Source organism: Megalops cyprinoides, chromosome 3 (genome assembly GCF_013368585.1).
Source record: "Megalops cyprinoides isolate fMegCyp1 chromosome 3, fMegCyp1.pri, whole genome shotgun sequence".
In the NCBI taxonomy this organism is placed as follows: domain Eukaryota; kingdom Metazoa; phylum Chordata; class Actinopteri; order Elopiformes; family Megalopidae; genus Megalops; species Megalops cyprinoides.
In genome coordinates, this window is record NC_050585.1 from 43,120,934 (window position 1) to 43,192,192 (window position 71,259).

The following is a 71,259-nucleotide window of genomic DNA, read 5'->3' on the forward strand; positions in this document are numbered from 1 at the left end:
TTGGAGGAGGACTGTTTTCTCAGTTTTGAGTACAGATTATGAATGAGCTCATATCCTTCCTGGTTGGTGAAGTAGCTGGTATACTGACTTGAGTAACTGAGATTGACATCTGACTGCTGTACATAGGGCTTGAAATTTGAAGCCGTTTGAAAATTTGAAATTTGAGTTGTCAAAACGGGTCCAGGGAGATGCTGCTGTCAGTACTACATTTGGCCAAGCTGTGATATCTCTCCAGCACTTGACTGATTACACTGACTCACTTCAAAGATGACACTTTTGAAAATTTTAGGGGACCACTGCAATGCCCACAGAATTATTCTACATAGAATATACTTTGGCATCCAAAAACGAAAAAACTATCGCAGGAAGATGTGCTTTGCACACCAGTTTGGACCACTGAAAGTGAGGGACCAAAACCTACACAAGTCGTGGAGTTAAACTCTCTCTAGCATTTCAGGGGCTGGGGTGTTCACAGTACATGCCATTTTTTCCTTGACAGCATTTAAATATGCAAAAGGTTCTCAAGGCTTTCAAATACAGCATGAGAACAAATGAAAACCTTTCAGCATAATGCTGTCAAGAGTTTATAGAAATACAAACAGAAATATCTTGTACTAAATTTTCAGGAAGAAAATTAACTTTGCTCCTTTCTAAACTAATTAATTAATGGGCTCCACAGTATTAAAATAACTTCATTTCACATTTTCTAGAGGATTTAAGAAAAGTGTCAGTGAAATGGAATCCTGAAACAGGCATTCTAGAGTAATTTTAAATAGAATTCCATGCCTTGCTTTCAATAGGCAAACATACTGGACATGGTCATGTCTACAGTCAGCATTCATGTGCACAGTTGGATAAGTTTACACAAAGAGATATTTTGACCCTGAAATGAAGTTATGTGGTAAAGCTTCATACACACATAAGTACTAACATAAGCACTTAATGATGCAAGCCATTCCTTCAAACTCATGCGGAGAGGGACATTTCCTTTAGCTGCCACAAAGGTTCACCTTTCTGTTAAAAGACTAAAAGTATCTGCATTGTTAATTCGGCAAAAGTCTCTATGAAAACTCCCATATCATGTGAAAACAGCATGTTGTGATAGTGTAAGTGAAAATAAAGCAAAAATGTTTAGTGTACATTCAAATGCTACACTCTGCATATGATGTGTGTGATCCATTTGACCCCTGTAGAGATCCAGTTTCTTCTACAAGAATGCAAGAAATCTCAAAGCCATCTTTCCTAGATAACCCTTTTGCAGTCAGCTACACATGAAAGAAATCTTCTGTCAACATAAAAAGAAAATATTGTTATTGTCAACACATAAGGGCAAACCTAACTGTACATACATATGCATACAGAAGTAACAACATCCAAAACTCCACTCTTGCCTCTCTGAATATGTACATTTTCACCATGGTAAAATAGCTAACACAAAGATTTCTTTTGCCTTTATAGAATGAGGACCAGAATCCATTAAACCACAATGCACCCTCTGTTTCTGAGTCACTGTTAAATATCTTACATTTCTTCTTGCTTGTAACCATGCATTTTTGTTAAATGCAATGACTGCTGAACTTCTGCTTTACTGAAAACACTGTGCAAGCACCATTTGCTTAAATTCTTTGCTAATTTATGGAAAAAAATCATACTCCAGTTAGACTGAATCTGGGCCTGAGTATAGGTATATTTCTCACCCCTTTTTGTGCACACATATATACATACACGAATATACATACATACAAACAAACAAAAAGAAATGACTTGTATTCAAAAGACTCATTAACAAACCTTAAAAGGCACCTTAGAGCTTGCTCCAAAAAACTAAATAACTATCTATTGATCTTGCTAAAATATACACACATACACTTGTTGTCATTTAACATATATAAAGATCTCATTTGTGTTTAACAATAATTTTAATGTCTGTTAAAAAAAATAAGGTGTATGCAAATTAAACCCAGGACAACTGCTTGGTTGGACATACCAAGTCCATCCCAAGTGATGGACTTTCCAAGGGGTTTTTGTACATGCTTGGCGGGTCCAACCAAACACGCTCCCTGGGTTGAAGTTTTTTCAGAGAACAATTCTCAGAGCCCTTTAAGAAATACTTACAAAAATATCTGAATAGGGTTTGACCACAGACATAAAGTGACGCTGCATTAAAACAATAAAAAACAATAGTAGTAAGTCCAAATGATATAAAGGAAATCTCTTTTGAATTCTACTCGTACTACATTTTCAAGTGGCATCTTATTCTTTTAACAAGAAGCCCTTTGGAAGCATTTATTCAGGGTTCCAGAATCTGTGAAATCTTGTGTAGAACCCTGATGGCGCCATGCTCACATTATGACCTCACTTCCTGCTGGATTTTAAGTATTTATGCAACAGCATTTGTGTCACTTCCTTTTCCAGTTCAGACAAATGTACTGGATAAATGTGACATAAATCGATCAGGTATCTTCTATTACAAATTAGAAAACAACGGGGCAAGGAAAACACTGCTTCATATAAAAATAAAAGTATAAATAATACCTTTGAAATGTGTTACAATAATCACAAATATTGTGCGTTTCAATTATCTGGTATACACCACTGAAATAGTTTTTTCCCTTAAATTGATTTAATGTCAACAAATGTGAACTAATAATTATAGGACTCTTAAGAAGAGCAATATGTTCATACAGGTCTGCATGGAAGCCTTATTTTTGTCAGTTTACTAATTCACCCAGTAAGCAAGATCCATCTAGAATACTTATTTTATCTTCTTTACTCTCAAAAAGAAAAAAAACCCATGAAACTTGGATTGAAAAAACTGATTTTCACCTGATGAATAATTGTGCATAAAACATGTTTTTTTTTTCTTTTTCCAGAAAAAGACTAATGTTTACAGGTGTTTTATCTCCTCCAGGAACGACTCTCGGACTCATCATCTTCATCATCATCTTCCTCATCTTCTTCATGAAGAAAGCGGGAGCTAATTGCCTCCTGTGGGTATACAACACCAGACACACTCCAGTCAGTGTGACAGAGGACCTGTTTTGCCACACACCTTATATCAGAATCTGAAAGAACCTAACAAAATACATAGATGAGATCCATTTACAGCTTGACTTCCAAACCTAAAACAACCCTTGCCATTATAAGTAGAGTCAACCTTCAATACACTGCATAATACACCCAGTATTTTCTTTAGTACAGGGTGCAAGGTCATATTCTCACGACAGACGAAATCAACAGACATGATCTTTAATAACACCTACTGGTTTAAGAAGATGCTGCAAAACAGGTAACAAAATGGCTAGAGAAATGAATTGAGCTGACCTCGTCTTTTGATTCCTCCTCCTCTGGTTCCACAGACACTGATGGCGTTTTGGGCTTGTACCAAGAAATCTGTAATGTGCGACCTTTGAACTTTGCACCTTGGTTCGCAGCCTGAAATGTGCAATATTGAAAATAAGAAAATGAAATATGCAAGTTGTTTTTATTCCTAATATCAGTTTTTACAGGCAACGTTACGGGCATCCTATTTACAGCGACCTCTGCTGGCAAAACATGCGTTCACCTATATGAAAATATTTCTGTCCATTTTAGCCACAAATCTACAAAACCGATTGACAGTATTAAAATAGTCTCTGCACCTGCACTGACCAATGCACAGCAGACCTGAAACATGGAAATGTGTAGAAAACAACAGCTTTTCATGTCATAAGGATATTTTCCTTTTGGGTAAGAAAATGTTCAGGTGTTTTTTTTGGGAAAAGTTTAAACTGATTTATTAAAGCAGTCATTTCTTTGCGTGATTTTCAAAATGTACTAAAAAAACCTCAACAACCTCTCCTGACCTCAATGGCCTATAAAATACAGTATACCCCTCCTAATGTCACCGGACTTACATTCTCCGCTTCGCCACGGGTCTTGAATGTCAAGACAACACTGGTGGCGTCGTGGTCGCGCAGGTCCTCGATCTCACCAAATTGCTGACACAGACATAAAAACACAGGTGAGAGACAGCCAGGAAGCTAAAACAATTGATGAAGGAATGGAGCAACGAGCTCCCTGGCTTCACCCCATTCCAAATCCTTAACCCCTTCAGAAGTCGGACTGAAACGTTTCTGTTCTCTTACCACGAAATGAGGCCTCAGCTCGTCCTTCTCCGCACTGGTCACCCCCAGGATGGCGAGCGCACGGGGCCGGTGATCCACCACCAGGTGGCCGCCCCTGCCTCGGCCCCTCAGGCCTCTGCCCCGCCCCCGGCTCTGGCCCCGCCCCCTGACAGGTGTCACTTTGCCCCGGCCTGTGGGGATCAGCCCTAAGCGGGTGGCCTGGTGGGAGACCAGAACATGACGGTGAGACCCCAGACAGAATACATTCTTACTACAGCACCATACAGTCTTATGCTCCAAAAAGTATTTCAACCAAATCTAGGCTTTCCATGCAGTGGTCTTCCCTCTGGTCTTCACAGAGGCCTGTGTATCAATTGTACCCAAGTGTAAAATTATAAACCGCTCTCCATATTCGCCGCATATCACAACTGGTCTTCAAGCAGCAAATATGGGCTGAGGCCTATCAGTGTGGGACAGACCTACTCATTGCCTACAAGGTCATGAGTGAGAGGGTACAGGTGAGTAGGCAGTGCCATGGCCAACCAGATCAAGAGTGAGATTAACTGTTCCCTGCTTCCTCGCACCAAATCTCTGATGCAGTCCTTTCAGTTCAAACTCTACTGTCTCTACTGAAATGCACCAGTGTAGTGCAGGATTTCTGTTTCGTTTGAGCTCATAGGCCCGTGTCCTCCGGGCTTGTAAAGTGCCGGCTCTTCGACACGTATAAGAGGAGTAAAGCCATCCATATTTCATGCCGGCTAATTTAAGCACGCCGGCCTGAAACGATCTCGAAAGTTGGGTGTTGTGCGACAACCCATTTAAACCCAGATTCTCTGGAACGCAAGACTGCAGATGAGACATGACTGATCTGCTCTAAATTACTTTCTACTCACTGAGTGGATGCCTTCATCCATGAGTGGGTACAGCTTATACTTCTACCAAATAAGCATTTATACAGTCGGGCATTTACTGAAGGTATTCAAGCTCTACTCAAAGGTATAGTACCAGTGCTCAGCATGGAATTCAACAAACAAACACCACACATACAGTATCAGTCAAAAGTCTGGACACACATTTATCACATTTTAGAAAACTATACTAGTTATCAAAACTATGAAATAACACAAATGGAATTATACAGTGATCGTGAACAAATCAAAGCGTTACGAACAAATCAAAACTCTTAGATTCTTCAGAATAGCCAAAATATATATATTTTTTTAATTAAAAATTGTTTGGAAAGAAATTCATACGTAGACAAATACAAATAGTGAATTTGATGCCTAAAAAACAAATTAAGCATTTAAGCCTTTAGATCAAAATGCCTTTGATTGCATTCGTCCCATTATCTTAATCGGGTGTGTCCAAACTTTAGACTGGTACTGTATATACAACTGAGTAATAAATAATAATAATAATAATAATAATAATAATAATAATAATAATGATAACAGCAATAATAACAATAATAATAATGTATACCTGAATAATAATCTAATAATTTCCTGTAAACCTAAAAAGTGCTGCAACTTTGTTCTTGTGAGGCAAGCCTTGACCAACTCAGTTCCTAAGCGCCTAAAATAAAGTTTACGCTTCATGGAATCCGATATGGTCAGAGCTATCATGTGATGCCAATGACACACAGGATTAAACCAAATCACAGCATTCTGCTGTGGAGAGAAAAGTGTTTTTATGGGTTGATACTACTGACTGACAGCACATGGTAGCTGCAGTATCGGTGATCAGTCAGCGTGTGGGCTGCGTAACACGTGCTGAAGGCAAAGGAAGATTTAACACCTTCAGAAGGAGCCTCTCACTCACCTCCACCTGCAGCTGGTTCAGTCTCTTCTTCAAGTCTGTGGTGTCCTCTCCAGAACTGAGCTTTTTATGAAAATCAAGCTCTGCGTCTAGCAGCTCCTTTTGTGCCTGAAAACGTAAGCAGCACGCCTGCAGTCATTCTTTCATGTTATGAATTTGGGTCAATAAGGAAAACTTAGTATTCGCATCCTCCTGTATTTCTTTCCTCCATAAAATCTCATACCACATTACATGTTCATATTATGCATTTCACATACATTTCATATTCACGTTACTTTAGGAATACTTTCCATACACATAAATGGAATGGATCAAAGTCATTATCACACAGCATAGCAACTCATTCCCCTAGTTACCAGCTGGGATGCTGTCAGATTTCATTCCACTTCCTGTTACCATTGAACAGCACAGAAACAGAGCACAGAGCCAGCAGAAACTCACGTCTTCCTTGTTCTTGGGCTGCGAGGAGCTGGCCTGCCTCATTTCGTCCTTCAGCTGGGAGATCTTCTCGGTTAGCTGCTTCAGGGTCTTCATGATGCTGGCCCTCTCGTCCGGCTTCATGCTCTTGTTCCTCTCCAGTCTGTTTATGAGCACCTGAGATGAAATGACGGGTGACTGTCAATCATAGCATAACCAAAGTGGACTGGAATGATTACAAGCAGAGGTTAAATTCAGCTCCTTCAGTACAGGAGATGACTTTGTCTCCCGAATACAACAGATCAGTGGTCAATCAAAGGGACTTCTTTTAGACAACAACTACTTCCAGAACCTTACCAGCTTTGCTGTAATAGACTGAGTGCATATTGTCCCGCACTTATTTAATATTCGTACAGCGTTTGCATTTTATTTGAATGAATGAATGAATAAACAAACATACAGACATCCAGATACTGTGGTGTCTGCAAGTGCAGTGACATCTGCTTACCTTCTGACAGTCTATTTGATTTTCCAGCATCTCTTGCTTCTTTTTCCTCATGTCCTGCTGTAATTTTAGTGCTTCCTAATGCAAAAAGTAAAATTTTTTATTATTATTTTATCATTTTACTACTAACCTGTTTTAATAACATCTCATACATGCAAGTGTCTCTGACATACACATGTGCGTACAAACGCCGCCACTAGGGCGGACAGAAGAATGCCAAACGTGTCCAGAAACTTGCCTGTTTCTTCTTCATGGCTTCACACGCTTCGAGCACTCTGGCTGATTTTCCAACTGGCTTTGAAGCCGGCTTCATGACCAAAGAACTGGAGGCTCCTTTCTGAAGGCTTGCAGAGGTAGTCGTGGTCTGAATTAGCACATAAAAATCAAATGCTGTGACTGTGGAAATCATCATTTCTTTAATTTCAATTCTGTTTCATCGATTGTCAGCTCCCCAATTTAATAATATAAAGAGCTTACTTTGTTGTGCATTCTGGTAGGGGTGGGGGAATGGTGGGGGGGGTGGTGGTACTCATTTTTGCCTCAGATTAATCTTTATTTACAATTTACAAAAGGATTTCGAGGCTTCAGACTTAATCCGAGTAGACGTTTGCCTCTTGTAAGAAAGAAGAGCACTGAATTATTAAAAGGTATGTGCTTCTGTGATGTGCTCTTACAGATAATCCGAGTCACATCAATGAAATGCACGTGCATCACTTTGTTCACAGACTTCATGTTCTGAAGCTGGACCCCATCAAGAACTTGCAGAATATTCATACAGATCAGTTTGGGATGAACAGGGCCGTCTGAGCGCGAGGGAAGCAGAAGTCAATCCTGTGTACTGCAGCCTATGTTCAACAGTTCAAAGACCAGGGTACAGACGGAGTCTAGTGTCCAGCTATTCAAAGATGCATTACATCTCGTTAAAAAAGCTTGTTCCACGAACAGTCTGTCCCGTTATTCTGTCTGTTTTAAAATAAAAAAAATCTGCTCCCCCTGCTGTGAAGAATGATTGATGTGCAGTTTAATCACCAATGAGGGGTCTGATCCGACATGCCGGGTGACGGGATTGCTTCCGGCTCCGATGCCTGGGGCGTGCGTGGCCACCGTCTTACTGAGGGCGTAGGCTCCGGGGCCGTGCTGTGCGTTAATCACCTTCGGGTCACAGAAACGAGGGACAGAGGTGAGCCTTTAGCATTACTAACCGCACTTCCAAACAACGGCGAACTCCCGCCCTGAGTGTTCTGGAGTTTCGCCCCCAGCTAGGCGGTTCACCGTTTCACTCTACAAAAAGAAAAAGTTCACTGAACTTATAAACTGGACTTTTTCAAAGACCAGTTTTGATATGATCTTCAATGGCCGGAGGTCTCTGGAAAATTACATTCAAAAATGAGCGCACCTATACGAAATGAAAACTGACATGAATTCTCTGAGAGACACCACAACACAGACATGCCAGAACAAGCCTGGTTTTCAAAATTCAAGACCCGTTAATATTCTCTTTGTTAAGGGCTCATAATTCACATGCATCATGAATTTTTCTATTGTAAAAAATCTCTAGATGTGGGGAAAAATGAACCCAAGAAATCATTTAGTTTGGAAGAGGCCATCATTTTACAGCACACACACACACACACACACACACACACACACACACACACACACACATCTACATACAAAAGAAAAGGTAACATTTACCTCCATATGTAGGAATACGTTTACACTCACATATGAACATCCAGACAAAAATGCACACAAAACAGCCATTCCTTCTGGAAAAAAAAGCATTTACCTGCATATGCAGAATTACATATACACTCCAAAAACACAAACACACGCAAACACCCCAAGGGGACAGATCCAAAGGAAGTAACACACGCAAAAACAGCCACTCCTGAGTGAACGCAGCCATGCTTGCCCTGGTCCTCACCTTATGGGTGCCGGTGTGCTGCAGGCCAGAGGGGGCACTCTGGCTCTGGCCGTGGGGCTGGTGGGACTGCTGCTCGCTGTTGTCCCGGTGCCAGTGGACCCGGATGAAGCGGTTGTTCAGCACCGCCTCTGTGCTGCTGATGGCCCGTCGAGCCTCCTCGTTTGCCGTGTACTGGATCAGCGCCGCCTCCGGGTCACCACCAAACGCGACCTGGACCACACAGAAAGACGGGAAAGCTTTCGTTCAATGAAAATCACTTCACTCAGAACTTTCTTGTTACTGAAAATGTAACGTTATGCATTAAAAAAAAAAAAAAAAACATGCCCCAGCCCACAAATTCACAATAGCTAATTATGGGAAAATCAAGCTTCACAAACCACATAGTGGGTGGATCTACCTTGTTCTGTGTATCAATTACTGGTATTAACTAATCAAATTACTCTGCTTGACACTCTAAAGAACCCTGTGATTGGTTCCAATCAGTATGTCACTGACTGGACATGATAGCTCCACTCACTTTAGGGCTGAGGAATCCTCACTCTTCCTACACCAATGATTGCATGGTTTATACATACACACTTGCTAGATTATTCAGTGTAAAATCCTGTAAAAACAGATCCATACATGAAACATTCTGTATTACGTTAGAATCTATGGGCTTCTCGTGCTGATAATACACAACCACTTCTGGTTTCCGTTTTGGTTAATATATTTTCCAATAGGGATGGAGATCAAATTTTGTGCTGTGTTCTGGATGAATAATACATACATATAAAAAAAACAAGGTGAATAAATTCATGCCATACCTGGATATTGACAATAGTGCCAAACTTGCTGAAGTGCTCATTCAGCTGTGTGATGTTGTTCAGGTCTCTGGGGATTTTGCGAACTTCAAGTTTAGTGTTGGTGTAGTGATTCTTCTTTTGGAAGCCGGGTTTCTGCTGGTTATTGTAGTTTTGACTGAAAATGTAACATCAAAATGTTGATAAATGCACATTAGACAAAACATCACTCATTCTGAATATGATCATGAACAAAAGGCAAACATGTATGTCAACTGTTAGAATAGAATAGAATAGAATAGACTTTATTTTCATTGCACGGTGGGGGTGCAACGAAATTGTGGAAGAGAGCAGTGTTGTGGAATTGTGGAAGAGAGATTGTGTAGAGAGCAGTGTTTAAATTTTTTTAAAAAAAAGGGGCATTTTTTGGAACTTATATTTTCTCACAACCCTGCACGTTCCATGTTCAGACATGCCTGTTCAGTGATTTAATGCGTCACTAGTTGCACAGGTTGTGCTTCAAGTTCCTTGCTAAACATAAACGTCACAGATCAAAGTACGCTGAAACACTCCGGGTCTTTTACGGACGGAGGCAGAGAGCACACAGCCAGGGCAGAAAATCCCAGTCCTTATCTGCTGTTCTGCAGCTCTGCTTCGAAAGGCCACCCCTCATTTAGGTCTAGAACCGAATGCGATTCAGATCTGTGCACAACCCAGGCTTTGACCTGGGATACTGAAGACTGAGGGTGCAGGAAAATCAGGTTATGGCCCTAAATGGTGGGCAGGTGGGCGGACCCTGCCTTCCCAGACTGCACAGTGTGAGCAGGGATGGGGGGGGGGGCTCTTACTTTTCCATCCAGGGCTTCTTGGCCGCAGGGCCCTCGATGGCCCCCAGGGGGCGCTTCCTGCTCTCCTGCTCACTGCTGAATCTCGGGCCCTTGCAGGGCACAGTCGGCACGGTCGGCTCCGTCTGGATGATGATGTTAGCCGCTAAAGGAACGATAGTCATTTATTCCCAAAATGTATTACAATTACATTGCATGATTATTATTTAGTGGACACACTTACCCATAGCAACTTGCATAAGTTACAATTTTATCCAGATATATAAAAATGGATATTTTCTGAGGCAATTGTGGGTTAAGTACCTTGCCAAAGGGTAACACAGTGGTGCCTCAGCAGGTAATCATACCAGCAACCTTTTACTTACTATCCCTGCTCTTTACCACTAATACTGCTGCTGCCCAAGGAGTATTACTACTACTATTTAGGAATGCACATATGTAGTGGATGCTCTTATCAGGAGCAACATGCAAGGTTAAAATAGCATGATACATTAAACACACATTCCTGAGGCAAAATTATACCAATAATCGGCACAGACAACCATGCAAAAGTGCAAAAATGAAAGCACAACACATGGCAGCTAAATTAAAATCTACTAAACACCACCTTGACTACCAGTCTTTATATACCCGACCATGATCTCCAGCAAGAGTGACAGTCAGCGACACAAAAAGAAAGCCAGACTTGTATGAACACGACTTGTTCTCATACCTCTGGAACTCAGGGCTTCCGTGTCTCTAGAGGTCAGCCCGATGAGGTTGGGTCTCTGGGTCTGGACCCGGGGGATGTACTGGTGCTGGTCTGACGCTGTGATTCCCGGGGCCTCTGGGTTGTATACTTCAGGGTCATGGTTACCTGCAAACAGGGACACATGCCGAATTTGTCACAGAGCTGTACAATTCATGCACATGACAGCTAAGAACAATGTGAATATTATTATTATTATCAAATAACAGTGAGATAAAACCAATATCAAAAATACCTAAGTACAGGTTACAATAATGCCATTGACTGAGTGCAAATACTGCAAGTAAACAGACTTCTAAAAGATATTTCAGATTACAATCATTCATCTATCCACCAGGTCCTAAAAGAAACTGGAAATCTATTTAACCTGAAAACAGCAGCTCTCGACATTAGTTTGCTAAGAGCTCTTCCTTCTGGTGAGTTGCTGTTACTGCAGCTTCAAGAAAACTGGAAGGTCATTCGGCCCATACCCGCAACAGTGACATCAACAAATATTCAATATTTCAAGATGTCATTTCCACTTGAAATATATGAGCCTTCCTCAAAAAAAGTTGGTTCTGAATACAAATAATGGATAACATCACATGGTCTACCATCAAATAAGTCCCAAAAGAACAGATTTACAGGATCATCACACTTTGATGATAAAGCATAACAAACAGCAAAAGAAATGTCAAACAAGTATACGTGCTATATCTGTAGTACATCCTTTTTTATTACTAAGGGAAAGCCAAAGCTATACTGATCAGGTGGAGTATAGCCTTCAACCAGGGCCAGACTACCACACCAGTGAACCAAAGACTCCAACACAAGGGCGCCACCTGCTGGTTCATGTGTCAGTACTATAGTGTTTTAACAGCAGATAGGGGATACTGTCCATATGCAATGCAGTTTTGCTACTCCTGAAAAATTATTCAATTACTTCTTCTGTGATTAAATCCTTGTCTAGTGGCCAAATCTTGCATCACGTTTGGCATTTTAGCACAAAAAACAACATTCACTTGAAACACGTTTCAGCATATTCCGCAAGCTGCTGTATTCAGTTCCTGCTTGGCGGTGGGCATGTTAAGGATGTAAGCTGAGTGATTTGTGTGTGAAAATGAATCTAGAATGAGGTTTCCGTGTGGTTGAGGGGAGGGGCGTGACTCACCTGACGTGGGGAGGGTGCTGAGAGGGGGCGCGGGCCGGTGGGGGGGCGCGGGAGCCATAACGCTGGGAGATGGGTCAGCCAAGGGCGGCACAGCCACCCTCGGGGGTGGCACGCCAGGAGGGGGCGGGAACGGAATCATAGCTGGCAATGTGACATCGTCCACCACCAAGGGGTCACGGCCGTGATCGAAGGGGCAAAGGTCACCACGCACACAGAACCCTTTCTCTAGAGACAGGGTACAGGGGAAGACATGTTAATCCTCAGACCATAAAATCATAATAATCCTCCATAAACGGGTATTTCTATCCGCCAGTGGAATCCGGCTGAGCTGCTCAGTGTCCTACTTGGCTGTCTTTGCACATAAGTGAAAAATAAATAAGTAAACATACACGCATGAACAAACCCCAATTCTCTCACAATGACACACACTTAGTTATATTGCACCATCTACCAGCTCAGCTTATTCTTACCCAAAGCCTTTTGCAACAATGACACTTCTTCCATTCCTTCAAACTCTGTGGCCTACTTATACAGCTGGATTACCACAGAGGTAAATATGGTAAAGTACCTTGTGCAAAACTACAACAGAAATGACCCACTCGAGATACGAAACTCATAGCCGCCTGTCCCGCTGCCCCTGACAGCAAATGCACACCAGTATCTATGAAGGCTTTGTGTAACGTGACTCCTTCAACAAAGCAGTGTGACGCAGTATTAAAATGAACAGGGGACAATTCTCAGAACTGCATCCGTGGAAAACACAACACTCTATGCGTTTGCACTGCTATGTGGAGCCTACCTAACCAGACCTGGCTTTAGTGTAACTGCTCACTTCTACAGGGAGGAGAGACTGAAATACCCCACTGCTGAGCAGGCTGCCGGGTAAATATACAGACTGCCCTTCCAGACAGCCAGCTCGCAGGCAGAAACGCACCCAGACGGAAATTTCATCGAAAGACCTGGTTACCCCAAGACCGAAAAGAGACGTGCAATTTATAGGAGTTCATTACTTACAGTTCATTTATGTGCACAAACAATCCAAGCACCAGGGACCGTGAGAACAAAACAACTCTGTATCCTGCTTGCCCCAGTTTAATTCCCCCACCCCCCCCTCCAAAACACAAACCGCCGACAACACTTCAATTCTCTCCCCACCACTCCCCCGCCATTTCATTTTCAATCCGCTGGAACTCTGTGTGTCCAACATTAACATATTTTTCCACTTATCCTGAGCTTCACTTTTGTGTTCTCCTTACCGCAGTGTGACATTTTCACTGGGGCGTTAACCGCGTCGCATTGTCTGATCAGCGGAACACAGAAACCTGCCAGGGTTCGCGCGTTGCAGACGATGCGGGCTTAGCAGTTTCGGGAAAGGCATGAATACTTAATACTCTCACAGGTCCACTAAGCTAAGCGGCATCTGCGAAAGCAGAGGGCTCTTAATTGTTAACGAGACTAAAATCTGCTCTTAAATGAAAGTTAATAGGATGAAAAAAGACACACACACTGCTGCAGCAAACTGCAATAGTAAGTCCATCTTCACACTAAAGATCAGAAGAGGAAGCAGCTTCAGAGACAAACGGGCGGAGCTAAGAGTGGCCTAGCCTCACCGTCATAGTCGCGACAGCGCTGCCTGCGAATGCCAGTGCCCTCGGTGTGGTTGGCGAAGTAATCAGGCCGAATTTGGGCAGAACCGGCAGGCAGGTGGGCGGGACCGGCCGTGGTAACGGAGCTGGGGATGGGCGGGGCCCCGGAGGGCCGAGGATGCTGGGCAGGTGGCAGGGGGAGGAGGGGCAGAGGGGGGTGCGGCTGCTGCTGGTGTGGTGGGCTACACTTTGCCACAGATGCCGGAGCGTAACCATCCGCCTCCTTCCTCTCCTGCTCAAATCTGGACCGATGATCTGTGAGGCAGAGAGACAGACAGACAGACAGAAAGCCACGCGCCCACACACACACACACACACACACACACACACACACACACACACACAGGTGTAAATGGTTGTTTAGGCCTGAGAGGTCATCATTGTGTTTGTGACCAACACAATGATAAAAGCTATCTAACTGGAGAGAAACCAGTGACGTGCCCAAAAAAGCAGAATTTACTGAAGCAACTACCAACAGCTGCAAGGCTAGCTAGCGTTCCGTTCAGTTGGCTTGTCATGTAGCTGGCTTCTCTCCTGCTAGGCTAGGTATTAGCTGGTTAATTGGTGGTGTAGCACAGTGTTAAGAAGCAGGGATTGTAACTGAAAGGTTGCTGGTTCGACACCCCGCTAGGGCACTGCTGCTGTACCCTTGGGAAAGCTACTTAAACCTGAAGTTCCTCGGTAAATATCCAGCGGTTTAAATGGATGATGTGAAAAGGTTGTGAGTTAAGCAAGTTGCTCTGGATAAGAGCATCCACTAAATGACTGCAATGTAATGTAATGTAATGCAGTGTCACCTCTTCCCCTGCTGCGGTCCCTGTCCCTGCTCTTGCCCCTGCTCCCGCTGCGGCTCCGGCTGCGACTCCTGCTGTGGCTGCGCCGGTGCCCGTGTCCCGCTGTCCGGCCGCCCCCCCCCCTGCGGCGCTCGTGGTGGCGCTCCCGGTACGAGGTGCCGCTCTTCCCATGGCGGTCAGCGTCCCGCCGCTTGTGGTCTTCTCTCCTGCGGTCGCGGTCGTCACGACTCCTGGAAGGGCCATGTGACCGACATGTTAGCGTCCAATCAGCGTTGCTTCCTTTACCCTGTCCTGTAGCTACGGTAATTCAGCCCACAGAAATACAGATCTCGCCCTAACATAGGCATAAATGTATAAATATAACTTTGTGATTTACAAAATTGGCCAGTGCTAAAATGGAGCCTTCCCGTCACTCCTAATAAACACATGTTGGACAGGGCAAGAGCAAAGAAACTGGTCTTGAACACAAAGAAATTGGATTAGGAAAAAAAAATGCTTCTGAATTATATCCAAACTGACCACCAACTGCTTAATCTACTTATGATTAGAAATGGTCATATCTCAATCAAAATACTAAAAAGTCAAACACTGAATAGCTACAACAAAAAAAAATGCAGTCTTGTATTTTAATACAATAGAACCACTGCATAATTGGTGAGGCTGAGGCATACAAGGTATCAAAGAGGGGGACTCACCTAGATTCATTAAAGTCAGATCGGTTTTTCAGAGGACTCCTTTTCCTTCGGCCGTCCCTGTCTGCATTGATGCTTCCACCCTGACACATGAGACAGAATTAGCCACGCCCCCTCCCATTGACCAACAGCAGAGGCAAATTAAATGTGGAAGGCCTTGTTGTGCATCCAATTACATGACAGACAGCACAGATGCTGCATGAAAGCACACTCATTTTCCACATGCATGCATGTTACACAGACAAAACTAGTACCTCCTCTTTCTCTGCAAGTTTTTTCACTGAAAGTTTGGTTTCTTCTTTTGGAACCTCCTTAGTTGGGGGCTCCAGATTTGCCAGGTAGGTTTTGGTGCTTAAACAGTCAAAGAGTTTATCTACAAAACCAGCAGTTTCTAAAAGAAAAAAAAGAAAATAAAACATTGATGTGGCAGTATCTGAAAAGTCTAATAATCTGAAGAGCACAAACTGTTCAGGATCTGTGATTACTATCATTAAGAAATGGCTTCATACATTGAAAACAATTATTTATGCATGGTGATTCAACAAGCCATTTAAAAAATATCTACCTTTTTGTAGGAAGACATCCAACTGATCAGCACAAAGCACCTTCAGGTCTTTTTCAGGTTTCTCTTTCTTCACTAAAGCAACTACATAGTTGGCCAACGCTGCAGGATCTGCCTCACATCTGCAAAACAAGTAGTTGTTACACGTGCTGGGACGGTTATGTTATTCTACACACGTTTTAATATTTATCATGTTGAACCCCCCCAAGAAGCATATAAAACAGATTATGATTTCTTGAGATAAATACATTTATACTGCTCAATAACTGTAAGCCTTGGAATATAAGAGCTAATTAATGCAAGCAGCTAAAATTAATCTTCAACAAGCACATAAACGCGAGGACAAACGTCCGCAATTAAAATTAGTTAGCAATAAGTGGTTGACGCCACCAGCTGATTTCAAATACTGTTAGCTACTACACTCGTAGTATAGCGTCTCTCTGACGACATCTTGATTGCAATAGATCCCGTGCCACTACTCCATAATTGTGTTAAACCCTAACTAGTTTTGTTAACATGAAACGAAGCTTGCCTATATAGTCGAAAACATGCACTAGGTCCTCACAGTCACAGATTCAAGTGCTTGATTAGTGATGCAATTGGCGAGTAAAATCGATTCATTGAGTCCAGAACACACGCTTAGTAACAAACTAATTTAGCAAGCTAGCAACCTGGCTTAGTTTGTATAGAACGAAGGACAAAGCATACAGCAATGCTGTCAGCCAGCTGGGCTGCCTGAAACAACCAAGCAAAAGTTAGCAGTGAAGTTATGTGGCTTCATTTTCGCAGTGAACTAGCTAGGCAGCTAGGCATGTTTGTCTGTGGTTGACATTTACTGGAACCCAAAATGTATGCATAAATAAATACGTACACACATAACTACAGGTAATCTCCATCACAACCAAGCTAGCTCGCAATGCGTGTTTCTTGGTGCTAACGTTTCACATCTGTTCGTTTGTTAGCTGCTTAGCTAGCTAGAAAATTCTTCGTCAGTCCGCTCTTGGGATCCGGCTTACAGTCCATGTAACTATTAGCTACCTCATAGACACTGACTGTAGTTACTTCACTGAGTGTATCTGGAACAAGATCAATAACAGCAGTAGATTTATATTGGTTTACTGGCAAACTCGCCCGTTAAGTAACTCTACAACGTCCCGGACTCCGCAACCTGGCAAGCCAACTATCTTAGTGAACGTAGTAAGTTAACGTTAGTTAACGCGTTAGTGGTGCAGCAAACACACTAGTTAGCTTTCTATCTTATTAGCGATCCAAACTGACATTCATTTTGTAGCTAGGTACGTAAGCAACAAAACAAATACACGCAAGGTAATACCCAAAATACAGTGCTAACTTGCATGCTTAGAAGTCTAACTAACTTAGGCAGTCTAACAAAACTAATTTCGACTGATCACTCACATTGGTTCCAAGAGCTTAGCGAGCCATGACTTCAGAGCTTCCACATTCTCAATTATCATCTTCAGAAGTATTTTTACAGTACTGGCTAAAATTAAAGTAATAATAACACTTTCATCGCCAGTCTGTAAATGCAAAGCGGCGGTTTCAGGCCTAACAGCTTCCAAAGCAGCGTGCAACTCTTGACAAACTGCTTTACGTTCAAACGAACGCATGTGGCCATGCGGCGCAACACAAAATATCCACAGCCAATCAGCTCTTTTCATTAGCGGGTTGTGGCAAACCGACCAATCAGCAAACGGAGATGATATTGTTGGGAGAAAAGAGTGGTGCGAGAGTGCTGCAATAGATTACATTACTCATAAAAACCTTCCAAGTGAGTCATTTCACTTAACAATGTCCGAATACACATTTATTGACATAAATTATCACATTTGATGACCGCGAATAATAACAATTCATAGATACCATCGTAATTTTAATAGGATTAACCTGTTCACTGTAACAATAGTGAACAGTAGACATACCATTCTCAAGTTAGGAGTTGGTGGGGACTATCCCACACCTATGCAGCAGCAGCAGCAGCAGGTAGGCCCCTTTTGATCCCAATGTCTAACTTTGCACACATTTATTTCTCAACCATGTGACCTCATGTCATCACACAGAATATCCCGACTTTGACCATTTGCACCTTATTTTACGTTCTTCAGTTTCCCCATCGTTATTTTTATGCCACATGACAATATCTCAAAAACTGTGGTATGGCCTGCCGCCGGTCTCTCTTCATATTTAGCCAGTAGCCGTAATTGCTCACTGCAGCTAATTTGTGGTCTCGGAGATTCAAGCTTCAAACGGGCACTTTATGTCCTAAGCAGAAAATAGATTATTTCTATGTTTGTTGTGGCTGAAGGCTTGTTAACGAAGCACATAACAAAATATTCATAATTTTGTATATTTACTGTGTCATCAGGAAGTGACTAAATGAACATCAGTTAAAGGTGAATTTGTGTTTCTTCCCCTTTCATGTGAAATTAAAGAAATGGCATCTTAAGTGTTCCTTCATTTTTTTCATTGCAGAGATCCACCCATTTCTTGTTTATGGAATCTGTTTCATTCTATGAAACAAGGGAACATTCATGTTCCTTCAATTTACTAATATATTCAACAGATGATATCTGAAGGATGCCTTTAGTTTTCAGTAGTAGATGTCAACCTGTTTGTTGCAAAACTATAAGCAGTAGGTGATTTGTTAATTTTTAACGGGGGGGGGGGGGGGGGGGGGGGGGGTGTTAGATGCACACGCAGCACTCTCTCTGCTACTAACTAGGGGATGGAGAGGGGGGGATGGCAGGTTAACAAGGGGGATGCAGTTTGGTCATTTTGCTAACAAGGGGGATAGCATCCCCCCTCATGCCCCTTCAAATTGCTTACTGGCTATAAGGACTCCATTTCAAGCAGTGTGGTTAAAAAACTAAAGATTATTTTTTTTCAGATGCCTGTGTGTTGGCTTTTGATCAGACCACCGAGTGGACTTCAGCCATGAGCACAGCTGGGGTGTGGTGGCCAAGGGGCAAGGTGTTGGTCTTGGAAGTTTAAGATTGTGGATTCAAATCCCATTTGTGCTTGAACATTCTTTTCCTGTCTATGGGATAGCATCCCCCCTGTTTGCCACCACTCCTCTCTTCTTACTAAAACAGAGGCTTCCAAGGCTCATTGCTATGAAAATGTTGCTGTCCGGATTACCGTCATTGCTGTCTTTCCTCTATTCCTATTGAACTGGATGCTTACAAAGTGCACTGTCATTAATTTAAGATCCCTTCCTAATTGCCAAACCTTCTGCCCTTCGCTGTAGACAAGTCCTTTCTCACCATTAGGAATCTTGTCATTTCCCTTTGTATTCTATTATGCTATAACAAGGTGCCATGATATAGAACATTCTTTTAGCAAGCAATTTTCAGAGCCATGATATAGAACATTCTTTTAGCAAGCAATTTTCAAGGCTACTTGTAGGCACAGTGGCCAAGTGGTAAGGCGTTGGTCTCGTAAACCAAAGATCATGGGTTCAATCCCCATCTGTGCCTTCCTTTGGAACCCCTTCAGAAGTGAGGTCCAATATGTGCCTTACCCTTTCCCTGTTACATTTGAGAAATGGAATTGAATGTGTTCATTCCTCTTTGCATTGTAGAGATCCACCTGTTTCTTGTTCATGGACTCATGAACAAGAAATTCTTTGCAAAGCATCATGGGTGAGTGCTAAATCACTGATCTTTGAGACAAAATGTTATTTGTTCAAATTCCCTCTGTGTTCCCATCTTGCCTTAGAAGCTGTTATGAAACATTTTGGTGGTGTCTGCAACATTCCTTTATTTTTGCCTTCAAACAATTGCTGTCAATTGCTGTTTGCTGTCAAACAATTTGTTGCAAAGCTACAAGGACTCCATTTCAAGCAGTATGGTAAAACAATTGTGAGATGAAGATTGTGTTCAAATGCTGTGTCCCTTCCTTGTTGCTTGGAACATTGAGTAGACTTCACAGGTCTATGTAGCTGGGGTGTGGTGGCCAAGGGGCAAGGCATTGGTCTTATAAACCAAAGATCATGGGTTCAAATCCCATCTGTGCCTACCTACCTGTAGGATGGTGTGTTTCCTGTTATTGCTGTACTTCTGTTGAATCAGAGGCTAGGAAAAGTGCATCATCATTCAGTCAAGATGCTTTCCTAATTACCAAAACATCTGCCTGTAGTCATATAAGACATGCCTTTTCTTTCCATGCCTTTTTATTTCCGTTTGTAGGAAGCATGGAAACAAGGAAGCATGACACAGAAAATGCTTTTGGAAAAGGTGTTTCTGAGTCTGTCACAGGCATGGTGGTAAGGAACTGGTCTAGTAAACAAAAGATCATAGGTTCAAATACCATCCATGCTTGAATCTTGATTTTCTGTTTGTCAGAGGGGGTCCTGCCGTCATTGCTGTCATTGCTCTAGTCCTGTTGAATTAGATGCTTAATGTATGTGTGATCACAAAGCTAGGCTGCCTACCTAGTTGCCAAACTATCTGCCCTTAGCCATGTAGGTAGACAAGTTCTTTCTTACCATTAGGGACTATGCTATAGCATGGAGCCATGAAACAGAAAATGCTTTCAGCAAGGCACCATTGATACCTCATGTAGGCATGGTGGCCAAGTGGTAAGGCATCGGTCTTGTAAACCAAATCCCCATCTGTGCCTTCCTTTAGAGCCTCTTCAGAGTAAGGTGCAGTATGTATTCTTCCCTTTCCATATTGCACTCAAAAATTGACATCGAAGTGTTTATCCCTCTTTGCATTGTAGAGATCTACCCATTTCCTGTTCATAGAGTCTGTTTCATTCATTAGCAAAGCATCATGGTCAAGTGCTGAATCATTGCTCTTTGAGACTCAAATGAGACACAAGATCATTTGTTCAAATTCCGTCCCTGTTGTCATCTTGCTTATGAAACAGGGGAACAGGAATCATATTCCTTCCATTTCCTAATATTCTCAACAGGTAGTATCCGAAGCATGCTTTTATTTTTGAGTTGTAGATGTCAACCTGTTTGTTGCAAAGTTACCAGGACTCCATTTCAAGCAGTGTGGTAAAACAGCTGTGAACTGAAGATTATTTGTTCAGACGCCTGCTGTGCCTTGACTTTTGCTCGGACCACTGAGTGGACTTCAAGGGGTGACCCAGCCAGGGCGCGGTGGCCAAGGGGCAAGGCGTTGGTCTTGTAAACCAAAGATCATGGGTTCAAATCCCATCCGTGCCTGCACTTTGCTATTCTGTCTATAGGATAGGATGCTGTTATTTCTTTTCTTTTACCGAAACACAGGCTTCCGAAGTTCATTCTTATGACAATGTTGCCCCCTCTAATTACCGATCATTAGCTCTACAGACAAAAATGCCTTTTGTTGCCGTTGGGACTATTTTTGTGTCCGTTTGTATTCTTTTATGCTATATCGATGAGCCATGACACAGAAAATGTTGTCAGCAAGGAATTTTGAACCTTCTTGTGGGCATGGTGGCCAAGTGATAAGGTATTGGTTTTGTAAACCTGAGGTCATGGATTTAACCCCCATCCTTGCCTTTCTTTGGAACCCCTTAAGAAGCAAGGTCCAACTTTTGTTCATTCCCTTTCCTTCTTAGATTCAAGAAGGGAAATAGAAATAGTGTTCATTCCTTTTTACACTGTAGACATTGTAGGCATCATCCTCAAGTGCTAAATCATTGATAATTGAGAGACAAGATAATTTCTTCAAATTCCCTCCATGTCTTTATCTTTCCTTGGAAACCCTAATGAAAAAAGAGAACATTCATGTTGTTTCCATTTCCATATATATTCATGTGGTATCTGAGGCATTTGTTCTATGGTGCATTTTAGATTTAAATCTGTTTGTTGTAGCTAATAGGACTCCATCTGAGGACCTCTGAGTCCTGCATGTTTGTAATCAATAGGTTTAATTGCCCTTCTGGTTCGCAAAAATGCTTTGGAGTGGACAAATCCTTTGAATTAATTAGAACATTGATTTTATTTTCATTTGTCCACCTTCATGCTACAGCAAAGAAGCACAGCACAGTAATGTGCTTTGGGTAAGTTAAGTTATGCAAGTTACACAATTATATTACTTAACTTATGCAAAACAGTATGGCCCAGTTTTTTTTATTTTTTATTTTACCATTTGAAGATAATTCCATCATTTTGTGTTGTCAGGACGGAAGACATCTTCTCTATTAATACTACACAGTGTTAAAAAGTGCACTCCTGAAGTGATTTAAGATGCTAAGTAACATGGTATTATATAAACATTCAAACTTTTTTTATATCACAATATAAATCACAATACTATGCGTAAAATTGACATCAAATACTAGCGGTAGAAGGTGTTAGGGGGTGGGGATTGAAGTATAACCAAGATGCAGTCTGAAGAGGTGGGTCTTTAGTCTGCCTCGGAAGATGGCCAGTGGTTCCACTGATTCTGCTGTCCTCACCTCCGTGGAGAGTTCATTCCACCTCTGAGGGAACAGTACAGACAGGGATCGTGTCTGAGAATAGCGACTCCGTCAGGACAGTCAGTTGCCCTGTAGATGCAAAACGGGATATTATTTTCATCTCAAATGATTCAATTATGACGGAAACCCTCGTTATAACTTTTTATAACTAGCGGAAACAAGCGTTTTGCTAATAACATTACAATAATTTGCCTCTCGGTCTGTTTATTGTTATCTATATTGTCTGTTATGGAACTGTTATCTCTAATTTTTTTTATGATACTAGTTTTTGTCAAGTTTAAATCGGGTCAATGGGTTAACGCGGACTAAAAGGCTGAACTACAATACCCACAAACCTCTCCCGGGGAAATCAGATGGGTAAATGTTGTGTATTTTCAGTTATGGGGTCTGTAGTTTAACTAAAGCACGTGTGTCACTGCCTTTAGCGATTTCGAAACTACTTACCCAGTGTGCAAAGCGATTCTAACTTGACCTCTGTTCCGTCGCTGTTTCATCAGCTCTGTACTCGGGAGCCGGCGTGGGTTTTCGTCTGTTCTGCTGAGTTTCTTGGACGCTTGAAAGGTCCTTCTGAGGCGACCAAAATGACGGTAAGCTCTTATTTATTTTTTATTATGCTTCTTGGTCATATTTGCCTCTGTATTCTGACTTCGGCCTATTCTATGATGTCGATATTCAGTTAGCTAAGTAGCTAACCAACTTGCATGCTAGCTGACTAGCTGACTGTACTGTTAAGCAGCCGTCACTGTCACGGATACTACCCTTTTTGTGTGTGTTTCAGGAACGAAAAGGCACCGCCAAGCTAGATTTCCTCCGAAAAATTGAAGAAGAAATCCAACAAAAATGGCAGAAGGAAAGAGTTTTTGAAAAGGATGCACCTAGTACTATTGGGGAAAGCAAAAAGTGAGCATTCATAAAGGCTTGCTAACTAACGTTAGCTTGCTAGCTGATCTCACCAGTCTTATCGGCACATTTCTCTGCTAGTGGAGCACAAGTCATTCCAGGGTATACTGTCCGCCTGACTTGCTGCAGTTCTGTCAGATTTAGACATTTTCTGAATAATGGCCTTTTAAATTGGAATGTCTGGTTTTAGATATCTGTGGTTGTTTTGAAAGTGCAAACAATGAAAGGGTATTACTTTTTGTGGGTACCGGAATATGTCAGCAACGTTAGGTCTGCTGGCTAGCAACTTGGCCAGCTTGCTAGGAGCCACCTATTTTCTCTGCTTACAAGATAGTCAACTAGATTTGCTTTTAATTACCACTTGCAGAACTACATTTTTCAGTGCAGCCAGAGCCACATACCAAATAAACCACAGATTTATTTGCATTACTGATGGATCCGATTAAGTCTTGTTTTGGGAATTATATTAGCCAAACCTCGTTGCATTGCTGAATGAATGGTTCTCTTTCCAGGTGTACATCAAGCTCACTTTTTATTACTGTTGTCTTGCTTGCAGTAAGAACAAGTACTTTGTCACCTTCCCCTACCCTTACATGAATGGAAGACTTCATCTTGGGCACACTTTTTGCCTGTCAAAATGTGAGGTGAGAGCACCTCTCTACATGCCGCTGCATCCCAGGACTGACCCTTATATTTCTCCCTGTTGTGACCAGTAATGTCACTGTGTCTTCATACGTCTGACTCTGATTCTTCTTTGCGTGCAGTTTGCAGTTGGATACCAGCGTTTGAAAGGGAAGCAATGTCTCTTTCCTTTTGGGCTGCACTGCACAGGAATGCCTATCAAAGTAAGTCATCAATTTCATTTCTTGGCAGCAAAAGGTGACATGATTTGCCTTGCACTGTAGCATTTCGCTTGCACGCGTGGGTACTTTAAGCCCTGTTTCTGTCCAGGCCTGCGCAGACAAGCTGAAAAGAGAGATGGAGCTGTACGGCAACCCGCCCCAGTTTCCAGACGAGGAAGAGGAGGAGGAGGAAGAGCTCAAGCCGAAACAGGGGGAGGAGGTCATCATTAAGGACAAGTCCAAGGGCAAGAAGGTGAGGGTTTGATCGCCTGCCCTCTCACACCGCCAGCTCACATCGCAGTGGCCCAGTTCAGTTAAATGGATGCGTTGTGATTTCTAATGGGTTGAGCTTCACTCCACATGTGGTAAGCCAAAATGGGGTGGATAATGTCTGAAACCAAAAATGTTTGACTCAAACTTTCAACATGGCTGGCGAGTAACCAGTGTAGTTCAATACATGTTACATTACATTTGAAATGGGTTAATGTAAAATCACTGTTTTTCCCATGACTAATATGTGAGCACCTTTTTAAGTGTTGATTTTTCTCCATATGGTTCTCAGAGCAAAGCCGTAGCCAAAGCCGGAGGGGCGAAGTTCCAGTGGGACATCATGAAGTCACTGGGCCTGCGAGATGAAGAGATCACCAAGTTTGCCGACGCTGCCCATTGGCTGGATTACTTCCCTCCCCTGGCCGTTCAGGACCTACAGAGCATGGGAGTCAAGGTGACTGCGAGGACGCTTCCTCACTGCAAGATCTGATCAGAAACGCACTGTCAGTTGGTCTGGCACACCTACATTAAGATCTGTGATCAGTCCTTTTTCATTACAGTGTTTCATTTCTAAGTTAGGCACAGTTGATCGTTGAAGAGTTTTGGTAGGTTGTCTAGATGTTCAGCACTGCAAATGCGAGTGTCCTGGAAGTTTGTGTAACTCTTATGTTGCTTCTCTTTTCACTGTCGTGGACTCATGGCTATCATTTTTGTGGTCTACTGTGCTTTTAGCGGTTGGTCAGGCATTTCTGTGCTGCTGTGTGAGATTAGCACAGTTCATCCTTAAGACGAATTTTAGCAATACTTATGCAAGTGTCAAATTGGTTGTATGCTTGTTGTATGCTTATCTTGCTGCTCTTGTATATACTGGTGCTTTATCAATAATGCGTAATGTGCTACTCTGTACCAGTGGCCTTTGTTCATACAGCTGATATGCCCAGGAAGCATTCCTTGAACTGCGTGGTCTTTCTTTTGCTGCAGGTGGACTGGCGACGTTCTTTCATCACGACCGATGTCAACCCCTTCTATGACTCCTTTGTGAGGTGGCAGTTTGTCACTTTGAAGGAGAGGAAGAAGATCAAATTTGGTAAAAGGTTGGTTATGCCCTGGCTGTACTTATTACTGATGGCATTTGTGTTACTGTGAATGCTGGACAGTATAGCAACGTGATCTTCAATGCTGCAGGTATACCATTTACTCACCAAAGGATGGGCAGCCATGTATGGATCATGACAGACAGACAGGGGAGGTGAGAATATTTCACTCTTTGCATTGCTCAGGGTTTGGGTTAGGGGTGAATCTAGTTATTCATTTATCATTTATCTCTCCAGCACAATTAATATAATAATTTATCATAGGGTAATACTCTATTCATTTAAATGTATATGTTGATATTGCTGGAATTTTCAATATCAACTTTCTGAGAGAAGTCCTTTTTGGGCCGTCCCGTCTGGGACTGTATGTGGGTCACTATCACTAAATTAGCAGCTTTTTATGATCTGATTTGTGGCACTGGTCACGGCACAAGTTGGTTATTTTAGGGACATCATCTTTTGGGAAGGGGGTGTCAATATTTGTTCAAAAAGGCCTTGGTAGACAGGGGGAGGGCCAAGCTGGAACCAACACATACCAAACAATAACCAAACAACCTAACAGTGCTGTTTGGTTGGTTCTTATGTGCGTTATTACATAATCTTGTTTGGAATTTTGGCTGTCAAGCAGGAAGTACAAGCACCTCCGTGTGGTAAAGCGCGTTACTGTTTTCTTCCTGGGTTACATTCTTTGGGTTTTTTTGGCGAGCGCTGCACAATTTATTTCTGTTGTTTTGCTGTTGGTTAACAATCACTGGGATTTACATAGACGAGGTGGGTGAATCATTGTTAAGTCAGTTGTGTTTGAAGTGTGAACTTGAGTAACCAAATACTCTAAGATTTGAAATGGATAACATTTTAAATGGAATGCTCAAAGTGTTATTCACACCAATACGTTTATGTACATCTTTTTTTTTTCCTCCTTTAGGGAGTTGGCCCACAGGAATATACTCTAATTAAAATGAAGATTGTTGAACCCTACCCCTCAAAACTAAGGTATGTGTATGTCGGTCTTCAAGCGCATGACAGTGGCAGCCTTTCAGTAGGATGAATTTAGCATTTGGAAGTGGGTGGGATTCTTTTCTGTTGCTCATTGTTTCCATCTGCCTTACCGCAGTGGCCTTAAGGGTAAGAACATCTTCTTGGTAGCAGCGACCCTCAGGCCGGAGACAATGTTCGGCCAGACCAACTGCTGGGTCAGGCCGGACATGAAGTACGTCGTCTTCGAGACGTCTGGCGGTGAGGCCTTTATCTGCACGCGGCGGTCAGCGAGGAATATGTCGTACCAGGGCTTCACCAAGGAGAATGGCGTGGTCCCAGTGATCATGGAGATCCTCGGACAGGTGCAGCATTCCAGACGTGACTGTGTTTTATATCGCCGATGAAACTTTTATAGGTGTCTTTGTAATGGGTGTATAGTAGCATAGTGGCAAAGAGCAGGACTCATAACTGAAAGGTTGCTGGTTTGATTCCCTGCTGGGGTATTGCTGTTGTATGCTTTGGGCAAGGTACTTAACCCAGAATTGCCCCAGTTAATATTGAGCTGTATAAATGGGTAGCATGTAAAAGTTGTAACCTGAGTAAGACAGGGTACCAGCATCTGCGAAATGCCTGTAATGTAGTGTAATAATGGATGCATACATTTTTTAAAATTAAATATCTATATGTTGGGTTTTTTTCTGTTGTCTTCTTCCAGGACATTCTTGGATGTGCTCTAAGCGCCCCCCTTACCTCCTATAAGACCATCTATGCTCTGCCCATGCTCACCATCAAGGAAGACAAAGGTATTTAATATTGCTTTCATCTTTCTATTTCAGTGAAGTCAGTGCAACAGGATGTGTATGAGGAACATGATTGGCTCAAGAGGAATGTGGCATATGAGGCCTTTTTCTGAAGATTTGAAGTTAAGAGTGCGTAGGCAATTTGGGGAGTACAATAATTACATTTTACATTTTGCTTAGCAGATAAGCATCAGTGAAAATGGGATTTGGGGATTTTTGTGATTAATGTGATCTTCTAATGTGATTCACTTCGGCACTCAGCTCTTTTCGGCACTTGTATTTCTCTCCTGGTGGAGCATGATTAATTCCAGTGCATCCTTTCTAGCCCGACTTGCTCCAGGTCCTTTCAGACTGAGACATTTTCTGAATAATGGCCTTTCAAAACTGGAATGTCAGGTTGTAGATATCGCTGATTGTTTGGGAAGTGAGGGCAATGAAAGGGATTGACTTTGTCTGGGCCGCAGAATGTATCAGGAAATGCATTTTTAATGTGGCGGAGCTGTCACTGTTGATGTTTGCGACTGCAGGTACTGGCATTGTCACCAGTGTTCCGTCTGATGCCCCTGATGACATCGCTGCCTTGAGGGACATTAAAAAGAAACAGGTAAGTTTTACCTGTCTTTGAGTCACCAAGCACCCATTCTATATGTGCGTATATATGCGTTAATGTCTGTAATGCTCGGGTGCGTGTCCTTTTCAGTATATGACAATAAATTTTAACTCTTAAATTGCGCTGGTTAGTATATATGATTTCATTTTGATTAAAAAAAGTTGACTAGCTAATAAGGATCCTTTGAATTCCTTTCCTTTCCTTTTTGAATTCCAAGGCATTGAGGGAGAAATACGGGATCGAAGACAAGATGGTCCTGCCGTTTGAACCGGTAGGTGGAGTCTATTATATCTGCCACTGTTCTCATTCTGGGACACACAGTCCCGGATCAAGGTAGAATTCACTCAGCTGGTACACGCAGGAGCATGGCCCATGGCATGTCCTCCTTTCCCCTGCGTTGCCTAGGTGCCCATCATCGAGATCCCGGGCTATGGGAACCTGTCTGCACCCCTGGTGTGCGACGAGCTGAAGATCCAGAGCCAGAACGACCGTGACAAGCTGGCCGAGGCCAAAGAGAAGGTCTACCTCAAGGGCTTCTATGAAGGAGTGAGTCCTCATTACCCCTGCGCTTACTGCGGTGTCCTCAGTTCTGGAACCCTCTGTGTCTGTTCCAGCTTATCTTGAGGTCCTTTTAGTTAAACGTGTTTTGTGATAATTTTAAATGGGATATTTGTAAGGGTGGTGCTAGTTGAGGTTGCCATGTGTTCTGGTAACCAGGTGGTTTCAAATTAAAATCCTGGGAAGGGCCCAGGTGTTGTACCCTTGAGCAATGTTCCCATCCTGAATAGCCTCAGTAAACATCCAGCTGTATAAACGGCCAGCTTGTAAAACATGAGATATGGAAGTCACCCCTAAGGCCAGCTTTTAAGCAAGTAAAATGGTGTAATAGCATCACAGGGCCTCCATTGTCTCACCTCTTTGCCACCATGTAGCTTTGTTTTATTTTCACAAATCCATAATATTTAAAATTTATGTTATATGCAGTAGCTAAGGAAAACTGCTAAGCAAATAAGTTATGTCATTTGCTGAGGTCATTCTGTGTGACAATCTGACAAAAATGTCAATGACATTGTGGATTTTCCTGAAATTCAGTACATAGTGGGTGAGTGTGGGTTGGGTGTAGATGTCAGTCAAGTATTTTAAAATTTCTCTCTTCAAGCAACAAGTGACAGATATAGAGGTATATATAGGTTAGGCCTAATTTGCTCCTCTGTCTGAATACTGTGAGGAGATTGATATCACTACGTCTTCACAGATAATGCTGGTGGATGGCTATAAGGGGCAGAAGGTCCAGGATGTGAAGAAGCCCATTCAGAAGATGATGGTGGAGAAGGTGAGGAGAGCAGAACTGAGTTTGAGTGTTCTTTTCTGCTTCTTGGCTATTCCAGATCTGTGCTTTGATCTGCGTGTGATTGTTTTGCTGCTGTTATATTGTGAGGAGAGTCAATGACAAAAATGCTGTGCTGCAAAAAGGATGTGGCAGTTTGTTGTGTGGTTTTTGAATTACTGTGTCCCACGCCATTGTTTCTCAAAGGCAGAATGGCTTAGTGTAATAGTATTAGTATTGCGCCCGTATGTGTATGTGTGTGTGTGTGTGTGTGTGTGTGTGTGTGTGTGTATAAAAAATATGAAATTTGGTATGGATGTGTCTTCAGCAGTGTTGAGTGTTTAATATGGTTCTGCTTTGGTTTCAGGGTGAGGCCCTCATCTACATGGAGCCGGAGAAGCAGGTGATGTCACGCTCTGGAGATGAGTGTGTGGTGGCACTCTGTGACCAGTGGTGAGTAAAACTGTCTGATCTCCTACTGCAGTGTAGCCATACTAATACTGATAGACGGTTCACTGCACTGTAGACATACTAATACTGGAGGTTTTACTGCAGTGTAGACCTACTAATACTGATTGCTTCGTTATAATATAGACAAACTAGTAGTAAATTAGGATTGGTAGATATATCAATACTGATGGAGGTTTCACTATCACATAAACATTAATTTTGTTAGAGGCTTCACATAGGTTTTGACACAAGTATTGACGACTGTCCTAAAAATTAGGTGGAGGTCTCTATAGGGTGTGGCAGTGTCACACCCAGTGCTTGTACCAGATCTCCCATTGTCCTTTAAAGTCCTTGAAAATGTGTGCATCCTGAAAAATCCCCAAATCCAAAAATGAACCGTTCTTACCTTTTTTCTGCCCTTTTTTTTTGTTGCTAACTCATTAGCACACTGCGGTGTGCGTTTTAAGTGTCATCAAGGCGGTGTGCTGATGTTGCTAATAAACCAGCTACTGGCTATACATTAAGTCCGCCACTAAAAGTCATTAGAGCCTGGCGTTCACTGCCAAGTATGTGACTGCAGAGAGACTGAATACCCCCCCGAGCCTCTCCATCCTCAAAAGTTTATCCTTTGAAAGTCACTGAAAAAGTCATGGAAAATATGAATCTGATCCGAGTGGTAATCCTGTCATTCCCTGACAGCCTCTGTCTCAGAGACAGGCTTGGATTGCATTTGCACATTACGGCACTCCGTGAGGAGAAATGGGCAAAGGAGTATTTTGAGATTCTTTTTTTCCCTCCAAGGATTCTTAATCCCTTTTGTATTTCAGCCCAGGCATGACTTGAGAGTGACTTTCATGGAATGGTTACTAACTGCTGTTTAGAACAGAAAACAACCTGTTATTGATATGTCTGTCCAGTACATGCTGGACCAGTCTGAGACAGTCAGATCACCGTGTTGTGTAAGGCAGTACTAACCAGTAATCTGTGTGAGCATTGTAAAGGGCAGTTATCTGTGTTGTGCTCATCTTTTCTGCTCTTGCTGCCTGACAGGTACTTGGATTACGGAGACCCTGAGTGGAAGCAGCAGGCCACGGATGTCCTGAATAAGATGGAGACGTAAGTCTGCTGTGAAATCAAACTTTTGTTTTGCACGTGCATTTCCTCAGAGCCAGGAAATAATCACATTTTGACTAGATTTGACCCAAATTGTGTCGGTGAATCCTCGGTTAAATAAATGAATGATAAGCAGGCTGGAAGCTGTGTACAGGAAGTTCCCAGATTAATGAGGGTCTACGATGAGGGAGAGGGACTATGATGTTGGATAAGACTTGGTGATTGCAACTTGGCGCACACACCTGTTTTTGGTTACCTTGCAGGTACGGAGATGAGACGAGGAAGAACTTTGAAGCGACCCTGGCCTGGCTGCAAGAACACGCATGCTCTCGGACCTATGGGCTGGGTAAGATGGGCCCATCACAAGAAAAGCAGTCTGTGCAGAGAGCTCTGTTTGTCATTGCTTCACTTCCCTCTCCTTCACTTGGAAGGTGAAGGATGATTTAGGCAAGGGGGGGTGGGAAGGGGGGAGGTGTAATGGATTCGGGGGCAGCTCACCCACCAAGGTCAGTGGAGCGGCGCAGGGAAATGAGTGAAGCTCGATACTCATATTTTTAATGCTCACCATTATGGAGCTCCCGCTTCCTTAGTTAATTATTCAGCTGTTTATAGCAGTGATTCCATTTGAGGATTGGTTCTGCGAAAACCTCGCGGTTGGTACCATGGTGATTTTAATGGAGTTGGATCCATGTGACTCAAATAACCGAGTGTTGACCTTGTCAGTGTACTCTGCTGCAGACTTTTTCTTGATGAAATCATTCTTTAAATACACAAAGGCAGCTGTTGTGAAGTTGAGATGTCTATCTATGTCTGCTTCAGTTTATATTGTAAAACAAGGTTCAACAGTATATATGGCAACATGGTATGTATCACAATATGGTATGGGATACACTTAGGGACAGTCAACTTTGTGCAAAAATAAGTACATGAAACCATACTGAAGCAATCTGCCCTGCTTCATTTTAGTGGTATGATTCACAGTTGTGATAGGCTGACCTAGCTAATCTGCCATTCTTTAGCCAATGCAAGTGCAAATGTTGCGCTTACTCAGGATATTGGGACATATGACTGTGAGTATTTTTATATACAGACAGAATGGTACAGTGATCACTCTGTAGATCTCCTCAGGGTGTAGCAGACTATACTTGTATATTAGAGAAGACAATGGCAATACGTAACTCTGTTACCAAATGGCCACAGCCCCACTGTAACCTTAGCCTTTGCATGATGAGAATTTTTCCAACCATGGACCGAGGAGTCTCTCTAATGTTTTCTCCTGTGTTTGTTGCCATAGGGACGCGGTTGCCATGGGACCAGCAGTGGCTGATCGAGTCGTTGTCAGACTCCACCATTTACATGGCCTACTACACAGTGGCCCACTTCCTTCAGGGTGGAGTTTTGAATGGACAGGGACCCTCACCGCTGGGCATCAAGTACGCCATCCGCCTGTCGTGTGTGATCACCAGTAGATGCTACTGAAATGGACATTCAGAAGCTTGGGCATCTATGTAAATTTAGGTAGTAGCGTGGTGTAGTGGTTTGGGAGCTCTGCCGTTAGGTGTGATCCCTGTATGAGGCACAGCTGTTGTACCCTTGAGCAGAGTACGTGACCTGTGTTGCTTCAGTAAATATCCAGCTCTGCACATTTACATTTATTCATTTGGGAGACACATTTATCCAAAAGTTCCTTACAAATGAGGCATAGTACAACACAAGCAAAAGGCCAAATAAGGCATCAACAGTATTAGAAGTTTTGCATGACCAAGTTTTAGTGTTGGCCAGAAAAGGTACAAGATGTAATGCAAGTCCCCCGCATAATGAATACCTGCTGATCAATTATAACTCCAGCTCCAGTTAATTGAAATGATTTAATAGATTAGAAATTGAAGTGTCTGCTGATGATCTCATAGATGTACATAGCTGGTCCTTGCAATTAAGTCCATGTTTGAGAGTTCAAAAATAAGACCGTATAGTTAGTACCTGAGCCTTTGTGGTCTTGGGGTGCAGTGCTCTGACTGCCACACCTTGCTGCTAAAATGAATTGGGCGTGGCCTTGTTTGTGATCCCCCTCAGACCGGAGCAGATGACCAGGGAAGTATGGGATTACATCTTCCTGAAGAACTCGCCCCTCCCCAAGACCAGCATCCCCGCGGAGCACCTGCAGAAACTGCGGCGTGAGTTTGAGTACTGGTATCCCGTGGACGTGCGCGTTTCCGGGAAGGACCTGGTGCCCAACCACCTGTCCTACTACCTGTACAACCATGTGGCCATGTGGCCGGAGGACAGGTGAGACTGCTGTTACTTTCACATAGCTCTGCAGGTGAACGTTCAGCAGCACTGAGGGGTGTAGACGAATCTTCACTCTGTCCAAACAAAAACATACACATGTACCGATAAGTATGTTATTAATGTTATTAATAAGTATGTCATTAAATTTCAGCGAGTATTTTTCACTAGTTAGACCAGTTTGATGGTCTCTGATATTATGGGAAGTACTTTGCTAGACTAACCAAAAAAAAACATGCTTGCTAAAATGTGTTAAAAATGAAGCAAAGTGTGAAGTACAGCTAAACTTTAGTAAAATCTTAACAATATATAAAAATGTGCATAAGTCCCTGAAAACAAATGGTGAACTTAATTTGTTCAGATAATCAGTTTATGGGTTGTGTTTGTTTAATGGAAAAACAGACGTTTAGTGTGACAAAATCCATTAAACTGTGGCATTTGGGCTGGAGGTGATCTGAGCCCTGATGTGACTGCAGCCCGAAATCCGAAGACACCAATGGAGCATATTTCCAAAACATCCATGATTGATTTTCTCTCCTGACGTGATATACCAGTTTCAGGGCTATCCTTGTATTGAGTCTGCAGACAGAGAAGAATTAACCTGGACTGAAAATCATTATTTAATGTCTTCATGTTCCTTATAAATGTAGCAGTGTTTGCGTGACTCGCCTGAACATTAAGCCAACAAAAATCACCCGTTGAAGCGACTGCATCTTGATATTGGAATCTATTTCCTGTCAGGTATCACCACAAAGCCTTGTGGTTGTTAGCTACTTGGCAAAAACCTGTGATATTTAAGGCAGCAGCTGTGGACAGCTTAATCTTTATGTGCATCTTATAAATGTGAAGCAAACACTTTTTCCTGACATTTTGGTGTCTTTTTTGCAGTGGGAAATGGCCACAGGCAGTCAGAGCCAATGGGCATCTGCTGTTGAATTCAGAGAAGGTGAGGCAGTATTGCTTTTATCCACATTTTGACTTAGCGACTTGATGATGGGCCACTGCATGGAGTGAATGGCTTCAATCATGACTAAACATGACTGATCTGAGGTTGTGTTTCTTTTGTTGGGAGTGTGGCTGCATTGTGGCGTAGTGGTAATGAGCAGGGCTTGTAACCAAAAGGTTGCTGGTTCGAATACCCTCTGGGGCACTGCTGTTGTACCCTGCGTGAGGTATCTCAGAACATGTCAAGCAGTGTAAGTGCTTAAAATTGTAAGCTGTACAAGTCTCCTTGGATAAGAGTGTGTGCTAAATCACAATGATGTAATTTAATATACAGGATTGCGGGGTGGCAGGGTAGCATAGTGGTAAGGAGAAGGGCTCGTAACTGAAAGGTTGCCGGTTTGATTCCTCTCTGGGGCACTGCTGCTTACCCTAAGGCAAGGTACTTAACCCAGAATTGCCTCAGTAAATATCCAGCTGTATAAATGGATAACATAAATGCATAAATGGATAACATAAGTACATACCGATTTAAGTTACACTGGATAAGAGCTAAATGGCAGTAATATAATTTAATGTACAAGATTTTATAGGTTATAATATATATATGCACACTTTAATGTTCAATGCCAAACTCACTGCTTGTTTTGCATTTTTGTTCGCCAGATGTCCAAGTCCACCGGTAACTTCCTCACCTTGAGTCAGGCGGTCAGCAAATTTTCCGCTGACGGTAAGATTTCGAAAACGCAGGTTTCATCTCTCTGTGATTATTCTGCAGATGTTTTTTTTTTTCCATATATGCAAAATTAGCAACAGCCACTCTGAGTGTAATAGTATGTATTTACATCTGTTTATAGCTGTCTAACTGTACTTGAGATTTAAACCCTTGCTAAGGTTGTAGTTTGTCCGCAAAGTCCTTTTGGAAGGGGGTGGCTCCTTTCTTAAAGAGAAGTCTCATTTGAAGATCACCCATCACCATCACAGCATAGGTCTTCATTGCAATCATTTCTGACTAAACCATAAACACTTAAAGTCATTGTTTCTCTGAATTAAAAAGAGGTTTTGGCAGAGCGTTTTGGGAACATTTCTCAGTGCTGGATCATTTTTACAGTGGACAGATGGGCTTCGTTTTGAGCAGGTGAGAGGTGATCCCGTGTCACGCAGCGCAGTTAAACGCGCATGTTTTTTTCCCTGCGTCAGGAATGCGCCTCGCGCTGGCGGACGCCGGGGACACGGTGGAGGACGCCAACTTCGTGGAGGCCATGGCTGACGCGGGCATTTTGCGCCTCTACACCTGGGTGGAGTGGGTGAAGGAGATGATCGCCAATCAGAACAACCTAAGGACAGGGCCCGCCGACACTTTCAATGACAGAGTCTTTGCGAGGTAAGGAGCTCTGCTTTGAAAGGTAGCAGGCAGAGCTGTCAAAAGTTGCTGTTGTGATAAAAGGAAAAGAACATCAGTTGTGTCAACAACCGTATTTCGTTATCTCTCCCCGTCTCTCTCTCTTACTCGCTCACCCTCTCACTTGCACTCTCTAGTGAAATGAATGCTGGGATCCTGAAGACCGAGCAGCATTATGAGAAAATGATGTACAAGGAGGCCCTGAAGACTGGCTTTTTCGAATTCCAGGTGAGGGGTGGGGAAGCATTTCCACATTTTCACCTGCCAGCCAGGTAAATTTCACTAGCTGACTCTGTCCTCCTGGCTGTGCTTGTTGGCAGGCGGCGAAGGATAAGTACCGGGAGCTGGCGATAGAAGGCATGCACAGGGACCTGGTCTTCCGCTTCATCGAGAACCAGACCCTGCTCCTCGCGCCCATCTGCCCTCACCTGTGCGAGCACACCTGGATGCTGATGGGAAAGGTGAGACCAGGGGGCGTGGCCGCTGTAACCGTAGCAACGGCAATGACAAAGTGACTGCTGGGTGATCTGGAAAGGCCCCAGCTGTAAACCGTAAGTGGGCAACCGGCTGTTGCCTAAACAAGGTCTCCCTCCTCAACCCCCCTCCCCCCTATCCCCGCACCCCGCGTGGAGTAAAAGGCTTCAGGTAGACTAAACATGCAGTGTGATGTGGTGGTAATGAGCAGGGCTTGTAACTGAAAGGTTGCTGGTTCAAATCCCTTCACCCCCTCGCTTCCTGTGGCTTGCAGAGCGGCTCTCTGATGAAGGCTTCCTGGCCCACGGCCGGGCCGGTGGATGAGATCCTCATCCGCTCCTCCCAGTACCTCATGGAGACGGCCCACGACCTGCGGCTTCGCATCAAGGCCTACATGCAGCCGCCCAAGAGCAAGGTACTGCCGCCGCATGGCATGTTGGGATATCAACAGGAGTGGTCTCACTCTACTCACACATTCTGACAGACAGTGAGAACACCACCGTTCGGTAGTTTAAAAAAACAGGCATTTTCACTCAACTGTTGTTACTGATGTTTACGAAGGGGCTTAATTGGGCTAAACTGAATCTAAACATGTTTGTGCTCTAGCTAATAACACATTAGAAAGCGGCTACGAGCATTGCTTTCGCTTCAGTAAGCCTAATTAAACAACGTGTGCCTTTGGCTGAAGTGGAGCGGTTTACATTGACACTGATTACGGTATGTAGCACAGATTACACAGGCACGCATCACATCTCATTTTTCTCTGGTTTGGGGCGTACTCTTGTGCTTCTTACCCATGAACAAAAGCTGGTGAAACGGCCGGCCATGATGTAAAGGTTCTTGACAGCTGTCATGTACAATAAGTTTATGGATACTCAGGCATCCCTTCTCTTTTCTCAGTGCTTTTAGGAGGAAAATGCACCACAAGTATATCATACTTTATTATATAAAATTATAGCTCTCAACTATGAATTATTAAATATATAAAAACGGACTGTTTTTTTCCAGTCATTTATTTAAAGCACTTCGGTGACGGACATCGGGGCCTCTGAGGACTGCTTTTCTATGTGGACTGACCACAGGGGCCCAGCCTCTTAGGTCAGAAGTGCATCCCCAGATGGTTTGTTTTTAAGCAGCAACTGATGAGCTTATTGTGCCTGCTGTTTTATGCCTGATGTTTCCTGCAGAAAGGAGACACCAAAGCTCCCGAGAAGCCCACTCACTGCACCGTCTATGTGGCTAAGAGCTACCCTCCCTGGCAGCACAGTGCCCTGGCCCTGCTGGGGAAGCACTACAAGGTATGCCCCCCCCCCCCCCCCCCCCCCCCAAACTTCTGCGCCCACATTACACCGCACACCCTCCCAGGGAGAGCAGACCTCCCACCCTCCTCCTTTTGCTCACTGCTGAAGGGATTAGGCCTGTGTCACAGACAGGTGATGATGTGTGGGCCTTGTTAGAGTTCTCACGCACACAAGACAACCCCCAATCCCTGCTCGTCCAATCCCAGTTCAGGACCCTGCCAGTCAGCTCTCAGCACTGTGTACGTGACAGTGGTTCTGCTGGGTGTGTGTGTCATGGAGATAGGCATTTTTGGTGATGCTGATCTAAAATATCTCCTTGCCTGTCACTCACCTGTGTCCTGGCCTCTCCCCTTGCTTTTTCTGCACTCAGAGCAACAACGGGAGTCTGCCGGAGAACAAGGTCATTGCTGCAGAGCTGAACGCCATGCCGGAGCTGAAGAAGTACATGAAGAGGGTGATGCCTTTCGTAGCCATGATCAAGGTGAGGGAGAACAAGGCGTCCCATAGTCATCTGCCCCATAGCGCTTCAGCGATTCGGGATAAGGGGAAAGTATCGCACCCTTCTGAGTGTTCACCCTCCCCCTATCCAAAATAGGCTAGCTCCATCCCCAGAGCACTTTAGCTGTTGAGGACAGGATAGTATGCATATAATGCTTACTTTTGTTCATGGGGTGGCAGTGTAGCATAGTGGTAAGGAGCAGGGCTGGTAACCGAAATGTTGCTGGTTCGATTCCCCTATGGGGCACTGCTGTTGTACCCTTGGGAAAGGTACTTAACCCACAGTTGCCTGAGTAAACGTCCAACTGTATGAATGAATAAGATGGATAAAAACTGTAACCTCCTGTGTAAGTCCCTCAGGATAAGGGCATCTGCTAAATGACAATAATGTAATGTATGTAATGCAATGATAGGAGGAGGATATCCCTATCTTTGGCCCGAAAGCGCTCCGGCAGATCAGGATAAGTGGAGCATTTTTCCATCCCTAAGCAGTCCAGTGATTTGGAACAGGGAGATGATGTCTCTGCCCCCAAGCATTCCGGTGATTCAGGGAAGGAGGAAAGCATCAATGCCCCACTGGAGCCCAAGGGACTGAAGATAAGGGAAGACTGTCCTCTGGGTCACCGGCAGTAGAGCTACAGTGCCAAACTGCTCTCCTGAGTCGTCTGACCTTACAGCAGAATAAGGGGTGGACAGGGAATGAAATAACTTAAGCATTTCTAAGCACTTTCTGAGAAGAATGCCTCATGGAGCACATTTTTTCAAAGTTACACAAGGCCTTTATTGAAATATATATATGGATATATATGGATTGATGCCAGAGAAAACCTACAAGCTATTGAAAAGTTCAGCTATCAGAATTTATGTCCAGCTGATGTCCTGGTTGATTAACACAGTGGTGTATTTCACCTGAAAACCATCAATGAGAGGTTAGTGCAGATTTCCAATGAAAAATCGCAAGAGTAATTCATAATACAACATTGAACAGGTGATATGTAGCTGAAAGCAAGGCCACTCAGATATATAGTTTAAAGGCTAGTCTCCATCCTCATTAAACTAGCCAAAAGGTAAATGAATAGAGTTTTAAGGGTATGCCCACACATCATCTTAAATGCATTACATCATAGAAATTTAAACAACAAGAATTGCATTTGTTTTTTTTTTCCTCCTCACTTGTTTTTGTTACCACGCCAGCATTTTATAGTCTCTTTTTATCGATTGGCAGATTTACCTTTTCAGCTAAGACAAAAGTCTTTTCACAGGAGATGATGTCCTAAACCTGAATGCTCTTTTGACCTCACCTCCTCTCAAAACAATACTCTGGAGACTGGTGCATAGAGTTGTATTCCTATGATTATATCATAGAGGTTTAAACAATGAGAACGAATGCATGTTTTTTTTTTCACTTGTTTTGTTCTTGTTACCACACCTACGTTTTAAAATTTCTTATCTTTTTTATGGATTCATAGATATCCCTTTTCAGCTAAGAGGAACGTCTTTTCAGAGGAGAAGAAAATGTCTTTTCTCAACCCTGAGTGCTCTTTTGACCTCACCTCCTCTCCAGACAGTAAAGAAACTGAAAAATGGATAAAAAAAGCTGGAGTTCTGTGGTATCCAAACAGGCCAAAGATTCTCTGTAGATTCAGGATGAGAAGGCCGGGGGATGGGCAGGGGGGAGTTGGTGGGGGGGGGGGGGGGGTAATCTCTGTGTTGACATTCAACTCCTCGTCAAACCCAAACTTAAAATTCAGACCGGAGCTCCGTCTGATGCCGTGTCTCAAAGCATTGGTTTGATCACAAAGAAGGGGCCGCTCGTCAAATCCTTATTTTCTTTCTTTAGATGATTTTCTCCCTATGTTATCTGCTCCTTGCAGGTCGTTGTGTGGAAACGGAATGTAACCCCCCCACAGTTGCGCGAATATGCGATTGACGCTGCATGGCAGCCATATTAAATCATCTTCATGTATTTCACTGCTGTCGGATAACAAGTGTGGAAATTCTAGCACTGCTTCAAAAGAAGAGGGGAGAGGAGGGGGGGGGGGTTAAAAATAAGTAAATAAATAAAAAATAAAAAGGATCAAGTAAGATGTAACGAACCACAGACATGGTTATCATGCCACGTCAATCGTTGTGTGGAGGCTGACAGTTTCCTCTTTAATGCAGCGGGGAAAAGGCTCGGGGCACACAGAGACGTGCTCTTGACGCCTCTGATCTGAAATGTGTGCTTTCAGGAAAACCTGGAGAAGAACGGACCAAGGGTCCTGGACCTGGAGCTGGAGTTTGACGAGCGAGCTGTTCTGCTGGAGAACATCGTTTATTTGACCAACGCCCTGGAGGTGCAGTCCGACTCGAATCTGCTTTTAAAACATTTTTGAAGGCTTTTGTTCACGTTACAGTCAACTCAATTTCATGCATTTCCCTACCACTGATTTTTACTCGATAATAAATTATTACTTTCATTTTAACGGTTATGATTGAATTGTCATCCCAGTGGGTCCAGTGATACTACAGTGTCCAGCTCAACATTCAATCCCACTACCATCTTGCCTGCAGTCAAATCCCTGCTCTGTGTGCATGCTAACCATAGCAGTGGCCCTGTTCGTTTCCTCTCTCCCCTTCTCAGCTGGAAACACTCAGAGCATTTGACTTGTCCTCATGAAACATTTAACGCTCTGTGCCTGACTGCTCCTTCTCCCCCCCCCCACCAGCTGGATCAGATAGACGTGATGTTCGCGTCGGAGGCAGACGACAAAATAAAGGAGGACTGTTGCCCGGGGAAACCGTTCAGCGTCTTCAGATCGGAGGTAGATTAACAAGGGGGGGGGGCTTTTATCGGAGCCATCACCCGACACAAAGACCTGTCTCCTGTTTGACTTCCCCAGATTAATCTTTCCTCACCAGAGAGGGGAAACGGCTTGCTAATGTTAACCGCTGCCCCCGCTCCGTCTCCTTAGCCCCGCTGACGCGACTGCCATCGAGGCAGCCGGCCCCGTGCTTTTTCCCGCCGGCGGTTAGTTTCACGCCATTGGGTTTTTCCGTTAATAATTTCTCAGGGACGTCCTCAGAAATGTCAGGTTGCATTATCACGGGGCAAAAGGCAGGGGATTCAGACCCGGCGTGCCCACACGCTTGTGTTAAGCTGGGGGTAGACGGTGTGCGTCGGATGTAGGTGACATCGAGGCCAAGGGCTACGCGTAAAATCGTTCGGAGGTGCCTTTGGTTGCGTCTGTGTGGGTACGCACTCTTTCTTAATGTGGCTTTCCCATTGGCATTCAGGGGTTGGCAGTATGTGTTTTTTTGGTATTCGTTTTCGACAGCACTCCCCATTTCCAACCCCCCCCCCTTTTGGGCTGCTCAGCCAATGAGCACGCTGCTCTTGTGACACCGTTACCTTCCTTAATTTTACGCGTTCCCTGTGTCCCATCATCACTGTGCATGGGGAAAAAAGTGATAGATGGTACAGCGAGAGGGTAGGAGGATAAAAGGCAATACAGAAAGTGATGAGGTTGAATGAGGGGGTAAACTGCAGTGCATCACATGAAAATGAGCTGTAAATTTGCGCTTTTCATTTTCATCAGTTTTATAGATGGCTCTTGTGAGGTCTTGAATGATTACTGTTTCCATAGCTGTGACTGACTCATCCTGGCTCTGTTACTCTCTAGCCCGGAGTCCCAGTGTCGTTCGTCAACCCCCAGCCTGCCAACGGGCTCTTCACCACCAAGATTGATATCCGCCAGGGGGACAGCAAAGACAGCATCGTCCGAAGACTGTCCAAAGTGAACCGGGTGATCAAAGGTAGGCTCTTGCGTGATCATCTGCCCCTTGTCCAGCATTAATTAATAGATCAATTAATTACTGTCATTTATCAGAACCGATTATCCGAGCAACTTACGTAGGTTACATTTTTATCCATTTATACAGCTGGATGTTTACTGACTCAGTTGTGGGTTAAGTACCTTGCCCAAAGGTAAAACAGCAGGGAGTAGAACCAGCAACCTTTCGGTTACGAGCCCTGCTCCTTATATACTGCAGGCATCCAAGGGTACTTAGGCTGCTCACATTGAGTGAGTGAGGTTTTCCTCCATTGTTGTTTGTGTGAAGCACACTGTCCAATGACAGAGTCACCTTAATGGTGCTGACTCACTGGTCATTAAGGATTCCTGTGGTGCCCCTCACGAACAGCAGGGGGTTCCCCTGATGTTCCAGCTCTGGCTCTCTGAATGTGGCCATGTTATCATCCCCCCAGTTTTTGATTTGCTGAGTAAACCCTTCCCTCTCCACATTGCCTGATTTGCGGTAACTATTCTGGCTTAAAATGGCTGCCTTGCAACACCTAGGTGGGTGCCACACATTGGTGAGGGAAACATTGAGTGGTTTGTAAAGTGCTTTGAGACACTCCGGAGGGAAGCAAGGTGCCATATAACTGCATTGTACTGCTGTCCTCAAATTCATGCCTGCGAACCTTTCATTCTGCACCTCAACATTTGTGGTCTCGACTGTTGTCGACTGTGCTGAATGTCATTAGCGCTTGTCCTTTGATCTCCCAGACCTGTCCAAAGTGAAGCTGATGAGGTACGACGACCCCCTGCTGGGGCCCCGACGTGTCCCAGTCCTGGGAAAAGAGGAGCAGGGAAAGTTGCCCATTTCCGAGAAGTCCACCTTCCACATCAACCTGGCCGACAAGAAGGTCCACATCACAGACAATGGCCTGAACGTGGACATCGGAGACACCTTGATCTACCTGGTCCAGTAGAGTCCATCGGCCCCTGCAGCGCGCGCATGTGTATGCGGGTGTGTGAGTATGTGTGTGTGGGAGACGGTCAGAAGGAAGCCACTGAAGTACAGCCAGCAGCTGGGTCAAACTCATAGCCAGCCTCCTGCCCTCATTCTAAAGTGCAAGTCTAAATGGTAGCCCTGCCTTTTTTGAGAGATCTGCAGTCCACGCTCCAGTGCTAACCAGAATTTTGAGGACCATGCTGTCTTAATAATTTCAAAACCAGTCAGAAAATAATCTGATATATTTGGTCAGCTCATGACAGAAATGTATTTTCTGCATTTTTTTTCTAAATCCGTCCACTGGTTTGATGTTAACAGAAGAAATGACTCAGCCTTTTTTTTCCCCCCCACCCACATTCTTTTTGGCAGTTCTCTGTGTAACTTTGCTGAGACCTGTAGTTGGTAAGCGGTGCCTTTTTGTGAAAGCAACATTACAGAAAAGATGGGTTGTATTTCACTGTCTCTGAACATGCAACACATTGTTCCTTTCTCTTGATGGGTAATGGTGTTCCAGTCCACTTACTTTAAACTAAATTGATTGCGCTTCACCTTCAGGGTCTGTATGGTGGTGTACAACAGGTCACAGCTGGAGTGAGTGGCAGGGGCTGGACGTTGGGCTGTCCTGATGAGTGTGTGTCCTGAGTGGCTTTACAAGCACAGAGAACCGTTACATATAGATATGTCCTTCCATAGAATCGCTGTATGCAGATGTTTCATTTTGGTATGGTTTTGGCAGTTTAAATGTCTGTCTCATCACCCTTTCTTCTCTCTTTACATGTTTCTCTCATAACACGAGTTGATTATTTCTAAAGGACATTATTTATCCTGGCAGAAAAAAAACGTTTACCAGCGCCTTTTTCACCAAGTGTTGGGCATCAGAAACAAATGTATTTACAGTGCGACCTGACTTGTGCAAAGTAATAAAACGTTTCTAAGATCAGTGTGTGCTTTCTTTGTCTCTGTGCAATTTTAGAACTCTCTCTTACAGCCAGGGAGCTGTTCCTTATTTTACTTTAGTCGCCCTCGTGGCCCAAAATAACACAGAACACACCAGAAAAGAAGATCTGAGCCTTGTAAAGAGCTATGTGCTCAGGTCAGGAGGAAACACTTCGAGACGGTAACCACAAGAGTACGTGCGCACAAGTTCATTCGCATGTCATTGTTGCTAAGGGAAAAACCCAACATTTGCCTGTGCTACCAACTACATACAGTATCAACCTGTGCTGCGCCCAAGGTGAGTCCTGCTGTTTTTGTTAAAAATGATATATTTGTGCATAGAAAGTCACTAAAACTGTAATGGGAAAGTGAAGAATATTAAAAAAATGTTCTTGGGCCGGTTTTGGGTCTGAAAATGTTCTTAGTCCTGTTTTTTGCAGTCTTGATTTTGCTTCAGTGTTGTCATGACTGACAGAGGAATAAAATGCTGATTGTTAAGGCCTCCCCTCAGCTGGCTGGGTGTAAAAATCCTGGCCTTTTCAGGCGATTATTCGCAGTGAAGCATTAGCCACAGATACTCCTTTGAAAAGGTGTGTGTGTGTGTGGGCAGCACGTGCCCGCTGGACCCTCACAGCCGTGCACTGCACACAAAGATAGGGTGGAGCCGGCCCTCCACCGCAAAAGACTGGGGGCGTTATCTGCAGAGCGCAGCCGTTGGCAGGGCACCGTGGTTCCCTAGCTATCTGTGGAAGCACACCCCCCCCCCACCCGCTGGGGGAGATACTCACTGCGCCTCCCTTTTGAGTGCAGATGGACGACATGCATGGCAGGGAGGATACTGGGCCCACAGAGACGTGAGTTATTTCTCCCTTCTGACAATATCGGGGGAACATGCGTCATTCACACGGGGGGTCGAGCACGTGAGACAGCCTTTCCGCTTTGTTTTATCATTTAGATACTGTTGGTTAGCGTTCATATGGAATGTCTAATGAGCTCAAATTTTGGTGTGATGCCATGGTGGCCTTCTTCCTCCCCAGCGCTCAGCTGGAGCCCCTCCTCGAAGAGGCCGGCATCCCGACTGACAGGGCAGAAACCTGTCGGGCAGGAAGTGGGAGCTGGTCCCGGCGCATATCTGCAATGGAACTTCCTGTGCTCACTCAGCCCGGCCTGGGGGTCACCACGACGACAGTGACCACGATCACGCAGACCGGTGGAGACTGGACCACAGGCCTCTTCAATGTGTGTGGAGACGTGACCACATGTAAGGGACAGTCTTCTGTGTTCTCCGGACACGGTCTGGTAAACACTAATGCTGCATACAAAAGCAACCTACTATGCTGTCTGTAAACAATGACAGCTTATCAGCATTGCTGTAGTACTCAAATACACTATGTTACATTAGCTATTCACACAGCAGGTGAGCTTATCCAGAATGACTGAAATATTTCACAGTTTTATCAATTTGTACCTAAATTTAATGGAAGCAATTCAAGCGCTTTGCTCAGTGGTACAGCCGCAGTGCTCTGTCCAGAAATCGAACCTGCAGCATTCTAATTATCAGTCCAGTCTGACCGCTGTGCCGATGTGACTGCTCCATCTTTTCCAACATTTTAGTGAGAATTCTTAGTCAGTCTTGTCTTCCACGGCCCCTCACCTGACCCGTGGGTGTGACAGCCGCATTGCCGCAGTGCATTCTGGGACATTGTGTGCCCGGTGTGTTGCAGGTGCCATTGGGGCTGTGGTCCCTTGCTGCCTGGACCTGAGTCTGGCTCATCAGTACGGCGAGTGCCTGTGTCTGCCGCTGCTCCCCGGGTCCACGTTCGCCATGCGCGTGGGGATCAGGGAGAGATTCAAAATTCGGGTAAACCCACTCACAAAACAAAGCCCAATACAGAGAGGTGTGAGCCAGTGTGAGACTACATTACATTACATTTACCTTATCGGCATTTAGCAGATGTGACTTACATAGGTTACAGTTTTTACATTATCTATTTATACAGCTGGATATTTAAATATGAGTATTTTAAATATATTAGATGAATACCTACAGAGGTAAGAATAATTTCAAACTACAAGTTACATTATTCATTTATTTATTTTTTTGGCAGAGACTTTTCCAGGAATGCTACTTTTTCTACATCGATTGGTACAGCTGGATATTTACCAAAGGCAATCCAGGCCAAGAACATCGTTTAATTGTTTAAGAGTAGTATCCCTCTCAGAAGTGAACCTCAGACTTTCTTTACGAGTCTGCTAAATGAATGTCATGTAATGCAAATCAAGTCCTTTAACCTGCGATATCACATTATCGTCCAAAGGGTAGATGCGTTTAGTGTCTTGGATGACTTTCCCCGGCGTACTTATTTCGTTACATCACAGTCATTCATCAGATGCTCTTATTCAGAGTGACTTATATAGGCTACAATTTTATACGTTACCCACTTAGCCAGTTGGGTATTTACTGTGTGTTATTGTGGGTTAAATACCTTGCCCAAGGTTACAGCAGCAGCCTCAGTGGGGAATTGATCCAGCAACCTTTCGGTTATAAGCCCTGCTCCTTACCACTAAGCTACACTTCACTTACATATAGCCTTACAACCTTTATTGAGGGTCCATTTCCATATCCTCATCTGACCCTTCCCCCTTGACATATCTTGACCCCACCCTGCGCAGGGCTCCGTCTGTGAAGACTGGCTCACCGTCTACTGCTGCTACCCCTTAGCAGTCTGCCAGATGATCCGCGAGATGAAGAGGAGGCTGAAGAGCCAGACCTACCAGGTGTCCACGGCGCTGGAGAGCTCGTGAGAGCCCTTCGCAACGCGAGTCAAGAGGATGCTGTTGGAGATTCACAAAGATTGCTAGAGAGGATTCCTCTCAGTTTACACTGTTCTATTTCTAGGTTTTTTTTTCTTTTTTTGGGAAATGATTGGTATTGTGCCAATTACTGAGAAAGAGCTCCACTTGGGACATGCGAGCAGATGTTTGGCCCGCCTCCGTTTGGGACGTGAATCTATTTATATTCCAAATCAGAGCGTTTATGATCGCTGCATTTAGGCCAACATTGTCAAGTGCGGTAACAATTCAATTTGAGCGTGCAATCGGTAAGCCGATTTATTCGCACAGCAGAAAGGAAAATAAACGACCTCTTTCTTTCTTTCAACATCGGTTGTTTTTCTGTCCCTCTGCATGTCATTAATTCCTGATTTATGCATGATTTCCGAACGTGTAATATTTTGGCTTTGATTTCTGAATTGGCTGCAAGGAAACAAGGACACAGACACTTTACAAAAATGAGAGCCAGCAATTTCAGTCAATCAAACTTTATTCATTATAGGGCATTTTTACAATCCAGATTATCACAAAGAGCTGTATATTTAGCAGAGTGCATTTTCCGGAGGGAATAAAAAAAACTGTTTTTTTTTTTTTTCAATTGGGGAAAAAACTGGAAAATTATTCTCTGACCCTGGGGTAAAGGTGGTCGAGAGACTCCTGGAAGATAATGGAAAAGATAACACTGGCCTAACATATAAAAGGCATCAGTTCATCAGTTCATTTAGCTTCTCTTAAATCACAAAAAGGAAATAACCAAGGGTCAAAAGTTGGTAAAATCACATCAGTGTCATGCCACATGAAAGAGGAGTTTCCCAGGTCCTAGCCCTGCATCACCCCGCTGTGAATGACTCAAGCTCTCTGAGGAAGGGTGCGATCCACAAAAAGCTCTTTATAAAGAGGGGCATCATAGATGGTGTCATATTAAGGCAATCCTTTGTACTAAAACTAACAACAGAGGCGTTGAGTGGAGCTGTCTGGGTATGATCCTGCATAATCTTCCGTTTTCGGTCTGCTGCAGACACAGGAACGCTTGGTGAACTCCAGTGCCTGGTTCCGGAACAGTCCCTCCTGTTCCGCTCGGGTTCTCATGACAGGCATTCCTCTTCAATCAGAATTAAGGCTGTAAGGTTCTGTGCAGTGTACGGATAAAAAAAAAAGAAAATCTGTGTTCTGACACGCAGAAAACAAAAATGGTCAGACATAGACCAAAATAAAATCAGTAATTCAATGTTATTACAATTTCCTGCACATAATTTTTAGGACTGTCCAGGCAACCCCTGTATAATACCGTTAACAACCTCCTCACTGTAGTACTAAACACTTGAATGGGAAATACCACATACAGCAGAGAATACTGGGGTACAATGCTTTTTGAAAGTAACTGGTAGTGGAATGATCCAGCGATAAACTGAATTTCACAACCAGACAATAGGAATCAAGGGGTCTACGCTATACATTTCACCCTGTCTGTGTGGTTGCTTGTCCCGGCTAAAATTCCTGAGAATGGAACTATAATCACCCTTCATTCTGAGCGGATTCAGTGAGCATGGCATGCAGTGCTGAGAAAACCACCTCTAGTGTTTGGGTGAATTTTTATGGAAGTCATGTTCAGATCTCGCTATGATATCTCTAAGATCTTACATATGCTGCCCGTCCTCAATGTCTTTTCATTTTTTATTCATCTGAGATGGTACTGCCTTTATAGGGTTTATTGGGATAGAGAGAAAAATTAAAAACAGTCATGGTTACAATCTCTTCAGAACACATCTTCACAGAGGCTGCATTGTGGGAATATCATACAGGATATTTCCCATAAAAACCCTATGATATTTGGAGTTGAATATGCTCTTTTATTTGAATAATTAAAGTACATATTCCTTTAGGTGCCATTACAATTGTTACAAGGCTGTACAGGAGTAGACCTGAAGTTATGGGAAAAGTATGTACCCTCTGTTCCTTGTCTTATTCTTGTAGACTGATTTTACCAGTGTTGACTGGGGGGGGCCTACCACACTGTTTTATTTCCCCTCTCAATTGTAGCAGAGTCTCATAGGGCCAGTAACAGGAAGCTGCCAGCAGAGGGCACTACAGTCTCGGAAAAACACAGCAGCCTGGCAGCCTTTGCTTTGAGGTTGCCTTCCGTGTTCCGTTTGCAAGTTTGCAGGCGATGCTGCTGGTCTGTTCTGAACCTCCTCAGATGTGAGGGTTGAATGGCTGTAGGGGCAGGGAGCCAAGAGAAGCTTCCCTGCGGGGGACAGACTTAATAACGCTCCAGACAACAACAACACGCTCCCTTTTGGGAAAAAGCAACACAGCTTATTGTGTCAAAGCTTAAAATAAAAATGTGTGGAAAAAAAAAATCCTTACATTTGCATTATTGTAGCTTAACTTGCTGTGGTGAAAACATGCCAGCTTTGTGCAATCAAGTATTCTTTCAGCTGGGGAAATACAAGATACGCTAGCATTGATTATGGCATCGAGCGGTTCAAATTCAAAAACATACTAAAAAACATGCAAAAAATGTGTTAAAACAGTTAGACAGCTATAGCAGTTATTCATGATGCTACATTACATTCCATAACATTACATGCATTTAGCAGATGTTCTTATCCAGAGCGACTTCTAGCACCATAGAAAAGCTTACAGCACCTGGTATTTCCAGGTGGTCTCTCCTCCAAGCACTAACCAGGCCCGGCCTTGCTTAGCTTGGACAAGATCGGGTGTGTTCAGGGTGGTATGACCATAAGACATAGACATAAAAAGGATGGTTTCCTGTACAGTAACAATTAGTCAAAATAAGTCATACGGTTTCACGTTCGCTTGCTTCTTCTGTCAGTTAAATCTAACCACCAGGGTGCTGCACCAGTGAGGGGGCTGACTCACTGTTGGCAGCTGCTGAGCTCACCAGTGTGTGGAAGACACTGCACTGATCCGTCCCCTGTAATCTTTCCAGCTGAGCTGCTCTCATTGGGTCACCTGACCCATGTTGGCGCAGCGACGGTGGAAGCCTGCTCGGTTGGCCTGGTGCTCCCGCTGGCCGTGACTCCGTCCAAGGGGAACACTGCTGCCCGAGGCTTTCATGTTAGCGGTACCATTCCAGCCGCCACACGGTGGAAGGGAGCCATGGATTTAGGATCCCGGGACCAGGCGGATGTTTCCATGGATGGGGGCGGGGGGGGTTAGTTATGTAAGGGACCGTTCACCTGCAAAAGGCCGAGACACAAAAACTGCATATTAATGCATTGTTGCCATTTGCCTTTTCCTCGTTTGAGACGAGCACTCATTATAAATAATATTATGCATTCAGTGCAATTACACATTCAGGGAGGCCAGTAAGCTTACCTCATTCCAGCATTATTTTTTCGCGTTCTCATTCTAATTCACACGCTGAGAAGTCCTATCTCACACAGCAGCCCGAAACAGACAAATGGCCGTGGAGACTATCTGCACTGGGGACACAGTTTTCCGGCAGGCAATCAATAATTCATATTGTGGTGAAGGGTGGGCCTCTCAAACAATGCAGGATAAACAAAGCTAAACAAACGTCAGAGCTGCCCGAACAAAAGGCTGCCCGACCAAATCTCTCACTCTGGGGAGGGAAGCAGCTCAAATTACAGGGGTGGTTTTTTTTTTACTACTGTTATTATAGTGGATATTGCTGTCGAAAGTTAACTTCATCCTGAGATCATCAAATGAGGCCACCTGGGTTTCTGCTGTAAAATGTTAGGAGTTTAGAGAAAATTCCCATTCCCATTGCTGTATATCATGTGTGTGGGGGGAACCGTGAGAAATACCATGCAAAGTGAAGTGTGTGTCAACACTTGGCATATCAGCATCGGCAGGAACACAGGCCAGGTCCTGCAGGCATATCATGAAAGCAATGTCCCTAAGATGGCAGATGACTAAAGGCTGTTAAGCTGTCGTTCCAGCACCCAGTGTGGCACATTAATCTGGGGCACCAATCCAGGTGGCTAATGGAGCTTGTTCAGTTTGGTATGAGTGGGCGTGGTCTACATCTAAGGGACATTTCAGCATGTATTGGGTGCTGTGGTCACTCAGCTGGGTAACACCTAGTTCTATGCGTGCGTGAGTTGTTGCAGCATCTTTGACTGAGGGTTACGTCTGGACATGTGAATGGGTGTGGTCTATTACTTGAGTATCAGGGTGATATCATTGGTGGGCGGGATTAGTCCCGAGCACATGATACTTATAGCACAGCTAGACATCAGTGCCCTTATAATTACTGGATGTTATGGCAGTACACACACACACACACACACACACACACACACACACTCTTTACATTATTGTCATTTGGCAGACTCACTTATCCAGGGTGACTTATATTGCCTAGAGTTTTTACATGTTACCCATATATACAGCTGGATATTAACTGAGGCAGTTCTGGGTTAAATACAGTACCTTGCCCAAGGGTATAGCAGCAGTGCCCCAGTGGGGAATTGAACGGGCAGCCTTTTCGGTTACAAGCCCTGCCCCTTACCGCTATGCTACCCCGCTGCCCTCACACACAACCACATACAGAGTTACAAGTTTCTTTGCTTCGCACAGCTGATGTTCCGGATTGAACTAACTTTTCATATCCCTTCTTGAAATTCTGCATGCAGAATGAGAGGAAATGCTTTATGTAATCAAAAATATGCAATAGACCTCGACTGGTCTGTCCCACAAGATCCCCTCCAGAGATAAAAGAGAAGTCCTCTTCTGAGGCACCCCAAACTGTGCTTCAAACGCACCAGGAGAAAACAGGCTGCTGTAATTAAGCTGGACTGAAGGACAGCTGAAGAGTATGACGAAGATAGTACACTCTCTATTAGTTACAGGGAAGAAAAAAAATGTGCACTTTGAACAACACCAAAAAAAAAAAAAAAAAACCTAAAAGAGGAGGGAAAAAAGGAACGTAATTCAGGCAGACTTGTCAGAGGCAATCAATGTTTTCTGAAGAGTGGTTTAAAATTTGAAGGGGTTGGAGGGGGGAGAGAGGAGAGATGCCATGCTACACGGGCTCTGGTGGAGTGGCAGACTCGCTTCAGTTGCTGCTGCGTGACTTCAAAATTTCTCCCATTTCAAGCAGGTGAAAACATATTGCCTGGAATTCCGTTCACTCTTTCCCTACTGAGGTATAACCATGGACAGGGGCTTAGTGCTGCTTCCTGGGAATAAAAAATAAATAAATAAATGCCCTCAATTATACTGGGATTAATGGCTCGGTGCTTTTAGCTTGTCTTCAAGCACAAGAAAACACAGACCTGCACTCCCCAGTCAATAATTACTTAAGAGCAGTTTGTGTTTAAATTTATCTTTTTATTTATTATTGAGCACCTGTTCAATAGGAAATAAAATATAGCTGTGCATATAGAATGTATTTTATTTGGCTCATGCACTTCATGCCCTGAACAAATATACAGTATGAGGGATAGACTGGAATGAACAGAGTGAGCTGTTCAATGGTTTGCTACACATAAGAAGGTACACCGTAACATTAAAACTGATATGATTTGACTTGTGATTTGAATTGAGAACACTCTGGAGGTGAAACGAGTTGTTCTCCTTTTTCTGTCATTTTCATCTGAAGAAGTATCTCCTCGATCATCCCAAAGTGCAGAAAAAAAATTGAACGGCTGGTAATACAAAAGTTTCCATGGGATGTAAAATTCACGCTAGTTGACAGTTTGCCCTGAAAGAACCCTCGCTGAGTGTCGTCATGACATCCATCTGCTGTGCACCAGAACCCCTGGAGTGAGTAAATCCATCCCAAAATCATTCAGGCAGAAGAGCCCTGCTAAAGGAGCTGGGCTTTTATTATTATTATTATTATTATTAATAATAATAATAATAATAATAATAGGGTTGTTAAGAAAGCCACTGATCCTGACCTGTTGTAATTATTATGAGATGATGAGAATTCTGTATCATTATTAATAATATTAATAATAATAATAATAATAATAATAATAATACAGAATTCTCATCATCTCATGATAATTACAACAGGTCAGGATAAGTGGCTTTCTTAACAACCCTATTATCGAGTAGCGTGCATCACTGAAGTAGTGAAATGCTCAAGGCACATGCTGTTAATGAGAAGCAAGTGAATAAATAACTTACAATCTGTGATGTGTCAGTGTGGACAGGAAATGCATTCTCCTGACAAATGGCAATCTAATAGCTTGTCTCCTTTACCTACAAACAGTCCACGTCCATGCTAGAAAAGGATATTGCTGTTTATTGCCAGCTGTAGGTGAGGTTAAAAGGGGGTCACTCCAAGTACAGTTGGCTAATGTGGTTGGTGAGTGGTTATGTGGTGGGACAATGGGAGGTATGTTGAAAACTTAACTTTAGCTTTTATTCTCACTGGGATATTTTCTGTCTGCTTCCTTGTTATCTGCACCTGATAACAAAACAAGACAAAAATATGAACTCATTGAACTACAGGAAAACTAGTAGCCAATTGCAGCACTGGTTGCCAATTGTTTACCCACCTTCACAGTGGGTCAGGGTTGGATATGATTACAAATTAATTTTACCTACTGTATGTTTCCATTGATGTAAAACTATGTGACTTTCCAAAATTGATTTTACAGTTTTGGATGACTGTCAGAGTGTATATGGGCTTTATGTGCATAAAAATTAAAGTTTTTAAAAATTATAGACCTTGGTGATTTTAGTAAGTTGGCAGTATAGGATAACAGAAAAAAAACTGTATTGAGTGCTCATTAAGTCTAACATTTGCCATTTGACTTATCCTGCACCTTAACTACATTAAAAAACACGATCTCTTGTGCAGATTATTTATGATTCAAGTCAGAGAAGTTAAAGATGTCTGACTTACTGAAATCACATGGTCCTACCTTCTTCCTGACTAGCCAAATTCAGTTGAAGCAATTGTTCTGCTGAGCGTTGCATGCAGCTAGAAGTGACACAACAGAAGCGACACATCTGGGACTAGCACTCCAAGGTAAATTTTCTTCAACATTCTAATACTTCTTATGGAAACATGGCTGGCGTATGTCCTCGGTGAACTCCTGTGGATAAGGACAAGGCATGTTTTTTTTTGTTTGTTTGTTATGTTTTGAGGGAGATCTGAACAAAAGCAGCAAGAAAATCAAGAAATCATGGCAAATGACTGCTCAAAGAATATTCCTATGACTCAGCAGCTCTCAGTCCTGCTTAGGGCTTGTAGTGCTTTTGTTTTTCAGCATTGACATGAGTCATTATTGAACTCATTTAGCATGATCCATGGACACATCAGATGGAAAGTAATTCAAAACCTATGAGTATTGAGGTAAGACCAAGGCACGCACACAGAAAGAAAACAATAATCTATATCTGTTTCGTAACTCAAAATCCTATCTTCCAGGGCTTCAGTTTAAGAGCCTTCACCTGACAAGCAGAGGCTTTTTTGGGAATATCCTGAGCTTCATTACAATCATAAAATCGTGGAGGTTTTTACCCTCTTTTTTTGCACTGAAGGGAATGGGCTACACATCAGCACACAACTGTGCTGCATTACACTGGGGCACAGAGGCTGTGCAAACAGACAGGCTTCTGAAGTCAGAGAGGGACATCAGGGATTCAATTACAGACTAGCAGTGCTCTTGACTGCACTGCTGTACTGTATGGAGTACTACATATCACCCCCCCCCCCCCCATCTTTCTCTTCCTCTTTATTTCTATCCAACTTGTTCTCTCTCAATCTCTCTCTCTTGCCCTCTCCATCACTCAGTCACTCCAGCCATCTCTCCCTCTCCCCACCTCTTTCTTCACCTCTCTGTCTTGCTCCTTTCCTCTCTTTATCTGTGTCTTTCCTTCCTTCTCATTCTTTCTCCCTTTTTCTCTCACTCCATCTGGCTTAACACCTTTGAAGACACCAGGCTTCACAGGCTTGGTAGAGCTGAGGTGGGCCAGTGGGTGGATGGTTGCATGTGAGACGGGAGACAGCGCTGACCTCAGATCAGTGAGGTGTCCTCAGAGGGTGTTTGGATGATCTATGTGCTAAGCCCTCCATCTGTCCTCAGGCATCCTCTGGACAATGAGCTGTCAGGAGGAAAAATGCTGGTGAGAGAGACAGTTGCAAGAGAGAGGAGAAGGACTGCTTTCATTCACAAAATACATCTGTCTATGTTCCTCTTACTCTTTGCATCTCTCTATCCACCTCTCTTTTTCTTTCCCTCTCTTTAACTTTCTCTCTGTTGGTCACCTCGTTTTTCTATCCATCTTGCATTCCTTATAAAAAAAGTCTTATTTGTAAAGTACTGTCTAAAGGAGCCGTTGTAGGTCTTTGGATGATAAAAAATCAGTATACTTAACCAATGAGTACTTAGCCTTCAGTGCAAAATGCTATAGAAGGGAAAGACTGGGTGGACCTCCAACTGGTTCAAGGACCAATCAGTAAAACATATGTCTCTGTTATACCTCGATCCATCAGTGCAGGTGGGTTGTCCATTAAGTTGTCAAGAAGAAATGGTAGGGCTCATTTTTTCAGTATGAGTGATGTTTTTTTGGTTTTGAATTTTTTTTAATTAAGGTATGTGTTTTCCATGTGCCATTTTCAGTTTTTTCATCCAAAGCATTTTTTTTTTGAACAGGTCTATATACAAAAATATTTCTTTGGATCAGCAAAACTGTTAGTATGTCATACTAAGAGGAATAAAATTCAGTTGTAAGGGACAGTAAAGGGTGATGTTAAATGAGCAGTGCCTCAAAGTTGAACTTTCTTATGTTTAGTTTAGATATGCAGGGATTTCGAATGCTTACAGTGATTTGAATGAGGACGGAATTCTGAGGTTGAATTTCTAAGCAAAGCAGTATTTGAAGGTGAGAGTTTTCCCTTTAGGTTTTCTGTGAAGTCATGATTTTGGTGTATTCTGGGTATTTTTCTTTTCCATTGGTTTATTTTTTTTCCAGGAGAAACTTCTTTTCTTTAATTTTCTATAACATAAAGGTGTCTTGAAAGGCAAAGTCTCACTCTTTGTATACATCTCTCTGTCTGTTTGAAAAGTTATGCGGAGCACAGAGTTTCATGCTGCAGAGTCATACTTACAAGGGTTATAAGTGAGAGGTCTGGCTGGCATGAGACCCACATTGGCTCTCTGCTGACTCCATTTAGTAGGTGTAACTGACATCGGAAGCAGACAGTAAAGCAGCTCTCGCTTATGAAAAAAAAGATTTAAGAAAAAAAATGATTTAAAAAAAGTAATGAAAAAAACTTTCTCTATGGTCATTCAAGCTGAAAATGTTTCTCTCCGTGGCTTGTGATGATTCAGACGGCTCCCCTGCATGTTTCATTGATGCTGTGGTGGCTTTGGGGGGGGGCGAAAGAATTAAGACAACAGGAAAAGAGGGTCAGGGACTGTGTACACTGTGTGAGACAGTGCTGTAATCTCAGCCGGCATCAGTCGGCACCGAGATCTCATCTTTCCGGCTGCTCAGGAGATAAGAAATTAGGACAGCTTCTCAGCAGGAGATGGGTAGCTGTCTGAAACCTCGTTTAAAGATGCACCTTTGAAAAACTGAGGGAGAATGTCATTCGGGTGGCAGGCTGCAACCTACTTCAGCGCAGTTGTAGCGGAAAATGCTACCGTTGCAAATGGATAACGATTTACGTGGCCATTGATATGGAGGTGAGATGCTCCTCTGTATCTGAGCTTGGATTTACCAAAATACATACATGAATTTTAATAACCTGATGGATTTTTAGTAATTCCTTCATTTACTGATCACATACAAAATGTCATATATAACAGTTTTTTGTAGTTGAGCCAATGATTTATGGTTCCCTATAGTGTATGATCTGCACCTTTTCATCTCACCTGTGACTGGGCGGCAGGGGGGTAATACAGAGAACAGAGGAGCACACCAAGCTAGCTGCATATGCCCCCTCAAATGGCACTGTGCTGGTACATAGTGTGGCTGCCATTACATCACTTTTATCATGGATTTTAAATTGTTCCTTTTACCGTGGCACTTGTGCATAAAACTGTGTTGTGTTGTAGCACTGTGTTATAGTTTCAATTTCAGTATGAAGGCTTATTGTTTCTGTTCATTTGCCTTATTATAAGCACCACATAAGTCACTCTGGATAAGAACATCTGTTGAATGACCGATTGCAAATTGAGCCCTTGCATTCAGCTTAGCATATGCCTGACTATTTACACCAAAAATTGGTTCTTTAAATACATTAAAACAGATGAAATCTCTGTTCAGTAAAACGTTTTATTTCAGTTCAGAGAAATATGGAACATCTGACCCTCGCCTTCTCTGCAATCAACAGGACAGCCCCTGCCTACCTCCAAGAACTCATCCAGCCCTACACACCAGCCTGACCCCTGCGCTCAGCAGCAACTGGACGCCTCGCTCCTTGCATGGTCAAGGCAGGAGGTGCTCGTTCTGCCAGACATCGGCGTTTCACCTACATCGCTCCACAGTGGTGGAACGAACTCCCTGTCCCGCTACGGACAGCTCCTTCACCCCATTCCTTCAGACAGGGCCTGAAGACGCACCTCTTCGGACTCTACCTGGACTGACCCAGCACACAATTGCTGCCCCCCCCCCCAATCAGTGCTGTTGTAAATTGCTGTGCTCTTTAAATTGTGCTTTTTAAATTGTTTCTTGTTGCCGCCTTTACCCTGACGCTCATTGCGCCGTTTGAAGTTGTTGGAGTTTGCTGTTTGAAGGTGTATCGTATTAGTTGCCCTATAGGCTGTAATTGTACAAATCTGTGTCCTCAAACAGACCTTGCTCTCAGCTGAGAACTGTCTCATTGCGGAACTGTACACATCCTGTCCCCGTACTGTCGCTATACTTGCTGTATGCACTTTTGTAAGTCGCTTTGGATAAAGCTTTGGAAGCGTCTGCTAAATAAATAAATGTAAATGTAAAATATATAGAGCACATGAGCCTAATTGCAGAGCAATGCACATAGCTACAGATAAGATGCCAATGTCTAGAATCTAGCAGTGACACACTCTTAGACCCAAAAAAGGGTGCTTTGACTGAATGTTGTTGGTTGGGCCAAACCTGTAACGCAGATCTATCCAGTCCAGTGAACACATGTCTCTACCACCTTTGAAAACAATGTAGCCCCTCCCTGTTTTCATCGATGCACTCTAAAGTGACCCCTGCTGTCCACTTCACCTCATAGTGCCCACCTCATTGTGTCCAAAAAAAAAAAAGCAGGAGGGTTCTAAACAAGGGTGACCAGGTTCTGGATTCCTGGATCTGACCGCAATTCACAAGAGTGTGCATGAGTTTGTTTAAATTCCGGAGAACAAAGTGTGATGGGAAGTTTTTATCACGGGGTATAAAAAAATAACTTAAAAATAACCAAAATGCACACTCTTCCACCTCAGCTGGAGTCAGGCTCATCCCTCAGTAAACTCTCAGTTTATGAAACTTAATTACTTTGAGGTAAAGGTGAGAAGTGTCCCCCTGTGTTTTTTTTCCATCCTTTTTATGACACTGTTAAAGGAGGTGATAAGGAAGGAAGCGATAATTGTCATTCTCAAGGGCAATGTTTTTTACACATTTTTTCTGCTTTTCTTTTTTTAACTTATTTTATCACTGTTATGTTATCACTGTTCTTGTAGCTCATGTAATGTGTATTTAATGTGTCATGCTGTATTTTCCTTGTAGCGGTAAGGAGCAGGACTCGTAAACCAAAGGTTGCGGGTTTGATTCTCCGCTGCAGCACTGCTGTTGTACCCTTGGGCAAGGCACTTAAACCAGACTTGCTTCAGCAAATATTCAGCTGCATAAATAGATAACATGTAAGACATGTAACCTATGTAAGTTTCTCTGTATAAGAACATCTGCTAAGTAACTAAATGGATGTATGTAAAAGTAGCATGTTATGAAATTAATCCCATTGATGTTTGAAAAAAGTGTGTTACCCCTAGCCAAAAATGGTCCTCCGTTGACTACATAGCTTGATCTTGGCCAATTGTATCATTTTTTGGTGAATATTCAGGGAATCTGAAACAAACTCTCATAGGCAGAGAGTGAGTGGGCCTATCAAGCAAACATTAGAGGTCCATGTTGGATGGCAAACCTTTGTTCTGTCATGATCAAAAATGGTAAAAATCTGTGATGGCTTAAAGAACTGGAGAGTAGGCATATCAGACACATGGGCCAGACTGTCTATCTTTTCAAAGTTTATTGAACCTCCTGCAGCCCGATGGCCTTTGCTAATTGAAAGTTCATATGTGAAAAACAGAGCTCATTGTTCAGCCAAGAGGAATGAGCTTTAAGAACAGATAAGAGCGTGCCCATTACATAAGTGCCCTGCTTGAGTCATGGCCTCATGAAGAATGGATCTAAACTGTAGACATTCCCTTCAAGAGACCACTTTATCTACTGGAATCATATGTGGTAAAATTTGATAACTGACAGCACTTTTTTTGCACTACATTTTGTGTAAGTGTTTTATTTATTTAGTGCTTAAGGTGATTGAAATGCATTTTAACTCAGATGTTTAATTATTACCTCTTAACTGTGGTTGGCACTAGAAGTGAATGTAATGGATTTCAGCTGTGCTTGTCCCTACACTTTCATGTATATAGACCTTGCCTTCATTTTGAAAGAATACATTCTGGCAAAGGCTGCCTTAGCCGAAATGGATTAGCAGTTTGTTCTGAATGTGTGTCTGATGATTAAAAAGCAGAATGTAAGTTATCCTGGACTCTAATTTTTTGGGACATGCTACCTTTTTTGGCTTTACATTTAAGATAGACAAGTGTCTTTGAGCTCAGCATTCCTGTCAAAATAATTTTGGTTGAGGTGTGTCCCTCGCTTAATTTAATTATCTGATTGATGCCTTGATCTAAGTCTTGGAGATGAAGACACTACACGGCGTCTCATAACATTTAAAAGGCTGTTTGGTGTGTTAGGGTTATGTAGTGATTATATGGTGGACAGGGTCAGGTATAGAAGTCAGGACAGTGGACTTGCTGGCTTTCTTCTTCCACAGACTGAAAACCTACCTTTTTGGGCTCCATCTTGGCTGTCCTACCTTGGTGCTGTGGCCTGCAAATTTTGCCTTTTTCTAGTAACACTTTAGGGTTTTATTATTACTGCACTTATTCCATTTGATCTGTGTTCAGTATGGCCTGTTACCGCAGTGTGTGACATACTGGCATACGTCCAGATGGAACCTGATGATGTCTGTGGGCACTGTTGTCCATGTAGCCTTATTAGAAGCACTTACTTTTGCTCTGTAAGTCAGTCTGTATAAGAGCATCTGCCAAGTGAAATTGCAGACATAATGAGTGAAGGGTGATTGCTTCATTTTTTTCTGTTAGGTTTGAAACGGCCTGCTTCAGTGGGGACGGGGGAGGAGCAGCTGTTCTGTCTCAGAGAGGCCATTCCTCTCTACTCAGCGCTAACTGCCAGGGACACTCTGACCTGAGCATCGCACGATCACGGACGCCCCTGGACAACAGAGACACCAGATGAAGCAAATAACATCACCACATCACTCACATGCCTCTCAGCCCAGACATTCCAACTCAAACACAGAGGCCAGCTCAGACTGTAAGCCTCCAGTCTAGAGAACTGGCCACCTCCTCTGAAGTAGCTAGCTTACTGAATCTAATATTTAGGTCTCCTACTATTTACCTATACCTAAATGCCACCTCTACATCGCCAACAATGTTTGTAACCTCACAGTACTCAAAATTCCACTTAATTATGTGTGAGTGCTGGCTCAGAAGCTGATAAAATGATTTTTAGTAAATAGGTAGTTACTCATACTATTTAATTATGGTATTTAAAAACTCCAAATAACAACCATGAAGTGGAATAGAATTTTATTCTTCCTTGTGCCAGTGTGAAATTATTTTGATGGGGAATGTAAGACAAGATGACCTTTAAAAAAAAAAAAAAAAAAAACTTGCATGGCATATCTAGTTTATTTCCTTTTAACGGACCAAATAACATTTCTTCTTCTTCTCCCCATTATAGCGCATTCATTTCCTCCCCGAAGAAAGTGAAATTCGACACCCTGGCGCAAAGGCTTCGGGAAAGATCATTTACATCACCAGGCCTGGCATGAAATTTGAGCCGCAGTTCTCGGGTGTGCTTGCCAGCACTCCTCCTGAGTTGCACAGGTACTGCGTGGACGCTAGAGCTCTCTGCCGATGCTTGCATCTGACACACCTTAGCTGCAGTGCATCCTTGATTCTGCATGCTTTTTTTCCTCCCTAAGATTACCCCCTCCGGGCTTTTTATAAACCTCTGCATCTGCAGTGAGGATGGGAGGTCTTTGTGTTTCGGCACTCAGGTGGTGGCTGGAGGGGAAGGCAAGGGGAGGGCTGCCATATCCCGCTGTGTTTAGTTTTTGCAGTCTAGACGGCACACACTGTCTGGCTTGTCTCTGTCCATCATCCCTCTCGCGCTCCGAGTCCACAGCGATTGCATAAGCACTGTATAAAAAGGATGAATTTCAGTGTCATCCACCTGTGACAGCGACTGTCCCGTTGCTTTAGGAAAAAAAAACCTCATGATGCCCCGAACCCACAGCGCTGTCAGCGAATCAGCATCCATGAAAGCTCGCTCTGTGACACAGACAGACTCACCCTCACCGCCTGGCTTAAAAAGCCCACAGCCTCAGAACTCTACCGGCTCTTTCACACTCAGTCCCCCTCGCTCCGTGTGGCCAGTTCCCAGCCCCCCCCCCCCCCCCCGACAACAGAGCAACTCTGCGTGACACTTTTAAAGTCTGACTGATGATGGTCTAGCTTTTCAAACCCCACACCTCTCTCCTGAAAGGCTCAGCCACATTCAGTCACAAACCTTTTTTCCCACAACCTTTATGAAGACACATATGAATCTCAACCACTGGAGTACTGGTTCTGTTCCACCTGGATGCAATCGACTTGTAAAATTACTGTGCTGTAACAAATAAGCCCTCTTTAAAATCTGTAACTTCACATAATCTTTACACTCTTTCCCAGGACAACATCAATAGTGCCATCTGTGAACCGAGCTCACCCTCATCTCCGTTTCATCAATGCAATATGAAGTTTAGCGAACCAACACACAAACCGGTGCTCTTGAGTATCATTTATTCACGAAGCAGATGCCCTGATCCAAGCCTGCCTGTGTAATTCAACATTTACAGTTTCACAGAACTGGATGGTTACTGGGGCGATTCAGGTTAAGAATTGTGCTCAAGGACACACAAGTTGTGCTCTATCTGGGATTTGAACCTGCAGATCCTCCGGTTGGAGGATCAGCTTTGCCACATTACAGCTGTAAAACCAACTCCCTTCTCCCTCTGAAAAATCAGAGGCCTACTGAAACCCTGGGATTTTAGCTTTTCAGACTCTACTGACTAAAAACAGCTGACGGCTGAGGCTTCCCCCTTTCCTGCAAGTAGAGGGCAGTGCTGCTTGTATCCGATACACTGAGTTGGTGGTGCCCACTTGTCCTGTCATGGTGAGGCTGCTGAGGGCCACATGAAGGTGAAAGGCCCAACCCTGTGGGGACGGCTGAGGCGGCTGAGAAAACTGTGTCATCCTTTGTGGGGCTACGCCTGGGGCTAAAACTGTAAGAGGCCATGCCCACTGCAACCATAATCCTTGATCCATGCGCTCAGAATCTGGGGAGTTGCTGCCCTTCCCTGTTTCCAGGGGCTGTGCTGTGCTTCTGAGTCATAGGAGCCTAGGAGCAAAGGTAAATGGAGACTAGAATACAATAGAACAGAACAGAATACGATAGAATTTTAACTTTATTAAGGTTCTACTGTAATTATTATATTAACTTTGTCTTCTGTTTGCTGTGGAAATGTTTCTGTGTCTTTTCCTGACATATATAGAAAAATATGTAATACATTTGATAAAAAGGCATTAGCGTTTATTCATACAGACATTTAGAAAGTACATGTTCATGCATGCGCAACAACCACAGATAAGTGTATTATCCATAAATTCAGAAATATAAAACTGAATTTATTAATGGCAGGTAACAGCATTCCACCTTATATATGGTTAAATAACTACAATTCAAACAGTCATTTCACAAGAGATAAAGGAACAATATTTTCGGAAAAAAACGTGTACTGTATCCTATTAAAGAGGACGCAGCCGCAGCGAATGGAGCAATGTTTTGTTAAGGATGCTTTGTGCCAGTCTGAACTGTTTCACCTGGTACTTTCAGTTCCCGGATCTGTCTTTATTTAAAGCCGCTGCGCCCCTGCTGTATCTCGGATTCGCAGCAGGGCGGGAGGCATTGACTGGCGCTTGAAGGCGCGGTGTGCTGAATGAACTGACACACTTAAACAACACAGGCGAGCTGGTGCCGACGCATTCACCTTACGCGCCGACGTGCCACGGTAGAAAAGGAAATATTTTTTCTTTTTTTTTTTTCGTCTTGACGCTCCGCTGCCCAACAGCAGCCGAACAAAGCTCGCTGAAGCTTGACGGGAGCGGAGCGCCATGGGACTCGGAGAGACGGGCTCTCCATCTGATACTGGCACCTGTCATTCAATGCGCAGATAAAAGGACGGCCCGCGTCCCGGGTTTACCTGTCGTGCCACGGGAACGGCGCGCGCGCGGCAAGCGCGGCGGGTACAAAGGCATGTAAATGTTTGTAATAAAAAATCCAATTTATAAAACTTGCCGTATTTTCATAACCCCCGGCGAAACCTCATTATCGCACGGTACTGAAGGCAGCGGGGGCAGCAAACAATGACAGATGAGGTCTCTTGCTTATTTTTCCTTACATGTAAAATGCATTACAGAGGTATTATTTTAAGAAATATCAAAAAGAGATGAGCTCCTGGGGAATCAAACAACCGTATGCATGTCCCCACACAGTGAGCGAAAATGAGAAGCTGATCACATAATCACAAGCTATTTCCACAGGTCTTATCCTGACCATGCGCGCTGAGGCTTGGCATATGCATATCTTTTGCTTTTGTTTCACATTAGAGTCTGTTATTTGCTGTTATATAAGCACTGTGTTCCCTCACACTGCAGGCAGTACAGGCAGCACACAGTTTACCCATTCAGATGCAGCATGAGCAGCGTGAGCACCTGAACCACTCAGGTGTGTGTGCAGCAGCAGGGCTGAACCTGGAATTTGAACCCAGAGACCTTTGCCAAAGCACAAGTCCATCCGCTCACCTACTGCTCTCCACTGTTGCTCCTATTACGGTACTCTAAGCATGTTCCAAAGGTTGTCATCAGAGACAGGTGAGCAATGGGGATGCTGTGCTGAGGGGGGCGCTGTCATTCGAATGAGATATGGCCTGTAACCGAAAGGTTGCTGGTTCGATTCCCCCACTAGGGAACTGCTGCTGTACCACTGGGCAAGGTAGTTACCCCAGAATTGCCTCAATACATATCCAGCTGTATGAATTGGTAACATGTAAAAACTGCAACCTATACAAGTCACTCTGAGCATCTGCTAAATGACAATAATGTAATGTAATGTTAAACCGCTGTCGTGAAACGGCAGGGACAATAAAGACTCCAGTGCTTCTCACAAAGTCTAGGGGTTTTAACACCACCTAACTTGGTCATTAAAGATTCCAACAATTGTTAGTAATAAGAAGAGGTGTTGACACCAGTATTCTGGCCAAGTTCCCGATCTGGCTGCTTCAGTATGGCTATCTAATCATCACCCTTAAAGTTAATTGGCTACACAGCGTGTCATGCTGCTCTCCCTCCTTGCTCCCCTGGTAGCCGCTGTATATAAGATATGCATTCTCGGTTGACCTTCCTGATTAAACAAAGGTTAAATAAAGAGGAAGTTTCCCCCCAGCTCCCTCTCTCCTGTAGCATCTCTATTGCAATCGGAGTCTTGAGAATACTGATTTAATTAACTCAGATATTCTATCTTAGGGTACATTGAGCTGTCTCAGAACTACTTCTCTCTCCAATGTTTGTCTATGTACAGTGCTACAGCCATCTGGTCACCTCTCTGTGAATGGAAGTTGACGTAAGGTCACACTTCTGGACTTCACCGCCTCTTTTGTTTAAAGAACTCGATCGCAAACGCCAAGTCTCTTTAGTAATTTTGGAGGGGAGCAAAGCAATTTTAAAAGCGGTCATCTAGGCCTCTATCTCGTTAACTTCCTTAGCAGACACTTTTCTCCAACGTACAATGTACAATGTACAAAACATTTGCTGTTTATTTAGTCAGCTCAGGGTAAGCAGTTAGATTTTGGTTGTTTACAAGAGCAGTGATCCATCCGGGATTTTGAGTCTGCAACTATTCTATTTACCAACCTAGATCATTAAACACCACATCACCTTGCTGCCTAGTAAAGACTCTGAATCTCCCCTAACACGTGGAGAATGCACTTCAATAATCCCAAAAACCTACAGAACCACACAAATAGGCCCTTGTTCACTGTAAGACTTCATACACACTCGCATTTTATTCTAATCGACTGGGCCTTTTCATGTCTCTTTGCTCCTCAATACAACATTGTGTACACTCTCCAGTGTCTGAGCTATTTTAAACTAATCCTGCTCACTCCAGCGAGTAATGAATAGGGCTGCTTATACATTTTTTTGAACCTGACTTAGTTTTAAGTGTGTACAGGTGTACAGGTAGCCAACACATTACATTATATTATTGTCATTTAGCAGATGCTCTTATCCAGATGCGGCTTAAGTACTTGCCCAAAGGTACAACAGCAGTGCCCCTTTCAGTTACAGACCATTTTCCTTACCACTATGCTAGACCGCCACCCAAACATCTCATCCGAATGACGGTGCACAGCATCCCGCATTGCTCACCTATGTCTGATGCTCTCTCTACCTTGGAAACGTGCTGAGAGGACTGTAATATGAGCATCAGTGGAGAGCAGTAGATGAGCAGTTGAACTTCTGTTTAGGCAAAGGGCCCCCGATTCAAATTCAGTGACAAGCTTTGCTCCTTGCCTCTATGCCACATAGCCCCAAGATGTGAATGGGTAGTCTATGCGAGGATGCGTGGCGTAACATGATCAAGGTTGGCGGCAGCGACTGCCAGTCATTACTGCAAGATGAAACAGGCCTATATTTATTGTCAAAATGCCAGTCTTGTGATGACTGGCTGTGTGCTGGGAGGGGGTATGGAATCAATCAAGGCAGATAACAAATTTGACAATGCTAACACATATAAGTGCGTGCCAGGTCAGGGCCATTGCAAATATAGAAAATGAATGCTGTATTTGACCAAAACAGCTGTGTTTTACGCAGCCAGAAGAATTTAAAGTAAGGAAACAAAGAGAGAGGGAGAGAAGGGGGAGAAGAGAGAGAGAGGGAGAGAGAGAGAGAAAAAGAGAGAAATAGTGATTCCACTTGGATATTCTTCTGTGTAAATGGACAGAGAAGATCCCGGCTTCATTTCCCTACAGCTCTACTTCGGTCCATTTGCTGTCTGCTCTTCTCATCGCGGCGATGAAGACTCCACTATAAATCAAGGAAGGGAAGAGAGAAAGAAAGGATAGCGGGGAGAAATGCATTTGTTGGACGGTTAAAAAAAGTCCCCCCTTGCAGAGACGCATCCTGCTGTAATCTCTCTGAGGATGACGGGACATTAACTCGCAGCCGGTACGGCGTGCTAAATTGTGTCTGCAGGCTGCCTCTTCCCCACCACCAGCTCCACTCACCATCCATTTGGGCCATTTGGCCCTTTAGAACACATTACTCCAACAGGATTTAAGGGAGACGACGTTGCCATTAAAACACTTGCGTAACTACGCCTGACATCCATCCAGAGGCGCCACAGACAGGCTCTCACCACTTTAACTCTCTGCGGTTTTCACTTTTTCACTCGCTTACATTTTCAAAGCGAACAAAAGGACAGATAAGGATTATATGTTTATTCCAGGATTGCAGAGAGTGCGAGTAAATAACTGAAAACACAGGCACAATAACCTTTCTGTGATAATTGGAGTGGATCTGAACAACAAAAACTGTGGGTCCGGATGGTAAACGTATTTTGTGCCAACCATTGACAGCTGGACTGGGCCACACAGTTTTATTGAAAGACATCAACATTATATGAATATTTATGCATTGGAACCCTTCAGTCTGTGCTCTGTCCAATTTCATATTCATTGCAATATGAATGATTTAGCTAAACACATGCAGTAATTTCTGTGTTTCTGAAAACATGTGACATAGCATGGCAAAAAATATTCTGATGGCCTCATTTTATTCCTTCTGTTTCTGACAAAAACATGTTTTCTTGAAAGTCATTAATGAGGATTATAATTGACAGGAGCACATATTGAAAACCTACAAAACGGGTGTGGGGAAAAGAGGAAGACTTTTGCTTATGGACTAGCTAGTGAGGGTTGACCAGAATGGTTCCCATCGTGGGGGTGTGGAACTTTAAATTTACAGTTAAGTTAAATACCTCTGACCACCCGTTTGTGAACTGCTTGCTACGTGCCTTGTGCTAGTTCTCACACTACAAAGGGCAACGCTTGAGAAACATCCAAAATTGCTTTGTTGATGATGATTAAGTTGCTTGAGTTGAAATATCACTGTGTGCTGTTCTTAGCTCTAAATGTCAGCACTGCCTGTGTCTTGGAATTGAGTGTCAAACTCTGGGATAAAGTAACACAGACATCCCCCTTGACAGCTTAGTATTTCTCACTAATCATAACTCCAAACTTGACACAGGTCATCCAAATTTTTTTGTCCGCGTTAGGTCATAAAGAGGTTATCTATCAGCACTAATTTTACTCTGTGAAAATGTTAGTCTTATTAGGGGAGTGTGTCAATGCCCTTCTTGCAAAGTCACCTTTGCCTAATCGTAAGGGCCAACCGAGGCTTTAGGTTTAGGGCAAAAACCAGAATCTTTTAGCAATAATTACTGGGGCCAAAGCGGAAGTTTTTCTCAAGGTTGACTCTAACAGAAGCAATAAATCACCCCGCAGTTGCTAAGACAAAAGATGTGGATCTGAGTTTAATGTGGTCTGCAGCCCCTCTTAGATAAAAAGGACACACACACACACCCGCACACACATACACCCGCACGGCAGAAGATTATTTGGTCAGTTCACTAACAACATCCCCCATTGGAGCATATTGGTCGCTTCGTCCTTCAGCAATGCTCTGATCTGCACAGGTCTGGCAATTAGAGATACCCAGACCTGCGAGAAGCAAGCAATGTCACTCTGCAGGTGCTTGGTATCTGCACATAAGATTTATGCCGTACTTCCACAGCACGTACGGAAGGACTGTAAACATCACATGTAATACATACTAATAAACCATTCCAAACAAATGCATGAAAAGTGCCAAAAGTGACATTCTTGCTCTCACTGAAACATGGTTTTGACCAGAGGACAGCACTCCTGATAGATAGATAGCTATTCTTGTCAGTAAAATGCCTCATTACCACACGGATTCATTTGAAGAAGTTTTTTTTTTTTTTTCATCTAAGCTACATATCTTCATTCTGGCTCGCTTTAAACTTGTAAATGCTTACAGGACCCAAGGGGCACTTCATTTCCGGTCAGATCTGAAGATTTGGATCAAACAATTTTAACCTTTGTGTTGACAGAGTCTATAATTCTTTTATCAAGAGCTTTCAATCTGTGCTTTTTTGGATAAAAAGAAACTAACGCTACTTGCAAACATAATCAACCTAATAATTTCATAAGGCCCAACACCCACTATTTCATAGTTGTCCCCCTGTTCCTGCTTTATTTGATCCCTTCCTGAATATGTCTCAGATACCAGTGGTGAGTATCATAAATTCTTCCTCTGCCATTTTGTAGTCTCAACTGTGTCAGTTAAAAATAAAAAAACACCCTCACAGGGACTCTCTCAAACTCTTGTATCTGAATATTTCTGAGTGTTTCTAATGGTTTAACACCCATCCTGGGACTCAGACCCATGTAGGTCAAAACATTGTTCTTTCTCTGCGATAAATCACCTGGGAGCATTTAATAAGTGTACAGATATAGTTCATTTTTCTTCTGTTTTATTACCTTTTGTTACACTACACCTGTACCAAATATTAATGTTCCTTTAAATGTAAAAAAAAAATCCATCTCATTGTGTGCACTGTTCTATTCATCCCCACACTGCCATAGTTTGAAAGTTACTGTTCTGTCACATTACCTTAGTGTGAGCTGAATTGTGATAGCATAAGGCTACCTCTATAATCCATAATGTAGTACAAGGAGGCCTATGGGCTCCCCTTCCTTCTGCTTGATCGACCTTCACTGGTCCCCTTCTGCAAGATGCCTTCAAGATCCAACATCTAGCTGATGAAGTAACTTCATTGTGGAGCTACACAGAGCAGAGCTTGACCCCTGACCCCTGCTGTGTGTGTGTGTGTGTGTGTGTGTGTGTGTGTGTGTGTGCGTAGATCCACTCTTCTACTCTGGTTCATGTGATTCAGCCGGTAATGACTCAGAAAGCTGAATCATATGCGTACTGATTGCAGCCTTGGTTCTTTCAAGGTTAGCTCAATGCTATGATCGACAAAAGACAGACGAAAATGTATTTGCTCATAAGGTTTATCTTAGGTTGCCTTGAAGAGACCAAGGGGAAATTTTCCAGTAATGAAATACATTTTTTCGTTTTTTTTTTTTCTTAATTGCTCATATGATACCTTACTGTATGTACCTGTCAGGTGACCCACAAGGACATCTCTCTCTCAGCACAAGTGTATTCAATCAATCACACTTCTTTCCTTCTACCGCCATCCCCCTGGGTGATTTAATCTCTGCTGCCATTGGATCATCTCTCTTCCCTTCAGGTTGTGCCTAAAAGACCTGTGACCAGCCAGTTTCAGGCGTGAATCCCAGCTGAAATGCAAATGTATCCTTGAGCAAGATTGCTTCAGTTAATATCCAGCTGGTTAAACGGATCATATGTGCAATGTAAATTGTTGTGCATAAGTTACCCTGGATGCACTGAGGGTGTCTATTAATCCAATGTACAGTAATGCGCCATTTTTTTTCGCTCAAACAGTACAATGCTTTACTCACAAAATTGATAAACTTGATACATCGGGGTGGCAGTGTAGCGTAGTGGTCAGGATCAGGACTCATAACCAAAAGGTTGTGGGCTTGATTGCCCACTGGGGCAATGCTGCTGTACCCTTGGGCAAGGTGCTTATCCCACAACTGCCTCAATAAATATCCAGCTGTATAAATGGGGAACATATAAAAATTGTAGCCTATGTAAGTCACTCTGGATAAGAGCATCTGCTAAATGACAATAATGTAATGTCAAAACTTTTACTTTCAACTGCAGATAGTTTAGTCCAGATTAAAATGACAATCATAGACTAAAGGTAAGTAGGAACACAATAAATTTCACCTGCAACATAACCGCAGTGTAACCTAAGCATGACTCAAAAGTCTTAATGTGTTGTTCATTACCTCAAAGGTCAGCAAATGTGCATACTAAAAGCAAGGGTACTGGTTTTCAGGCAGGCAGATATCCATTTCCTTCCAAAACGTTTTCACATCGTCACATCCCCATTAATAATGTGTGAGAAATAAATGTCAATTATTTGTACAATTCCCTACAACAGTTTTTTTATATGGGTTTTCAAGTGTGCAAGTGATTTCCTTGAAATATTAAAGCCATTTATCATTTATTGAAATGTTGATATTTCTCACTTCATTTATGTTCATTTTGTCTCCCTATAATACACTATAAAATTGTCCATGCTCTCTCTGCCTGTTAGAATGATGGTAGAGCGCTACTAAAATGAATATAAATTCAAATTTCTCTCAGGAAGACATGAATCAGCACACCAAGAGCACATTATATCCAAGGCCTTGTTAAGTGTCTGTAAGTCTGTATTTTTGTATTAAGTGATCAATAATTGTTTTTATTATAATTCATATATTATAATATTATGCTTTTTAATATAAATGTGTAGCAACAACAATAAATGTGTACAATCAAGGACATAAGCAGAGCTGAGGCAATGAATTCTGGGATTGTATGAGAGTTAGAGGTTAGAAGTAGGTTATGAAGTCATTAAAGGATTTAAACTTTATGCTGTTCTCAGTTGTTAAAATATATTTTCATCCAAACATTTTAATATGGATAAAGATAAGATAACAACATATTACATTTAAAATTTATGGTATATTTGCTCTTTAAGGGAATGCAGTGATTATAAAGTGAACAGTAATGATTCAAACCATTATAGAGCAGTACAACTGGGCCACCTTGTCTAGATAATACCATAGAGATCTTTTGTGGAACAGCACTATGTCAGCATAAAAACTCTTTTAAAAAGCTATTGCATCCCTATGGAAAAAAAAACATTTAATGCTTTTAGTTAAAAAGCTTCAAATGTCACCACGTGATTGACAACTGAAAAAAGAACTGATGGAACTAAACATAAATTTTCATTGAAGAGTGAAAAAAGTACTCCATAACTATGCTGCTCCACTTTTAAGCATCTTGTGAAACTTACTGTACAGACACATTTTCCAAGTACTGGCATACATTATAGAAGCAGCACCATCTGGAGCGAATGCACCCATCAAAAGCTTTGTCATTCTTTAGGTGACAATACAAGGGGAAAAGCAATTTGCAGTCGAAAGCCTGCTCTGGGATGGAAAAGGCGTTCATCAATAAAACATACATCAAAGTACTTTACATCCAAACAAACAAACATATATATATATATATATATATATATATATACACACACACACACACACACACACACACACACACACACATAATGGATAAATCTTATGAGTTGCAGTAGACTCTTGGTTCAGCAAACATTTTCCTCTTCAGGATTAATCTGGAGTACCAAGCATTCGGTGAAGAGATCTTCAAGGCACCAGAGGGCATTGATCGCTCCTCCTCACCCACAGTGAAATAAAATGCCAAAATGAGACACCCCCCCACCACCACCACCATCACCATCACCCTCCAAGTGCCAGCTGCAGACTCTAAAGCCTCTGCATGCACAACCAATGCCCTCACTCCTGCTACTTTGTCTGGGGAGTGTTAAGTGCACTTTGGTTGCTCTTATGTGAAAATCAG

The 71,259-nt window shown here is 43.2% G+C and overlaps 3 protein-coding genes and 3 non-coding genes across 6 annotated transcripts; 5 read left to right on the forward strand and 1 right to left on the reverse strand.

Annotated features, from left to right (window-relative positions):
• Positions 1-2,898: 2,898 nt before the first annotated feature.
• Positions 2,899-17,568, reverse strand: LOC118775023 (RNA-binding protein 26-like). Its single transcript, XM_036524702.1, has 20 exons — positions 17,409-17,568; positions 15,996-16,114; positions 15,685-15,821; positions 15,434-15,513; positions 14,742-14,968; positions 13,909-14,199; positions 12,299-12,523; positions 11,113-11,256; positions 10,404-10,545; positions 9,580-9,733; positions 8,774-8,983; positions 7,876-7,998; positions 7,085-7,210; positions 6,850-6,924; positions 6,366-6,518; positions 5,928-6,032; positions 4,128-4,325; positions 3,897-3,980; positions 3,325-3,435; positions 2,899-2,988 (listed from the first exon to the last, which is right to left on the reverse strand). Exons 1-20 carry the CDS (start codon positions 17,465-17,467, stop codon positions 2,899-2,901), a joined length of 2,853 nt encoding a protein of 950 aa, XP_036380595.1. The 5' UTR covers positions 17,468-17,568.
• A 1,846-nt stretch (positions 17,569-19,414) lies between these two features.
• On the forward strand, positions 19,415-19,486 carry trnat-cgu. The gene has a single exon. It is a non-coding gene; the product is annotated as a tRNA-Thr (tRNA).
• A 468-nt stretch (positions 19,487-19,954) lies between these two features.
• Positions 19,955-20,026, forward strand: trnai-uau. The gene has a single exon. It is a non-coding gene; the product is annotated as a tRNA-Ile (tRNA).
• Positions 20,027-21,114: 1,088 nt separating this feature from the next.
• Positions 21,115-21,186, forward strand: trnat-ugu. Its single transcript has one exon. It is a non-coding gene; the product is annotated as a tRNA-Thr (tRNA).
• Positions 21,187-22,918: 1,732 nt separating this feature from the next.
• lars1b (leucyl-tRNA synthetase 1b) lies at positions 22,919-42,821 on the forward strand. The gene is made up of 32 exons (XM_036525640.1): positions 22,919-23,014; positions 23,206-23,327; positions 23,884-23,971; positions 24,092-24,172; positions 24,279-24,422; positions 24,732-24,893; positions 25,421-25,533; positions 25,625-25,688; positions 26,459-26,526; positions 26,648-26,873; positions 27,227-27,314; positions 27,839-27,915; positions 28,139-28,192; positions 28,327-28,467; positions 29,177-29,254; positions 29,616-29,701; positions 30,749-30,814; positions 31,075-31,157; positions 32,106-32,244; positions 32,885-33,097; positions 33,986-34,043; positions 34,706-34,769; positions 35,240-35,423; positions 35,579-35,669; positions 35,762-35,902; positions 36,190-36,330; positions 37,103-37,213; positions 37,587-37,697; positions 39,946-40,050; positions 40,423-40,518; positions 41,377-41,509; positions 42,262-42,821. Exons 1-32 carry the CDS (start codon positions 23,009-23,011, stop codon positions 42,465-42,467), a joined length of 3,540 nt encoding a protein of 1,179 aa, XP_036381533.1. The 5' UTR covers positions 22,919-23,008; the 3' UTR covers positions 42,468-42,821.
• An 854-nt stretch (positions 42,822-43,675) lies between these two features.
• Positions 43,676-46,496, forward strand: plac8l1 (PLAC8 like 1). The gene is made up of 5 exons (XM_036522950.1): positions 43,676-43,724; positions 44,237-44,280; positions 44,464-44,687; positions 45,151-45,287; positions 46,100-46,496. The coding sequence occupies exons 2-5, from the start codon at positions 44,237-44,239 to the stop codon at positions 46,229-46,231; spliced, it is 537 nt and encodes a 178-aa protein (XP_036378843.1). The 5' UTR covers positions 43,676-43,724; the 3' UTR covers positions 46,232-46,496.
• The last annotated feature ends 24,763 nt before the right edge of the window (positions 46,497-71,259 follow it).

Excerpts from the sequence above, each read along its gene's own strand:
- plac8l1 (XM_036522950.1), top strand. The coding sequence starts at position 44,237 with ATGGACGACATGCATGGCAGGGAGGATACTGGGCCCACAGAGAC. Across the intron at positions 44,281-44,463 it reads GATACTGGGCCCACAGAGAC|CGCTCAGCTGGAGCCCCTCC; the intron begins GTGAGTTATTTC and ends CTTCCTCCCCAG. Across the intron at positions 44,688-45,150 it reads GTGTGGAGACGTGACCACAT|GTGCCATTGGGGCTGTGGTC; the intron begins GTAAGGGACAGT and ends GGTGTGTTGCAG.
- LOC118775023 (XM_036524702.1), bottom strand. The coding sequence starts at position 17,467 with ATGATAATTGAGAATGTGGAAGCTCTGAAGTCATGGCTCGCTAAGCTC. Across the intron at positions 14,969-15,433 it reads TCTGACTTTAATGAATCTAG|GAGTCGTGACGACCGCGACC; the intron begins GTGAGTCCCCCT and ends TGGCCCTTCCAG. Across the intron at positions 6,519-6,849 it reads ATCAAATAGACTGTCAGAAG|GTGCTCATAAACAGACTGGA; the intron begins GTAAGCAGATGT and ends ATTTCATCTCAG.
- lars1b (XM_036525640.1), top strand. Across the intron at positions 24,894-25,420 it reads TACAGAGCATGGGAGTCAAG|GTGGACTGGCGACGTTCTTT; the intron begins GTGACTGCGAGG and ends CTTTTGCTGCAG. Across the intron at positions 32,245-32,884 it reads CCCTCACCGCTGGGCATCAA|ACCGGAGCAGATGACCAGGG; the intron begins GTACGCCATCCG and ends GATCCCCCTCAG.